Source organism: Pholis gunnellus (genome assembly GCF_910591455.1).
Source record: "Pholis gunnellus genome assembly, chromosome: 18".
NCBI classification, from domain to species: Eukaryota; Metazoa; Chordata; class Actinopteri; order Perciformes; family Pholidae; genus Pholis; species Pholis gunnellus.
In genome coordinates this window covers 14,234,756-14,287,295 of record NC_136545.1, presented here as the reverse complement: position 1 = coordinate 14,287,295, position 52,540 = coordinate 14,234,756, and the positions used below count along the sequence as shown (strand labels likewise).

The window sequence follows — 52,540 nt, the reverse complement described above, 5'->3', positions numbered from 1 at the left end:
CCACATGCATGAAATATCGAGATATTAAATAAATCGATTGTTTTTATTTTATATTTTGGAGGCAGTCCTTCGTGGTTAAATGTGCTCCAAGTCAGACTCGGGTAGAGGCATTTAGCCTAAATAAAACTTGACTTGAAACCATTAGTGTATTTATCCTTAACCGATTATAAATAATACAAATGTAAGTGTTGAATTGATAAAAATGTTTTAGAATTATTTGATCAGAGCACACTGTATCGATAAAACAACCAAACTACTTTTTAGACATTCATGCCAATGAATGGCGATTATACTGATTCAAATAAATACTAACAAATCCTTAAATTCAATTATGCAGATCCGAAGTTTGCAGCATTCTTAAAATAAATAAAACATTAGACCATAAATGAGTTGTGAGCTAATGTATCATCTTGGTAATTAATAGCTCGTCAATCGAATAGTGGCCGGCTTCTTATTATTTTGTCACGTGTAATCACCTTTAACAAGCAGCTGCCACTTTTACGCAAGGTCAATTTCAGAGAGACGGGCCTGCAGCACGTAACATCTCCAAACCCCATTTCAGATATTTCAACAACGTTCCCTCAAAGCCACAGCGACGGATTAAAACAACAACTCTCTGAGACACATTTAAACACAAAAAGCATGAATAAGGACAACTGAAATGCCAAGTAAGACGTCACCAGGTCACATTATTACTAATTAAAAGAGGTCCAACCACTTCATATTTCATCCGTGCAAGGAATCGCATCCCTATTGTTCTGCTGTGGACAATTCATGAACCATTAATGAACCATTTCTTCTGGCATCAGCAGCGAAGCCTGCACAAGTGGTTGTGGTGGGAGCCAAGTCAGGAACAGGTGTATCCAGGTCATCATTAATTCAACGCGCTCTGTAGAACTAGAAAGCTGCAGCCTATAGTCTCACGGTATAAACCCATAAGGTGTCCAAGCAAATTGCTTGCCTTATGGGGCCCCACTTGGAATATTGAAAATAAAGACGCTTGCAAATCCCAATGGGAATCTCTTGAGTTAATTCACAACTTTGGAGCAGGTGAGGTTCGATGCATCAATCCAACACCCTCGCCACAACGGTTTATTTCCATTCATTATAGAGAATAATAAACATGCAACCATTTAGCCAAAGTTAAACGTTTTATATACATTTACGCATTATAATACAAAATCACTCTTAAACTGTATTCTTCAACATGTACAACTTTACGAATCTTATAACAAAGGTTATGTCAGACTCAAAAGCATGTAAAAGCAGTTTTCAAATTAAAACAGTGCGTAGACCGAGTTACGTCTGCTTTACCCTCCAAAACAGTGCACTAAATATGAAATATAATATATCTAAATTTGAACGACAATTCATATATCAATGGTCAAAAGCCTGACGCGTAAAGCAACGAAAATGGACAATTAAAAAGAAACTGTAGCATCCATCCTCCGTGTATGATACCTATTCAACATGGAAACATTATCAACACACCACACTGAAGGCCTGCTTGAAGACACTAAAGTCAGACAGGCTGTGTGTGATCACATGATACACACACGTGTGTAATATCATCAGTGCAAAAACGACTAAATTGATTAAATGTTGGCTTCCGATTACCTTTCCGCAGCTCCTCACTGTGCGACAGCAGAGCGAGGAGCATCTCCGTGTTATTTGGTGCCTCTTTTGGAGAGTTCAGCTCACCATGTCCATCCATTGCTCATGATTTTACGTTTATATTTAAGCAACTCTTGTTTGTGATCCATGCAGACTCATACACCAGGCAGATGTTGTCAAATGTGTGTATCAGGAGCCCCAATGGCGAACACGAGCGTGCGAGTGTCCGGTGGAGTTCGCTTTTATGCTTCACTGTGTTGAAGCCTGTGCAGGATTACGCTGCTCCGTTTCCTGGGCGACAGGGAGGTAGATTAACATCACCTACTGAGAGTACCTTTCCCGGAAGAGGAATAAACAGGAGGTTCAGTGTTGGGTGGTAACGTTACTCTGATACGCGTTTCAACTAGTCTAGCCTATTGCTCCAAATAACACGAAAACGCTTCATATCCTCTTTAAAAACCTCGTTTTTCTCCAACTCTAAAATGAATCAATTCCCCTAAGTCTTCTCACATATATGGCATGCTGTGATGGATTTTTGTTATATTGTTTTTGCTTAAAGGAAAAGGAAAACAGAGTGTTCATTGCAGTTTTGAAAACCCAGTTATTGGAAAATATTCTGCAACTAATTGAGATTTCACTTTTATATTGCTTTGGGTAGGTAGTGCGTAATATTCTCTTCAGTGTTTTGAGTAAGAAGCCCATGCATTTAGAACACTATTACATAAAATGTTAAAGATCGCAGCGTTTACATTGGAGTGATGCCATGCTTGAGAACTACAGAACGAACTAGATCTACAACCTCTGAAGAAAAATCTAAAAAGAAATCTTGTTGTTGATGTATTATGTAAATCGACCAAAGTGGTTTCTAAGTAGGATTCGGATCCATTTGTAATTCAGATTCCAGTACTGCCATGCGTAAAGGAGAGATTGGGCCCCGAGGGAACACAGTTTACACCCTTGTCTTGGGCTGCCTTTTAATAATTTTATTTTTTTTGTTGTTAAAAAATAAATACAGCACTGGCCCAGCTTTGTTTTTTTACTCTCAAATACTGTAATCGCTCTATTTTACAGACAGCTGCACGTGTTTTTAACACTTGGAAGAAGATAAAGAATATCACCGTTTGGTTTGTTGCTATAATTATTATTATTATTATTCAGGTACTTTTGTGAACAAAAGTGATTGTTTTACGAATCTAATATACTTGCTTATGGAGCAAAGTGTACAATATTGATTCTGATCAAAAGTGAAATAAGTGTTTTTGAATATCTTACACACACGCAGGCGCGCACACACACGTACACACGCACACACACACATATACACACACATACAATCTCCATCTCATGTGTGTTGAGTGCTCAAAGACAAGTGTTTATTTAGAGGAGAGATTGGCTGTTCAATAACATGTTGATCGGGCCAACACCCCAATGAATTTTATTGACACTGATCTTTGGCACAAAAGAGCGCCTGGGGAAATCACGGGTAGTGCCACAGCCAGCCGGGCCGCTGATGAATCCAAAATCAATGTCCCATTTGCCTGTATTTTAGAAGTATATGAAAGACGTTTTGGAGAAAGCTGTGGGATTCATGGATGCCCCTCTTACTTTTCAGCTTTGTAATAATTTTTTATGTCATATTGATCGCTCACTTTTGAGGGGGCGAGCCCGACAGTAATGTGACAACAAAGCGATAAAATGACCATCAGAATAATGGTCAGTCAGTTGGAGAAAGTTGCAAGGACGATCAAGTAAATTCACGTTTTTCGTTGGAATATCTTTTTTTTTTTGCTTGAATTTGAATTCGTAAATTCGGTTTAAATTTATGTTTATGTATACGTGTATGTGACCTGATTCAAAATCATATTTTGGTAGTTTTGTTCTTCATAATTCAACACGCGCCTTTCATTTAAAATTAAATTAAAATGTATTTTTTTGTGTTGCCATAGTCACAATGAATACAGCCTTACAACAACACGAAACAAGCTTGTTTTTCTACATCTTCAGATGCCACTAATAATTTAGCTATTATGGAGAGGCTTTGAATCCGACCACTAGTACACCATTACCTCCACTGCAACCTCAGGTGTCCCACCTGTCGGGGCAGGAATGTCACCTGTTGAGCATATTGTGCGGGTGGGAACAGCTCCTCCGCGCCTGCTGGCAGTCCCACAGAGAAGCTGCTGTCGTTACAGTGGGTCCGGGCCTCTCCATCTCCGCATCTTGCGCCCTGCTTGCGCTCTCGTTACAACCGCAGGCGGCGGTGTGAAATGACAGCACGCGCGTAACATCTGTTGGTGCGATTCTCCAACAATGAAGGCTCATAACAAATTCATAACGTCTCCCACACGCGCCGCAAAAGAAGCGCCTCTAAACGGTCTGTATACATCAACATGGGTCGATGCATAACAGTCGGGTTTTTCTGCAACTGTCGCAACTTTATATGACGTATCAATGTCTACAATGTGTCGCTTTTGGGCGCATCGAACATTCAAATGATGAAACATTGCATATTTGGAATGTCAGTGTCCTTGCTTTTCACATTAAAATAAAAGCAGTTCACAAGGCCCATTTCACGCGTGTCAGAGTCCACTCAGCAAAACAAGAGCCTCCTGCAGTCCTGCTGTGCCGATTTGCTGTGTGATCCACTATTTCACGCCTAATTATAACTCATTAACTGACCCCAGGACATCAATTAAAACCCGGCCAAGCGATAATGCTCATATGCACAGTGAAAATAGTCAAAATGGGCTCTTACCTTGGCCTGAACTGTACCGGGAGAAATTTCCGGTGTTTTGACAGCTTGACCCCGGGTGTTCAAGCAACATGTCGAAGATGTCCCGGTGTTCCAACGGAAGAAAGCAGCGCCGAAACGCGTGCGAAAAAACCTTAACAATACTGCGTATGGACGGTGGACTCAAACCCGCACTTTCCTGGAGATTTTATCCTCTCGAGAGTGAGTGGAGCTCTCTTCGGTGGCAGCTTGATTTCTGACAATTGTTAAAAAGGACGCCCGTCGACCTGTCTCCTTTCGTCAGCCGCCGAGGACGTGCACTTTGAATATTCATCAAGTTGCTCTTTGATTCCGCGTGGATAAGCTCGAGATGAGGTGGAGACGACGGTTGGGTGGCAGTGGAAAAGTGTCTGACCATTAGCAGCGTCAGCTGACCTGACTGTGAGCCCGGCAGCCTGCGACTTTACTGAAGTACTAAAGTATAGGCGGCGGTCAGCGCTGCCTCTGTCCAGGGTGCTGAAAGGGGGAGTTCCTATAAACAGACTGGAGGCGTGTGTGCTGCTCCTGTCGCCCGAGCCTATCTTTAAGCGCGCTCACACACACACACACACAAACACACACACTTGCTTGCCCTCCCATCTTTCTCCTTAGCTATGTTGCGGTGCACGTGTCTGTCTTTCAAGGCGCACAATGGGGCACTGCTCGGGACATTGTTGTCATGCTGTTCAATCGCTGCGTCTCTCTTTTGTTGGTTAAAAATAGACCGCATCGCATTATTGATACGAGTGGACGGATAGTACATGCCGTTAGTTTGTAGTGTTACACTTGGGTTGTACCGAAATAAGAGAAAGTATGTGCACGTCTGTACTGGTTGGATTAGTTTAAAATGATTGACACGTATTCATTTTAAACGCTGCTTTAAATGAAACTACTTTTGATCGAGAAATATGACCACAGTACAGAAACGAGTTTGGATCTTAAAAAGCACAGAGGTTAATGTAGTTCAATAGTAATACTTTTCTTTCTTTCTTTCATGATTCCTTAAAAAAAATGTATTGTCCCTGATTTATCCTTTTCTGTAATATTTCAATTGAGGCGCTTGCGCAGAGCTGCACGTCTATTTGGCTCGGTGCCATGCTTCAGGCCTTTGACACTGTGCCAATTACCACCACAACGCAGAAAACTACTCTGACGTAGTCCTACAGCTTTGATTCAATTTTGCTCACCCAGCATGCCAGCCCACAAGTGGTGTAAGCCAATTAGACCTATACTGTTCATTAGTCCACTCAGGGCAATTAGCCTCCAAAACAACCACCTTTTTTCCTTTTCTCATTCTACCTCATCAACTTCACACCCTCCATTCTTCCAGCAATTCCACCACATTCACACAATGTTGAGATCTAAAAAAAACATTATCAAGCGGATGTTTGTTTTGATGGGTAAGGAGCAAATTTGTGGGTGTTTTCAAGGGCAGTAATCTCTGGTCAACAGGTCAGTGTGGATCTTTATGCAGATTAAGGGAGAAGTGTTTGTAAATCTGGAAGGAGCTGTACACAGTAACCTAAAGCCAATGCAGCATCAAAGGAGCTTAGGCTACAAGCACAACAACAGGGCTGCTTTGCTTTTCCTTTCATCCAATGTGAGAAGAGAGTCTTTGCTTTTTTCATTTGTAACGCAGTGCATGGTGGACATGTGTGACCTATGCACGTTTAAAACCTTTTGAATTAAGATCTCAAATAAGGCAAGATAAATTCATAATCTACCATATTAATAATTTTCCTCAATTTATTATTTTGGTAAACTATAACATCAAAATGATTTATTACATCACCAAGTTATGTTAAAGAAGGAATCTGAGGAATAAACTGAGCAAAAAACAGCAATAAAAATGAGTTCTGGTAATGCCACTCTTTTTAAAAGCCAACACAAACATTTTGTTTTCTGGCATCCTCGGCTCACTCGCATAAATATCATGAAGAGCCAAACCCGAAAAACATGCCGAGGCTTTTATCCTGTTTTGCGTGTCCTCTGTGAAACCTAAAGCATCATCTTTGAAGATTGGTAAGAGTGTTAACACACCTGGGTCCTACTTCAGATGGCAGCTGCAATCAGCCATTAAGGGTCCTTCATAAAGATTCTGCCTTTTGCTCCGACAGAACTTGATTTTGATGTTGAATATGAGCAGGTTCAACAGGCTCACAAGTGGATTAGACAAGCCTCGGCCCTTGAGGATTACTTGAAAAGAACAAACAGTATGCTGCACATGAAAAGAGAATGGAATTGTTTTACGAAAAACAAATCTTTACTGAGATCTGTTGTGTTTCATATAATAATAGAACATGAACTTAGCTTGTATTTTATTTTTGCACAAAAAATATTTGAATTGGAGCAAAGACCCCCCCCCCCCCCCCACACACACACACACACACACACTCCATCTTTGTTTTTTTTGCAGGTAAAAACATAAACAAGACCTTAGAGTGAACCTCATATGCAATATACTGTCCGATTTAAACTATATTTTAAGAAGAAAAAACATGCTAACAATAAACACCCAATGGGCATAGTTTTGTCTTCAACAATCTGTAAAATATGTCTCATCAAATTCTTTCTTCTGATAGCCATGGGTTGGATTTTGTTTCGACTGTGATTTGCAAAATAGGTAATGTTAACATTGACCTAAAAAAACTGCTTTCAAATGCAGTATTCTTGCTCAATTTTAGCAAAACATAAACCATGAAAAGTTTTCTAGAATAGAAATCTGTTACCATTGGAGGCCTTAACTTAACGACAAAAATATGGGTAGAAGAATGAAACGTTTTCAGAATATGCTCCGAATCTACTGCCTCAAGGGAGATATTTTTAGAATTCTTTTGAAATTATGTAATCTTTCAATGTGCTGTCTTTTATTTTCTTATAAATACACATATAGAGCACATGATCTTGCTTTGTTCGTACCTGTCATTTTGCATGCTTGCATATGTCCACAAGTGGCCCTGTGTGCTGTGCTGTCCCGGATTGTGCACATTTACGTGCATACATGCCGTGTATGCTTGTAACTGCTTTTGCACAGCTGAGCTGGGTGACTGTGTGCTACCGCGGGGGGTCCATGTGCGCCCTTGCCACCCCTCTGACACCGGGCTGCCATTGTGCTGCCGTCATGATCAATCATGTCCTCCAAAGACTGGCCTTGTTCAAGAGGGAGGGGGCCAATCACACGCCTCATTACCCAGGCTTGGTTACTCCTAAGCGGAGTGGTCCCAGGACACCTCAGCCTGTTGCTGTCTGGAGAGAAAGAGGAAGAGAGCAAGTGTGTGTGAAAGAGTGAGAGAGAGAAATAAGCGAGAGAAAGAAATAGTTAGCAAGAGGGTGTCAAAGACGGCAGGAGAATGACTTCTTAATCTGAAAACCAAGCCTTGCCAGTGAATGTGCAAAATGATAGAGGACTAAGAAAAAGTTGTTGGCCTTAGATGTTGTATGTCCATTTTCAGATAGGTCTGATTCAGTGGCTGAGAGATAGATGAGCATAGGAATTAGTACTGCAAAACTTAGTTGCTGACCCAAAGAATATTTCTCGATATTGCAACCACCAGTTGTAGATACTGTAGATAAAGGCCCTCCCTCTGCGTCCCCTGAGCAACCAGCCTTTAGTTTTCCACCATAGGCGCTTTCATTGTTTTGAAATGGCTCCATCTGGCAAGGTTTCACTGACCAGGCCAGCCGTGGCTCGCTCCCCCAGCAGCTGGCTAAACTGCCCAACCGCTTTTCCGCTTGGCCCTCGGAGTAACCGACACTCTATGGTGGCTTTGCCCCTCCAACACACTCCAACACACACAATAACACGCAAGGTTAACTGTCCCCCGGCCTGCCAGTCTTGGGGTCAGATGGCTTGAGTCGAGGAAGGGGAGGGAGTTATGGTGGGTAGGAATGGGTGACACCATTTAGCCCTTTGTTATTCACCCAAGAGAACTGGAGAAATGGTTCGAAAATGTTTCATGTGTACTGTAAGACATTTGAAATGATCCTTGGAAATTTAAAGAAAAGGACAAAAAGGTGGAAACCGTCTCAGCTGTGATTCAAAATCAGTTCTATACTTCGTCACACTTCTTATCATTATGGGCTTAACTCAACAGCTGGTCTTTAAGAGTCAAATGCAGGTTTCATTATTTGTGCACGAGGGTCCACTCTAGGCTAAAAAGGCTGCCACCTCTGGCCAGCATAACCCCCTTTGAATATTGATATGCTAATGATGAACAACCCAGGGAACAAAGCCTGACTGCTACCACTGGAAACCAATACAATGGCCCTTCAGTCAGGCCTTGACACTTTTACCACCCAACATGTGTCCCTGGTTTCATGCACAGACAATAAAGGCCAACAACTGCCCATCCATTTATATGGGGGATGCTGTTAGTCAGTCCCGACGAACTGTCTGGGGACCCGACTGGTTACGTTGTGTTTTAACCATCTTTGTTCTGGGTGGGAAATATCAGCTTTTTAGAGCACTGATAAGCCACCCCAGAGGCAGACATAAAGCCTGGGAGGTCAGAGTTCAAACCTTTCAGGCAGAGGCTGGACTTAGCTTGTCATTACAGATGTTTGCCTACTGTGGGGTCTATCTGGATTGCAGGTGGTATATTTTGGTATGAATACAGAAAACAAAGATTTCGGAAGAGCTTACCAGGGATGTGAGCTTTACGCCTATGGACTGGTTTAAAGTAAGTTATGTAGGCCTAATCAGCTTTGTATGGCTTGATGGGATATTTGTTATTGTGTTGCAGAGGGGCATGTTTTGATCAAAAAGAGGCGACCACGTGGTCAAGGATGGCCAAGGGTTTGTGGTATGGCTAACAGAATCAAATCTTACACAAATTAATATTTCCACATACTTACTTAGTTGTCTTAAGTTGTCATAGCTTCCATTGAGGACAATGAGGCTCTGTATTTTCTCTGGGAATTTAGGTTTTTATTCTACAATAAAATAAAGACAAAATAAACCTTTTGTATTCAGTATTTCTTCATGATTTAAATACATTGTAACAGGTAAATTAAGTAAATAAAATAATAAAAAAACTTCACAAATTGTATTTAAAAAAATGTAGATACAGCTCTGATGTTGCATTTGGTATCTTAAGCAACATTTTGTATCTGTGTGATCATGGTGACACATTTATAGCAGGTTACTTTTTTATATAAAACGGGAACATTCAACAGAAACATGTCATAATAACATCTAAATTCGGGGCTTCATTATAGCTTGGTGCTGTTTAAAATCACTGTTTAAACGGAGCATCATTTCGTCAAACATATATTTATCATCTTGTACCGTCCGGAGGGCCCTAGGATCATTTAATCAAAGTGGCAGACAGAGACAAAAGACAACATTTTAAATAAATTACTGCCAAAATAATATTACGGTCTTGTAATTTACTGGTACCATGTCATGATGTAATTATAAATCCATAGGTAAATCCTCATGTATGTCGATACCCATATGAGGCCTAACCAAAAACTGCTAATATTACAAAAAAATTACTTAATCCTTTGAATGAGACATCATGACTCAATTTAATGTAGTGTTTTTAAGGTCATGTGTTGCAGTGAATGCTTATTATTGAACTGTAATTGAACTCTCTGTCCCGCCCCTCTCTCTCTCTCTCTCTGTCTAATGAACCCTCCGAGAGTGAGCTAGACCCCCAATCTGGACCAAAACAATAAGACGAGCAGATTAATTATAGCTCCTTCTCTGCGGCATCAAACAGTCTCAATTCCCAAACACAACTAATTATTGTTTTGTGTTACTCTTATCCTTTTTACTTTATTCTAAAACTCCCTCATCCACTAATACCTCAATCCCATCTTTCGTTTTCCTAAATCTGACTTTGTATCCACCTTTCAAAGTCTCCACAGTCCCTCATTGACGTATACCCTTTTCTTTCGCCATCAGTAGGTGGAAAGTCAAGAGCCGGACACTGATTAGCGACTGTACAAGGAAACAGTCACTTCAAATGATGGATGTAATCATACTACTGCGAAATTAATGTATTTATTATTAATAGTTTATTTGCTGATTAATCATACTCCAGACAGAGTAGATTAGAGCCCAGCAGACACCCAGCCTGCCATTAGTATCACACGGTCCGCTGTTTAAAAGCTAGCATTCATCATGGTGTCGCTAATAGATGTCATTATCGCTGAGCTGTTTGGAATTAGAAAACAGTTTATTGGGAACACTGTACAGATCACCCCATCATCCTGGGTTGACATTGCAATGTTTTTTTTCTTCTATTTGCTGACATTCTCAAGTAACTACCATGTTGTTATTGTTGTGCATGTGTTTTTTCCATGACCTTCAAGAAGTTGAGCAGTTGCAACACAAAGCACTTTTCTCTCAATACTCCATTAGTGATGTTCCGTGCTGCATTGGGAGTCAGCTATCAATTGTCTTAGACTAACAGGCTTACGTCTAAGGATGGATGTTTGTGTATCAAGGGCCGGTGGAGGACATGTGTTTTTTGTTTTGCCTTTCTTTTCCACTGAAGGGAGGGGGTGTGGGTGGGGGGTCTAAACATTACGGATAAGAGGCGGCCCGGCACACGCCTGCCTGACTGTCGGTAATCCCACAGTCTCAGACTCATGACCCACTTTCTTGGAGAAGCGTGATGGAGCAGCGGCTTCTTACCCTGGAGGAGCCTCCAGACACAGGGTGGAGGGGTTGAGGGACCCCCCCCCCCCCCTATACCCTGTCAAGACAAAGGAAAAGACAGACTCTTCTGAAAGCCAAATAAGAGGTTCAGGAACACTAATACCTTAACCTGATGCTCTTATCATTCTAATAAATAATTCAGAGGGCGTGCCACTTTGCTCTCAGTGCAAAATATCTGTTAGTTGGAGGCTCCTTTTATTCCTGATTGCACCTGTTGTTATGCTTGAGATTATTTACAGAAACTACAGTATTTCAGCAAACCTTTGACTAACAAAAATGTCATTTTATGCAGATTATGTTACATTTTACTCGAATATTCAAAATTGAGTCAGTGGAACAAATTGGCCAAATAGGCCTATTTTGTAAGCTTGACCTTCATGCCAGATGTACTTCTTGGGACATTTTTTAACTCTTGTCAAATACAAGGACTTTGCTTTTGTTTCCTGAATCAGGAAACTGGGAAACCATTGCTATTAAGCAAAGACCTGAGCCATTTCCTAATTAAACCACTGAATTAAGCAGAGATCATCCACTAATACAAAGAAAACGAAAAGACCAGCTTCTTCTATATTGTGTCTTATCCCTTGAAAACATACTGACCGACATCATGGCACGAGCCACAGGCAAATAGGTCAACAAGCGATGCCTTGATGTATTAGATCATATCACCACCAAATATTCATTTATTAATCACCACCTGCCCCTCCTCTTCCTTCTTTTTGTTGTTGAAAACATCTCCCCACGCACACCACAATGCACGCCGCTCTTACTTCTCTCTTTATCTTAATCCCTGGCAGACTTTAAGTGTCTGGCATCGGGGCAAAATCCCAAACTGGAGAGGAGCGTGTTTGGAGACCTAATCCCCTTACCCATAGACTCGAGCTGCCCTAAATTCACCTCTCCCAAAGTAGGCCAAGAACAAGGAGCCACAACAGAGAAGCAAGCGGCTTCACGAGGGCTCAGCGTTGTGACGCTGCCAGACAGACAGACAAGAGTGACACACACACACGTCGGCACAGACAGACGCACGGACAGATGACGTATAAGCTGGTCGACCAGTACAGCACACACAAGCTGACACACAAGACACACCCAGATGCTAACCTGAAAATTAGACACACACTTGCTTTTTCTCTTGCACTCCTCACACAATGCTGAGTATTACACAGACTGTCTCCTGCAGTACTTGTCTTCAGCCACAGCCTCCTTTTCCCATCCTTCAGCAGACCACCTTTCAGTGTTTGACTCGGCCTCTGGAAGGGATGACAGATCGGCTCTGCTCCTGTGTGTTTATTCTCTGCTTCTCCTGGTTAGATGATAACTTTCTTTGAGTATGCGGCGGCTTAATGGGAGATAATGCCCTGTTGTCAGCGTGACAGGAGGGGCTGCTAAGTATAAGCTGTGAACACAAATCAATACGTTTCTAAATCACATCCCCATATGCTGTTTTCATCAACCTGTCAGGCCGTGCAGAAAGCACCCTCGGACATAAAACGCAAAACTTTATTAAAAAGGTGAAGGTGGAGAGCGTTGAAGCACATTTAGCGACGGGGACCGTCTCCAGGGAAACAGCGGTTGCCATGATGACAGGTGTAACTAAAGACAGCTTCAGTAATTTGTGATCGAAACATGTGTATTGTGGTTCCCTCAATTACAGAAATGCCCCACTGAATGTAATCCTTCCCTTGAAATCGAGTGGTCAGTTAGTCGGTCATGAACAAGAACTTTCTAAACATGTTAAACATTCTAAGATTCTTTGTTAATCAATCTATCAGACATAAATACTTAAATGTAGATGCATATGGCAACTATATTCCAATTTCGGACCAACGGTTTAACATGCAGAGCCCATAAAACAACACCCACATGGCCGTAAGTGTACACTTCTCCATACTGTGCCGTGAAGTGATCTTATTCCATTGCATTGTAAGTCATGGGGGGGGACAAACTTCATTTCACATAGTGTGAAATATATATATCATATGAGGTTTTAGCACTGAGTCAGACAAATAGTTGGTATAATCCAAAGTTAGAGCCTTATTTTTCTATCCCTCAACTATAACACAGTCAAAGAAGAAATTTCACATTACAGAGAATGCGGATTATGTCCCTCATCAATCACATTATAATCATATTGGGCCAATAAGAACAGGAAGAACTTTTTTTTTTAATGTACACGTAAACATTGTTTTAAGATTTAATGATTAACAATTTATTTATTTTGTTTTCTTCCCGTCTGTGTGCTGTTGATGTACTTTATATTCTTCAATTTAACAAATGTCCATCTTGAGTAAACCCATGACAGAGAGAAATAAACGACACTGCCACCCTTTGGTCACTGGGAGAATACCTACATACATGTTGAGTTTACAGTGGGTGGTACAGGATTTGCTGAAAATCACACGTCTGCTCAACATTATGGAAAACTGAGACAAACCTGAAAGCTATGCTTCTATACTAAGGGGATTGTTGGAGGCCGAAGCATTGTCTTGGGGGTTGCTGTAAGATAACCGGCATTCAAAGAGGTTTAGGACAGAGCTGAGAGACTTGAGCTCCAGTTGCATTCTCAGATTTAAAGGCTCATCCACTGCTTTCCTCCTTCCCACCCTCCCTCTCTTCATCGTCTCTCTAGATCTGGAGTAGATTAGGTCTGATTTTTCCATTATGCAAATTATTTTCTCCTGCAGCCCCCTGTCATCACTTAGTATTATTGAGAGATTGCTTTATCATGAGTACCAAACTGCACATAAAACAGCCAGGTTTTAGTAAAAGGCCTGTTGTCCTGCTTTCATAAATTAGAAAGCCCATATGTTTGATGATTGTACTGCCAAGAGAAACAACACTGAAAGAAAAAAGATGCTATTGTAACGTATTTATCAGGTGCTCACTGGGTAATATTGCACTAATAGGTCATGAATATTTGTTGCATATCGTACAAAAAATATGAAGCATAAGCTCCAATTATTTTTACATTTACTTTACTTTTTTTTAAAGTGATGTTGAATCATTGATGTCATTGCCTGCAAAAGAAATCATGGATTTCCAAGACTTTCCACGCCTCTCTGGTTGTTTCTAAACTTGGATAAATGTGAATTAAGTGGATAATCCTGAAATAAACAGTAACTCAAACACTCAAGTACATCTAGAGTATATGTACCATTATATTTAATCCCCCTTATTCACCAGCAATTGACTACATGGGTACATGGTATTGAATATATGGAACGCAAAAACAAATAATAATAATAACAAAAAATAATAAAAATATAAATTTAAAAGATATGCATGTCTTGAGAAGACTGCAAATCCTACTGATTAAATCAATGAGGGCACAGATTGAAAGTAATCTTCAGAACGCCTCACATGGGAGGTCTTAAACAGGCTTAATCTATACACTATATGATAAACCCGAGCTTTAGATATTCAGCAGCCTGCACAGAAGGTCACACTTTACACCTTCTGTAAAATAAGCTGTGTTTGGAAGTTACTGGAGCAGAGACAAAAGCGATAAGTATGTATTCTTTTTTTTTTTACCAGCATGCATTCATAAATGCCTAACTCCTTGTTTACAGTCAACTTTGCATCTTTTTATTTATCTGTTTAACCTGGTTTTTCATTTTCTGGTTTGATGTCTTATAAACTAAAAACCCTTTTCTGACTGGTCTGCCACTCTTTCTCTATTTTACTTTTGTTTACCTTAATTCCATTTGAAAAGGAACTTTTTCAAAGTACGTTATTATTTCGCATTTGCCTCATGTTTGGACCTTCAATTCATTCTGGCATAAACATTTTGTTGACCTGTAACTTCCTGACAAAACCTTCTATTTCATGAGCACAAATCACATTGAATTGTCAAGCCACCAGTTATTCATCTCTCATGAGTGACCATAACTTGTGTAACATAGTGCAACAAGTGGCATCACACATTTTCACATGATGCAGGTGATGCACACTTGAGCTTTTGCAACTCAGGAATGCCTCCCTATCCCTTTGAAATGGCATACAGCGCAGAGGTCCGAATGAATGGAGAACCGGTGCTTTTTACTTCACTTTCTTTTTCAGTCTTTCATGAAATCCCTATTATCAGGGACGCATACTATGGCCATAATCATGCCAAGAATCTACCTAGCATCATTTTTTTTTAGGATTAGGATACAAATTTTCTCAGAAAGAATTTACCGACAGCTTGCTGCTCTAACTGGCTTAAGTCAAAGAAAACAAACTTTAAAATATCCCATTAGTGTTTAAGCAGAATCCTCCTTATTTTTGCCACCTACATGTTCCCAGCAGAAACACAATTGTCTTACTAGATACATTCTTTACCTCCTTTGTGGCCGATGGTATAAGCATTGTAAAAACTATCTTTAATATCTTTTTCATTGGCAAAGGGTGTTCAGGCCATGATCAACAACAGCATTAAAAGAAGCGATAGTTTGTCCTCCTGGTTGTGTTGGTGCAGTGTTACCGGTATAATTAGTGCTTGTGCAGTTGGAGCTGTGATGAGGATGTTTCCACCTCCGGATTATCAGCAGCACCACAGTGAGGATCGACTGGTCGCTCAAGGACACCAACAGAAAGCAGGGGAGCATCAGATGAGAAGCTGGCACAAACTAATCCACCTACAGCTCCTGATGGGAACAATCACACAACCAATCAGAAATAAGAACAATATGTATCACTAATCTTTGATGTTTTTGAAAGGTGGGAATCTGGATCCAAGGATCCAATCCTCAAACTGGGCAGGTTTGAAAACAACAGCAATATACTTAATTTCTCAAGATCAAATTGTGTCAAAATGGTTTATAAAAGCACCAAAGAGAATACAAATGTGACCATTGTGACCCATGGTCGATTATGTAATTAAAAAGGACGTGTTTGGCTTTTAGGAACATTGATGAAACAGTACTATGACGTATTTTGGAGTAATGTAGATGGAGTCAGGAAAATGCATGTCCCTTTCATACGGACTGACTAAAGTTACTATAACCCGGTGAAAAACAATACAACATTCCCAAGAGTACGTAATAGATGCAGGCAGATGGTTTTGTTTTTGTAAAATGGGCTGCCTCACAAATGAGAAACAAATTTGAGTTTAAATCTGAAATCAGCTTACTTCAATCTCATTTTGCTTTTGTTGCTCCTTGTTGTCTGTAATGAGCTGCTGCCATGCACAAGATCCAACAGAGATATACGGCCAAAGGATTAAGGCAAAAACACAACCAAACGTAGAGCAAGAGACCAAAAACATTTTTTTTAGAGAAAACAACAGCATATAAGAGTATGAAGTAGCTGATTTGAGGAGCTTATTATGTCAAATGTACAAGTCGGGTTTCATTAAAATAAGTGGTTTCCATTGCAATAATGTAAAAGCACCGACAACAAACACAGTATAAACATACATTACTCTGAAGACTAGTGGCTGGTCGTTTGTGCTCGAGGAAAATTTTTTATTACAATCCTTAGTTTGTCAAAGCAGAAGCTCTGAATAATAAAGACATTTGATAAAACATTCATTTGACAAAACAGTCATTTAGTTAATATATATCCAAAATGACGAGTATAATAATACCATTTCATCTATGTTTTCTAAATGTAATCATAGATATAGCTTATGACAGTGATATTATGGGAATGATGGAAAAAACATAACAATTATAAGAGAGTTATATACATTGTATAAAAATGTTTGCCTTTCGTGGAATTACAGTTGTTTTCTTTCATAATTTTTCTTGCATCACATGTACAGTAGACCAGCATATTAGATATATTCAATACGTATTCTGTCTTATCCTCTATTTAGTGGGGTGAAGGATGCTGGGAGGTGCATGGATGTGTGCCTCTACACATATAATACATGGATACATAGAGCCATAAATATTTATCAATCGCATTATACACATTAACATGTTGCTACCAGCATATTGATGACACAAAAGAGGTACACTGAGGAGTGCTGACAAGCCACAGGACCTGATACACTGCAACCCAAACAACAGGATTGTAAACATCACAGCACTGACGTACGTGATGCCTCAAAACGACCAACAATCCATTGATAAGTAGTCAAAGCGATGAATGTAATATCATCTTACAGCATTTGTATATTACATACAAATGTATTTATATAAATACAAATAATGAATTCATTACAGATAGAATTAGTATATTATTGAAAAGAAATATATGAATATGCTTATTATTGTGCAGCCATGTGTGCCACCACTGGTGCATAAGGGTAACTATTGAATGTTCAGACAAGCAGACCGATGATAGAGAGCAGAGATCAAATAAGATGAGTAAAAAGAGGAATACTCATCGCTGGAATTAAACAGCAAAAAACACAATGACAATATTCTATCAAAACTGATAACTAAGTGCCAAACATCAGGGAAAAAAATTACAATAAAAGAAATATTCAATACTTTAAAAGATGACAATTTAGCTAATATCTTGTTTAAAAAGTCCTCATAAAGAGTTGAAATAGAATTGAGCCTCAACAGAAACTTAACAGTATAAGGATTGCAAAGATTGTATTTTTGCATGGCCATCAAATTATTTCCTGTTTTACTGTTAGGTGTTCGTGTTATTGTGTCCACTCTGTGTACTTCCTGTCAAAAACTCCCGTGTCTCTGGGAAAACTGAAATTGCTCTTTAAGGCTTGTTGTTCACCAGTGCAATGCTGCTCTCTTATGGTGAGCCTCGGATACTGCAGAGACCTCTTCATTATACGACAATAAGCCTTCATTGAAACTGGAACAGTCTATTATGTAATATGTATATTTAGCATTTAATGTGTGAGTAACAAACTCCATATGGTAATGTTGTAAATACATATAATAATAAATGGATAATCCTCTATTAATATTAACGTAACTATGAAGTAATAAAATGTATTTAATAAATACAAATATTAATGAAAGCAGTATGTGCATTTTGTGCATGTCTAAGAGATATAAACAAATGTGTGAAACAGGACCATGCCAATGATTTTACTATGACTAGATACATTATACATGGGCAGCCATTGTTCAGAGAAGGTAGAGAGCACTAGTAAACAGACTGTATGCCTGCCTGGCACAAGTGGAATATGTATATATAGTATAGTATGATGTAACAACAGAAAAGCAACACACTTTTTATTTCAGCACAGGTGTAACTAATGGGACAGAAGATGGATCTGATTATAAACCTAGAGAACGAGAGCAAAATAAATCTAAATTGCTTTGGACATTCCTTTTTGTCGATTCTTGAGGGTTAAAAAACGATTGATTAAAGATGTAAATTTCATAACTATCATTGTTGCTTTTTCAGTCATGGGTATTGCTTGTCAGAGAAATAGTTAAGATTTGAAAACATGTCTTTAGGGGCTTTAAAAAGAATGACACAATCATGAGTCATGTCCCAGGTACTGTAACGACTGTGGCCCAGAACAAACTTTAACCCAAAGGCACCACACATAGACAGTCAGAGTGACAAAGCAATGCAACAGAATTAATGTTATGATCCGACTGGAGTTTAGACCGGTATTTTCTTCTGGAAATCTAAGGGTTTTAGCAACCTGCGGAGTGTGACGACCCCTCCCTTCCACTAGGGGTCTGTGTCCTGTTTGTCTCTTTTTGTCTTTCAGGTTGTTGCTCATCACCTGATGGGACACACCTGAGCCTGGCGGGAGTGCCAGGTATAAAGACTCAGCACCTGAACAGAGATGCCCTTTTCTTCTGCTCCTCTTCGTTGGCGGACACAGCTGCTTATTTGTTTTGTTAGTTTGTTAGTTTAGGTTGTGTTCTTCAAATAAATACATGTCTCGTCTTGTCTTCCTTTATGTTACAGCCTTTGAGCCGGGCTGTAACAGCAGGAGCTGTTATTTCTGATTCAAGACTCAATTTTAAGACTCAATATTTTAGAAAATGGATATATAGTGTGATTGAAGAGTTAACTCAAAATATGAAAGTAAAAACCAAAGTACCCTGTAATGTTTGAGACGAGGAACAAGGAGGCTGGGACTATATGAACGTTTTAATTAGATATACTGCATGAATGACTGTAAACAAAGCCCAGTTAATTAACAACTCCTGAAATTCTTGTTCCTGCTGGCTTAACTTCCCACCTGAGGCCCAGGTATGCCCTGGGACGCATTGACGTCACTGCTGAGTGTGGGCACAGGTGAACCTTCTGACCACACCCATCTGCTCTGTGATGTCGTCAGAGGAAAAGCATTTTTGAAGGAGAGGCAACAGCAACAAAACATCGAGACAATAAAGTTATTCTGAATGTGTCTGTGCACGAAATGTGTTTCCACGTGTGATACATAGTTTGGCCTCGCTCACCAGCCGAGCACATTCAAAGGCTCTAACGCACAAAGCAACTCTCCGGCCTGTGACGTAACTTTGGGGGGGCGGGGCCCGTGTGATTTTACGGTTTATTTGCACAATAGCTCACTTCCTGAGCAGCTTTTCATTGCTGTGGTGAATGTGGGAAGAGGGGAGGGAGAAAGAAAACAGTGTTGGAGACCAGGAGCAAAGGGGGGGGGGAGGAGGGAGGGAGGGAGGGAGTGACAGAGACGCGGAACGACAGAAAGAAGAAAAGGGTAGCTGTCTCTGGAAGGAGATCATTGTGAGGCGGCCCTCATAGCGGGAGGAAGCAAGCTAGGAGGCGGGCAGGCTAGCAGCGGTTCTATGGCTCAGTCGGCTGCGAACGGTGTGGACCAGGACCTGGCCAGCAAGAGGCTGCACTCAAGGTAGGACACCGGGGTGGGGGGCGGGGGGGTCAGCTGATAGGTCTGTCCTTGAATGGCTGTCAGGAGAAAGAGGGAGGGAGCGGCTGGAGGGACAGAACACTGGGAGGATAATAGGGAGCTGCCAGCTCAGGGCTTTGCTTACCGAGGAGGAGTCAGGCGGGCGGAACTTGACCAGCCAGCTTTCACTGATTTAAAGCTCAAGACCCCGGCCACGGTTGCAGCCAGAGCCCGGTTCCAAGCCTCATTCCTGGCTCGGGTCATTGAGCTGCTGTGGCTGGAATGTACAGACTGAAAGGAGCCTCGTCAGATGTGGACGTTGGAGCAGTGTGTGTGTGTGTGCGCGCGTGTGTGTGTGTGAGTGCATGGCTTTGGTTTAAACTTGCCATGTGGGTGCAGAACCGTACCACATGTACACAGTCAGGAGATCTCATGGAAGAACCCTGCACACAGATGCACCATAAAGGTGTTGTGTGGGGAGATGGATTTGTGTTGCAGTGTCACTTTACCCCTTATTTGCATATTTGGTGTTCATGTCGTGACCATGTTCACTTTTGCAAAGTTACTCTCTTTAAACTCTCCTAAAACAGCTTTTAACTGTCTTTCGATAGGAGTCCTAAATAAGAAGCATCAATAGTTCATTTTCATTATCAATACATTCTCGTTGAATGTATTGCTCGTCAGAAAATAGTGAAAGAGGCCCATTACGACACGTTCAAAAGCATCAAATCCTCACTTTTGAGAAGTTGAAAGCAAATATATATTTGGCATTTTTTTTTATTAACAGTTATTAACTGACAGAATGTTTCAGCCCTACTTATGAATGTTTGTTTGACAGTTGCACCAATTAGCCCGTGGGTGCAGTTTATCTGTTTGCCTTTCTGTCAAGTCATATCTTGACACCACACATCAGATATTGTTAAAACTTGTCAGAATGACGCATCTCTTGTTTTAATATTTTGACATTTTGGAAATTACTAATCAACACACGACACTGGTTACGTTGTATTAGCGTGCCTCCACGTCTTTGTTCGTCAGTCAACTAGGATAATTCAGACGTAACACCCACGGATTATGCAAAAATTGTGGGGAAATTATCTATGAAATAATAACTGTAACATGTTCCAAAGGAACGGTTGGCGGGGAGTGCTGCGAGTCAAATCAAGGTAATATAGCGTGTAACCGTGTATTAAACTTTGATACAACTTTATTACTAAAGTACATACAACAGAACAGATTTTCTCTCATTACATCCCCTTTTTATTTGAAGCCCAGTGTCTGTGACACAGAGTGGACTGCTGGGAATGTTAATAAGGGTTGAAAGTTTTGGAAGTGACTTTCATAAAACCTTCAAGATTGTCCATGAGACAGACACACACACACACACACACACACACACACACACACACACACACAGTAAGTCACAGTGCTGGTCATGATCATATGGCCAGGTCTACCCTCACTGACTGCTTTCTCTCTATTTTACAAACCGGTAGAGTCAATAGAGGACCTTTCTGCAATGAGGGTTGGTTGTGGATATATTTTTGTGTGTGTGTGCGTTTTTGTCTGGAGTTGCTAAGGAAACACAGACCAGACACAAAAGAATATTATCTGCGGGGTCTTTGTCAACAAACGAGCACAACGCTTCCGTTTTTTCCGGCCTTTGGTTCCAGATATTAATTCAGTTTATTGGATATTAGCATGAAACAGTGCCAGGCTATTGATGGAAGCAACTCTGAAGTATTCTGACGCATCAGATAACTGATTCTGTAAATTAGACGGCAGTCTGGACTGAAGCATTAGTCACACTTGCAGCTGTATCTCCTTATTTACAGCGTTATCCAGAAGAAGGTGTGATTACGTCACCTCATCAATCTTATGTTCTCTCAACGTTCTTCTGTCGTTAGGACCATATTACGTGATTTTTGCCCCTTTTAATATTATCAAAACAGCGTTAAGAGAAACTGAATCAAAGAAAATGATAAAAAATGCAGCTTTACAAGCGAGTCGGACAAAAGAGGAAAGTAGGAGACGGCTCTGCTCGTAACGAAGGACACATTCCTCGAGAGTTTCTCTTTGGTTTCCCTGACAACTGGCCGTGGCACTCTGTAATTGTGGCCGGATTACTCCGAGCACAGAGTGTCTGAGCTCAGCCAAGAATAACGGGGAGCGCAGTGTTGAACCCTGAATAAATAGGGAATAAGGATCCATAAAAAAAAGAAAAGAAATATTTTTTTCAGAGGAAATACATTTTTATCAAAATGATATGCTCAGGATTTAATTGGGACATATCTCACATTCAGGTTGTGGCTGCATATTGAATCTATTCAAAAGTTCCCTGTTTATTATAATTGAATTGGTTTATGGGACTTTTCATTCATATATAATATAATGGAAGAGGTAGTGTACAGCAGCAGGTGTGTATTGCAGCATTTCAATTACGGTGTCAACTATTTAAGTTGTAAAATCTATTTTTAAAATATCTAGGAATGCAACTAAAGGTTATTTTCATGCTTAATTAATCTGCTGTTTATAACACTGGCCCTTCAACTACTTCCTGTTACTGAAGTGCCAAACCAAATATATTCCGTTTACAATGATGTAAAACACAATAGGGCTGCAACTCAATCATTTCCATGCATTATGGCATAATGTTGTTCATTCATCTATTGATGGTTTTGTCTGTTAAACGTTACAGCCCAAGGTGATGCACTGTATGTTGATGGCTTGTTCGACAAACTCCAAAACTCCAAATACATCCTGTTTACTATACAGAAGGGCCATGTCATAGTTCAGCCTCCACACTACCTCACTTGCTCCCTGAAACCTGTCCAGTGCACTCTGTGCTGTCATGGGAACAACGCTGGGAGACTGTCTCTTTTTAGACCACAGGCAGGCTATTATGGGATGATTGTCTCCCAAACAGGCCAATTAGAGTGGTAGTCAGAGGAGGGAATGGTGGACCGCGCCGCACACGTCCATTCTTACTCCAAAGATGACAAGAATTAGAGTAACTGTGAAAATCCTCTCTTGAAAAGTAATCCTTTTCTTTCTTTTTGTCTTGCCGTCCCCATCTGTCCTTCCTTCTGCCGGTTAGCCCTCAAGCTAGCTCTCACGCGGCACCTTTTAGTTCACCGACTTTGATCAAGCAGAGTGACGATATATTGGCCTTTAACTTAACACTGCACCACTTAAGTTATTTAACAATGTCGCCAGGCGCTCTTAAAGCTACACCCCTTTTTTTTTTCCTCCACAATCTGTTTTACAGTTCAGGATTTTACAATTGGCTCGTGGTTTACAGAGGCCCCTTCAACATCTGCTGCTGGACTCGGTATCCTTATGTCTTCCTCCTCATCTTTTATCTTTCCTTTGAGACCGCGCCTCTGTAATTACCTGCTTCAACTTGACTCCTTATCACTATCACGCTCCCACGAAGACACTGACTGCACTGCTGACCTTGCAACGCCTTCAGCAGCCACCTTTTGAGTGGATGGATGCTATAGGTTTCTATGCTACCGCTCCTTGATACATTGTCGTGCAATGGAAACGGTTCAGCTCCCTCTTGTATTGTATACTGTGTCCATCCTGTACTCCTTCCATCAGACGGGGTCCTTGCCAATACATTTGTTTTCCCGTATCGCCCCCTGCTAGAAAGTGATACAAGTATACGAGGGGAAAGAAAAATTCCAAAGACCATCTGTGGGTCACTGCCAAAGTCAAACGATGTTTTTTGTTATCAGATCAAAGAGGACACGCCTCTCTCCTGTTATGACCTCAGCCTGCAGTGCCAGCATCTGTTTTTTTTCCGGAGAGGTCAGCACACCTTTTTTCACAAAAGACATCGGAAAATGTCGTAGTAACAAAAGCACAGGTGGGAATAATACAACGATTGAACGACTGAACTCTGTGTTGCTGCTTTGGTCCTGGTATTGTGCCTGCTGGCTCACTGTTACGGCTTACTGGTGATGCTTGAATCGAATACAACCACAATCAATGTTATTAGTAACACCTGTGCTTTTCCTTCTCTGACTCAGAGTGGTCACAGTCAAACACTGTGTAACCGACACAACTGGTACGTCTAAAGGCAGGCAAAGTAGTGGGTTTGCCGAAAAGAAAATATAAATGTTTAGCATGAAACAAACAGGTGAAGTTAATGAAGTGATTAGAGGTGTAGAGGGATTCTTTCAGTGGAAGGACCTCGGGTTATTGTGCCTGCTGTCACGGCTTACTGTAATAGAATACCGTTAATGTTATTAGTTACACCTCTGGCAAGATCGTATGACGTCTCACCGGCCTGACACCGAGACGCGTCAGCAGCACATTAGCAGAGCCGACACAAGGTGCGTTCAGGGACAGTAACCGCGTTTTGGCAGCGTAAGAATACGCTTTTAAGTGCGTCTAGCGTGACTGAAAGTTACCCATTTCCTCCATGAGGAATCTGCATTAAATATATTGAGCTTTTTTAAGTTTTCATTACTTGGAAGTGAGAATTACTTTAATCGTGTATGTCTTGTAGTAGTTGCTACATTATTTGTTCCAATAGATAAATTAACAAAACAATAAAAACATACACATAACGTCTGTTTATTTCGAGTGACAATAACTAAAATAAATGTGTGCACTCATTCTTGGTATTTATTGCCCCTTGAACTCCTCTTCACTCACCGTCTAATTGGTCTTGCTTGGTGACCTAATAATGTTTCTGCCAGTGTCAGCAGATAGTGGGATTAGACCGGGCCAATCGGTTCACTGAGTTGTCACTACCAAGGAGGTGCAGATCACTGGATTAGCAATTGTCTCCCTCGCTGTCATCCGTCCTCTCTGTCTCTCATTGGAGCAACGGTCAAGCTTAGAAGCATTGCACTGGCTTTGTCGTCCCCTGACTGTAGGCCTGCTCTCACCCAAATTGTCCTCTGCACTACACCCCCAAGCCACCCTTTTCAAAGCGTGGCTTGTTATGGCAAGTCAGAACAATGGATCTTACTGTCACAGGTTGAAGAGGATTGTGAGTGAACTGAATGACTTTACAGCAACGGGAAAACTTCTTGATTTAAATTCAGTTGGATGAGTGAAACATGCCCTAAACTGCTAATAAACACAACCGTGACTGGAACTGCTGGATTCTCTGTGGGATTTTAGGGTTCATCGTTGAGTTTTTGGAACGTTCTCGATGACTTGAAAAGCAGATGTGATTTTATTTTATTTTTGGCTAGACTGTGTCTAGAAAATCCAGTTGGGTTGCGTCCAGGTTTGCTGCAACATTGCTGACATTTTTTATTCTAAGTTATTGAGTGGACAACACGGAGAAATTTCATCTGAATCAGCTACGTCAGCTGATATCCCTTAACATCTCAACACTGCACTATCGATGATAACTGCACTGCTTGAGTGGACTGCATCTCTCACAGTTTTTTGACCATAGCTTGTTCACCCTTTGCCCTCATGGCAGCTGAGCCTTGCCCTCTGTCTGGAGCAGAGAGAGCCGTGTGTAGACTGGTCCACTGTGGACCCAGACCTCAGGCGACGCTGAGGCTGTTGCACTTGGAGCTGCAGGTGTTTGTGGACAAAACACGAACCAAGCAGAAGCACAGGTACTGCTTGAACGCTGCAAAAGGACCACAGTCATGTGGGGATTTTGTTGCTTGGCAAGCAAGGTTTTGCAAAACAAATGACCTTTATGCACACTGACACAGGACAAGTTGAGATAAATGCATTTGTCCAAGAAGATCATGTTGGTAATGTAAATAACTGTTAAGTACCTGTTGCAATTATCCTTTTGGCTTACCATTGCATAGACAGTCATGTGTTTGGGAGACATTTGTATTTACATTTTCCTTTTACTGCAGAAGGGCTTGTATTGAGTGAATTGTGCTTTATTGAATTTAAGATGACCAACATGACACGGAATCAAAATAGTAGTCTGAGTGCAACAGCAATGATGTAAACATTCCAGTGTCCCTTAACATATTCATGTTGAGCAACAGGTAGATCAAATAAATAGATATAAAAAATAAGATGGGGCCCTGACCAGTGTAAAGGGATAATAAATGACAGAGCAGGAGTGTAAAGAGGTGGAGGACGTGGAGTGTTTCTTCAATGCACCTCTGAAACAAGTGGATGCTTTGAGTTTCCTGCTAAAGCTGCAGATGAAACTACATATGGCACTCGGTATTTCTTCGCTATACATTTTCAACGGTGCCATTTGTAAAACCGATTAGATTTGAGGATAATCCTTGCTTAACTCTTAAATTCTAGTACCGTATCTGGAATTTAGAGCTACGGCCAAATCGGCTGGCCTCTAGTTTATCCTGGATTATACAAAGAATCTGGGGTGTATACTTTCTGGATGAAACTCACTGACGAGGCCTTGGTGTGTGTGTGTGTGTGTGTGTGGGTGTGTGTGAGGAATGCGTGGTAGTACACACAGTAGATGTCTTATGGTCCCACACACACATTTTTGGCTTAATACATCAATATTTTGGAACGTGATTTTGTTTTCCTCTTGAAATTCCTCTCACATAATGCCTGCTTTCTGATTTTATTTTGAACAAATAGTATATTTTTTATCTTAATGTCTTTTCAAAGAAAGAGTTACTGAACACAACCATTAAAAAAAAAAGCAGTAATGTGTGAGAGGTACAACACCTTTTTCAAGGTGCTCATCCCTCAGCCTTGAACTCAGTTGCTAAGGCAACAGTCCGTAGATTTGGCTACAGACCTTGTTGTCATGGTGATACTGGCAATTTGTTCCTCACCCTGAGAAGATGTTGCACTGCCACCATGATAAAGTGTCAATATCAAGACACAACTCTTATTTGGTACGAATCGGGAGAGGTCAAGAAGCCTTTTACAACGCAGAAACAAAGAAATAACACATTCTTCCATCTCTGATGGTGCTCAAATATTGATCATGTTTTCTGTCTTCTGTGTGTGCGTGTGTGTGTGTGTGTGTGTGGACACCATTAAGGATGGAGGCCTCTTGCTTGGAGTTGGCCTTGGAAGGGGAGCGGCTGTGCAAGGCGGGGGACTTTAAAGGGGGGACAGCGTTTTTTGAGGCAGCCGTGCAGGTCGGCACGGACGACCTGAAGACCCTCAGTGCCATCTACAGCCAGCTGGGCAACGCCTACTTCTACCTCAAAGAGTACGGCAAAGCCCTGGAGTACCACAAACACGACCTTACCTTGGCCAGGTGAGCAATGTTCACTTTAATAGCTGCTACCGACCGCATAGTATTAGTTACTGTATTTCTTTTTGCATATAATATAATAAAAATGACTAATTTAGATGGTTTTATGTACCTTGTATTCATGTTTATCTATTTGATGTTAAATGCTCCATTGTTGAAACATTGGCTTTAATAGGGCCTTGATAATTGCCCTGTGGAAGGAGATATTATGTGTTTATGATGTTTTATTTATCCAGGCAATGCAAAATCGATACAAAAACAAAAGCGATACACATTTCGCATCATCAAGCCGGTTGAAAATCTGCAAAGTTTCCCTTTTTTAAATTTGAATTTGAGAGGTATTTTCATCCAGTCAGATATTTGATATATGTTTGAAACTTTGCCTGTAATTTGACTTTACATGATCAACAGAAAAACATCCGCGTCTTGTTTTTACAAATCTCTCTCTCCCGTCTTGGAGAAAAGCCGGTACATGTTTATCCCAGCATTCAAAACCACATGAAACCCAGACAGAAAGTGAAGTTTATGATTTGTTGGTGCTTGTTTGTTTTGGTGGCTTAAAGCACTGAAACAGGCACTGAAATACAGTGGACAGCTCTGTAGCCTGATTGCAATTCAATTAGGAAACTGATAAAAGCTTAATGATTTTGGCTAATAAAGAAAACTTTGAAGCTGGGTTATAGTTATTCACATCAGGAGTCGACTCATTTATGCATTCAGAGTTCTCTATAGGAGGAATGACATGATAATGATTCTGCCATTTGATGTCCGGACCAGATGCATAAAGAGCTTTAAGGGGTTCATATATTAACATTGAGTTAAGACAATGAAAAAGTGAGGGGACTTTCTAATAGCAACAGCTGACCATACCAGCTGGATATTTAGCTTTCCTGAGTAATGTGGTCCCCTGCAGAGAGTGCAGCTGCTTCTTCTTAGCAGGCAACTAATCAAAGACCTCAGGAGGATTCACTTAGTGGCATTACAGTCTCACCGGGGCCACTGGGACCTGGACCTATGAGTGAGCAACCAATTGAAAATGTACTGTACAGCATCTCCTAATTAAATCTTTTTACACAACCTTAATGGATGTTGCTTAGCTAAGTGAAGTTTACATTAAACAAAAAAAACTCTAGCTCCCACCAGGGAATATCAAAAAAAAAAGTGTGTTTTTGCTTTCTCAGAACAATAGGAGACAGAATTGGAGAAGGCAAAGCCAGTGGCAACCTTGGTAACACATTAAAGGTGTTGGCGCGCTTTGATGAGGCTGTGGTCTGCTGTCAAAGACACCTGGATATTTCTCAAGAGCAGGGAGACAAGGTAACATGCATGCTTGTTTATTTAATTCATAAAGTCTCCTTAAAAATGTACAAACATCACATTCAGTATGTAGTAATGTAGTATTTTTTTCGTTTTTTTCTGAGCATCATGAAAGTGTAAATGCATCATCGATACTAATACTTTTCAAATACTTAAGCACAAATAATTATCTGGAAGCAAAAAAGAAATGAACAGAAAAATGACCCATAGTGACGCGCGTATCATCGCGATATCTAGAGCTAGATCTTCAAGCAGCCTTTTTCAGTTTGTCTAACCTTTCTCTTTCGTGTTGTGTCGTTTGTGTTGCGTTGTGTGATTTGCAGGTCGGAGAGGCCCGAGCGCTGTATAACATCGGCAACGTGTTTCATGCGAAGGGCAAACAGCAGTTATGGGGCTGCAGCCAGGAACCAGGGGACCTGCCTCCGGATGTCAGAGACACTCTGCAACGGGCTACCGGCTTCTATGAGTATGTGTTGTCGAGTCGTGAACTCATACACGGATGGTATAATACAGGAAATCTAAATCACAGTGCTAGCCCAGACAAGTGAGCTTAACAGCATTACGTGGTGTCAAAAATGGATTTAAAACGCCACAATATTGATGGATTTAGAATATTTAGCTTTTCCAAAAAAATACGTCCGGAAATATTGTCGCTAATTTGATCCCTGCTTTGACTCACCTCTGGCAGTTATCATCCCGAACATTAGTCTTGAATACATGTTCCTGCGTGGCACACCTTGACGTGTTTATTACATTTCACAATTCTTGTCAAGCAGCAGTCCTGACTTGATTTCCTGAGATCTTGCTCACTTATATTCAGCATAACATTTACTTGGATTTGCCACTATTCATTGTCCCATTTATTTTCACAACCCCCTCAGTCCCCGACGCTTAAAAGCAACCGCACAGAGAGCTGCCGCTGTCAAACGTGATTCATGATGAGATGAGTCGGTATTCGACAGAAAAGTTACTCCACATTGTTGCAGAAGATTTCCGTTTTTTTTTTCATCAGACCACAGAATTGACTCCATGCTCTGTGTTACAAATGCCTCATGGCAAACCCCAGGCTCATGTATGCCTCTCTGTTAAAAAGCGGTTCCTTCAGGCCAATCTGCCTCATAGCCCTAGTTTTGTGAAACACTACACACTGCTGTTCTTTTGACAAGATCTTTTCTCACAGCTGATTTGTTCTTGGGTTGCTCAGTCTTGGGTGGACAAAAGCCTTTTTGATAAGTGTTTTTTTCACCCTTAATGCTAAAAATGTTATCTCCAAACTATTATCTGAATGTGTTATTTGAATTTCCTTGTAGAGTTTCTAATCTGACAAGTTTATCGAGATATTCTACATTTCTTTCTAAATCTTCTTCTTGATCACAGCTGGACTCTCAGGGATATTTCAATTAAATGTAATGCAAGTAGTGTCATCTAGGAGTGCAGCTGCAAAGGAGGGAATACATTACTGAATACATTATGGCAGTAAATAAGAGCAACACATAAAGCACACTTTAATTGTGTGGATCATGTGGAGATATGCAAAAAATAAGAACAGTAAGCGTTTATTGTGTGTCATAACTAATCATAATAAACATATACCATTGTTTACCAATTTGTGTAAGTATATTATAGACTTATATTTTGATATTGTGTAATGTTAACACAATGTAATTTCCATACTACTACTAAATGGGTGTACTTTTGTCTCTAGGATGAACTTGTGTTTGGTCAAAGAACTCGGAGACCGAGCGGCTCAGGGGAGGGCCTATGGGAACCTGGGCAACACCCACTACCTGCTGGGAAACTTTGTCGAAGCTATCAAGTTCCACCGTCAGGTAACTCACGATGGTTACCAGCATCATGGTAACGACACCAGATAAGAGACGTCGGCCTCTGTGTTGTGCCAGTACAGAGCAGTGACCTTGCTTTAGATCAGGTTTCACAAATCCTGTGAACATGAACGCATCTTCCTGTTTTATGCACAGCACGTTTTTGGTTCGCCTTGTCCAAACCATCACCATGCACGATAAAATGTGGTTTGCTGGTGTTTTGGTGGCTTGTGCACATGCTGTGTGGCTATGACATCCTAGCCAGGGATCGTCCTCCCTGCAGCCACAGTTCCACACAGTAAATGTGCAGACTTTGGTGGTGATCACGTTCACCTGCTTGTGTGCGTGCTTCTGACGTGCAGCCCCAGAAGCAAACAAGTGGTTGCTTCCCGGGTGGAGAAGCAGGCTACTGTGCATTTGCCTCCTTTGCAGAGAAAAGATCTTACCTAGTTTGCTTTGCACAGACTCCCGTCTCGCTAGAAATTTTACATGCAAAATAGCAGTCTCCAATGCACAGCAAGTTTGAGAGTGAAGGAGGGACTTACTTGTGTTATTGTAGTGAGTGCAAGGACAGGGACAGAGGGACACAGGCTAAAGACAATATAGTGTTTCATTGAAACCTGTGTTATTTTCCTGTAGGATGCTCGCGTGAGATGATCGCTCATGCTGGTCCTCGCTTCTGTTGCGAGTAAATAACACCGGTGGTGAGCTTTTCAGTGGATCACGATCCACCTCACCCTGAAGCAACACAGTGTGCAGAGATTGATGGCCTCTCATTGGGAAAAAAAAAAAGAAATGGAGGAAATTGGTTTCTTGGAGAATCAGTCACAGGCATGGCTTCAGGCTCCCCATGTTTTCTGCCACTCTTCATTGTAAACCACTCTTCTTTTTTTTCCTCATGGGAGAAGCCGGCCTCTCATCTCTTCCCCATTACAAATCTATCATTGTGCCGTAGAGGAGAGCACACTTCCTTTAAAGGGATTCGTAGGTGATTTGATGCACCACCGCTGCTGCTGCAGCAGCACATCTTTTCATGGGATTGTGTGCCCAACAGAGCTTTCAGCATGACCTTGTGTAATAGCCTCTGCGTGTACATTGTGTAAAAGGAACACGGGGCAAAGTAAGACTTGAGTAGTTCAGGTTTACACATTAGCTGCTATAATTAAGAGGCATTTTTTTAAGATGTTGTGCTAGTTTAGTTTGACTTGACCTCCCTGCTCTTGTCACTCACAGCGATTATCCATAGCCAAAGAATTCGGGGACAAAGCGGCAGAACGGCGAGCCTACAGTAACCTCGGCAATGCCCTGATATTCCTGGGCCAGTTCAACACAGCCACCGAATACTACAGGTGAGGAAAGAGGGGAGCCTGACATCTAGTGGAGGGAAGGTGAAGTGAAGCAGTTTCAGCAAAAGTAAAAAGGGGACTGAAGCACAAATTAAGAAAATGACAAAAAGAAGAAAACTCTTGAAAAAACAAAAAGTTCTGTAAGACTATATTTTCATTCGATGTTGCCTTCTAAATCTTCAGTGTTTCCTTCACTCAATTTGTTCCTCTGTTTATTTGTCCATAGGAAAACCTTGCAGCTGTCCAGGCAGCTGAGGGACCAGGTGATGGAGGCTCAGGCCTGTTACAGTCTTGGAAACACCTACACTCTTTTGCAGCAGTACGAGCGGGCCATAGACTACCACCTGAAACACCTGTACATAGCCCAGGAGCTTACTGATAGGTAGGACTGAGCCATACCTCTATCTATGCATGCACACAGACATGCATGAGCGAAGGACTAGTTTTTTTTTAAACATTTGTCTGCATGTTCATGTCTCATTAGAGTTGGTGAGGGCCGGGCCTGCTGGAGTCTGGGAAATGCATACGTGTCTCTACAGAACCACAAACAAGCTCTCCACTATGCCCGAAAGCATCTGGACATATCTAAAGAAGTGAGACTTATTTTTTATTTTTTTTAATGTAGTATTTGGTATATTGAGACTCCTTGCATTCAACCTAATTTGACTCATCTGGCTCTGTTTGTCTCTTTGTCCCTGCCTCTGAATTTCTTCCTCAGATTGGAGACAGAAATGGGGAACTGACAGCCAGACTGAATGTGGAGCAGCTGATGGAGGCGTTGGGGGTCACTGAGAGCGACCTTTCACCTTCCAGTTCAGAGTTTGAGATGCAAGGTAACACTACAAGTTATTTTTACCTTTTATACGACATATACTGTGGTAAACAGTGAGCTTTAGAGGTGCTGGTTGGCAGATTTTGTTACCGTCAAACAGAGTCGAGCTAGCTTTTCCCCCGTTTCCAGTTTTTATGCTAAGCTAACTATTTGCAGATTCATATTTAACAGACAGACAAGATCTCAATCTCTTAAGAACATCTCTACACATACAAATTCACTGAGTGGGAGAGTCTGATTTAAGAGAACCCAGAATATGTTTTTCATCTACTCTCCATTGAATGTTAATAATGGAATTATACTTGAAAACTCTGCTCATGAAAATGTCATAATTCTACATGCTCAGACAATGTGACAGGCAGAGAGGCAATGTCCATTTGGTTTTACACAGACCAGGCTGAATGTCCCTAATTTAAGTAATGACATTAATGTTTGCATCTCTTTTTATGATTCATTCTGCTCTAGATAATGTAGAATATTTAAATTCATGTGCAACTGTACAGTATGTTTAGAAAGTTACTCGGTTTCCTTAGTCAAGGTGCACGAGAGCTTTGCTTGTATTTGTGTTTGTGTGTTTGAATGTGAGTGTAAAGGTCTATTTGCACTCTGCAAACCGTGGTTAGGGGGAAGCTGTCTTGAAGCTTTACTTGCCCTCCCATCTCACAGAAATAGGAACAAAAAATGAACCCTCCGCCGGGCAGAAGCTTACACCCATGTCCTACATTTTACTCCCCGGTGCGGAGCTGGCAAACAGACTCCCATTCAGATCGTTTGGTTGTCCCTCCTATCCACAGCGAACATCATGGGACCATTGCTGACCCTGGGGGGGGCCATGATACACTGGGTTAAGAGGGTTGTCTGGTACCCGCAAGGTCGACAGTTCAACCCTTGGCTGGGACGTGTCGTGTGTCGAAGTGTCCGTGAGCAAGACACTGAACCCCTAACTGCTCCCTGGGCGCTTTTCAGCAGCCCACTGCTCCCTATAAGGGATGGGTTAAATGCAGAGGTCAAATTTTGTGTATGTGTAAATGTATATGACAATAAAAAGACATCACATTGACCCGAGAATTGCTCGATTTAATTGTGTTTGAAGAATTCTTCAGTTGTGAGATGAGTTGTTTTAATGTTATTTAATGAGCTTTTCATTTTCTTATGTTTTTTTTTACTGTAGGAGCAAGACCCAAATTCACCAAGCGAAACAGCATGGACAGTGTAGAGCTGTGGAAGTACTCGTCAGATAAGGTGAATATCTCCCTCACATTTCACTCCAGAGGGACATGCGCCTGTTAATGTGAGCCACGCACCTCTCACCAAAGAACTATCAGTCCCGCTCTAACAATAAGTTCCTTTACTGCAGAATGGAGAGAACCAAGACTTGGAACGTATACCCACGAGATCCAAGAGTCAAGTGTCGCAGCCAGGCAAAAGAAAAGGCTACCCTGACAGTCAGTCCTCGGATGAAAGGCTGTGGTTGGACTCCCCCGTGGACACTGACGACATCACTGTGCAAGTCCCACCTCCAGTGCCAGTGAGTAGCTGCAGTTTATTTTATTATTAGCTTCTTACCGTGACCCAGGTTTGCTCCTTAAGCGGTGCCGGATATAAACTTGCCTACGGACAGAGCCAGGCTAGCTGTTTCCCCCCTGTTTCCAGTCTTTATGCTAAGCTAAGCTAACCGACTGGTACCGGTCACTAAATATTTACCATTAAATATAAAATATAAAAGTGCTATCAATCTTTTTAGATCTATTTTTGGCTTCAGCCTGATAATCGTTTCCACTTCAGCCCCCTGAAGTGTTTCATATTAGCTTATTCTGAAAGAGATTTTCTCATATTGTTTAATAATATGGAACTGATGTATCATTGAAACTGTGATTATAAAATGTAAGTTTTGCACTCTCCGACACCACACGCCACTGCACTCACTGTTTCCAGAATTATTCAAATGAAATCACTTTTGAGACTTAAAAAAGTTAAAAAGCCTGTTGATGGAGCAACACAGATGTATTTTCCTTTAAACAGAAGAAAAGACTGCTGAGGCTTTACATTTTATTTCTAAGCAGCCCACCAAAGTGTGTGATAACAGGCCCTAGTTCAAATTTGCCCTAAATTGAAGCCTTTTAATTCAATCACTGAGAGCCCACCTGAGAGAAGATGGGTTTAATTCTTCTCCTAGAAAGCATCAAGAGGACTGAAATGCTGACTGCTGAATTCAACCTAACAACCTTTTTCCCTTCTCGTCTGTTCATCCGCCTGTCCAAAAATGTCTTCGGGGCTTCTGCTTTAAAGAGAAAATTAGAGAAATTACAGGGATTAAATTGGGATCACTTCCCTTAATTTCCCCTGAGGTTCTCCGGTGTTATGTTAGAAGTCAGATACAGTGTAAAAGGTGTCTTCTCATTAAATGACAACAGCGCTCCATTTGCTGTGAACTAGATTCTTAATGAATATGCCGTTTCACAGCTGTTGTATCTCTACAAAGCTGTGCCCCCACAGCACCTAATCGTGCCTTTCTTCTGTGACAATGCTAATTGTTGTAATCAGCAAGCTGACATTCTAGAAAAGACTGAAAATTACTGGGATGCGTGATGGTGGCTCATCACAAAAGGACTCGAAAGCTAAATGTCGGTAATCCTGGTGACTTTGAAGCACACCCTTTTTCAATCTTCTAAAGCCAGCTGTGTGTCTGTGAACAGTTTGTGATTTTTCTTTATTTTTAGGATGTATCCCGAGGAGCAGTTAAAAAAGAAATAGAGCACCAACTTTTTGGGACCATCAAAGTTATCAGAATGAAGTTCACATTCTAGCATTATGTCTTAAGAACCAGTTTAAATCGTGTCAGGGTGCAACAAGCAACAAACATCTAATTAGATAACTACAATGGACAATGTTGGTTGTCAATCGATCAGTGCCGCATTTCAAAGCAAGGATTTCAATCTGCTTCAGGCTTTGTATAGATTGACTGTGACTGATGCTGTTGATGTCATGGGGCTGTAAGGACACACGGCACATAGGTGACAAAACATTCTCAACACAAGATCAACCGACTCTCTCGGTTCGTAGCTTTCAAACGTGTCACACGGCCTTCATCGGCGGATAGAGTTTGTTTAAATTTGAATGGACTTCTCATAAATGCTGGCCTAAAACTTGACAGTTCAACAGCACTTGATAAAACAAGTGGAGCTTTCTACCATACCACATGGTCTTCATCAGCAGATCCAGGACTCATTTGTTTAAAATGTTAAGCTAAGTTAGTTCCTTTCATCCTTCCTCTGTTATTAATTAAGATATTAACACAAAAGGTTAGAAAGTGCATTTTATTGATATATTCTAGTAAAAACTGCCCCCCCCCCCCCCCCCCCCCCACACACACGTGTCCTACCTTTATCTCCTCTCTCCCTCGTCACATGTTTCCTTCTCTCTTGTTCTGCCCCTCTGGCCTACTTGATTAATTGGACATTACAGAGAGGGAAGTGAAGAGATCCACACAGAGGGCAAGGACAGAAACGGCCATAAGTCTCCACTGATTGGTCTGCAAAGAGCAAGTAAATAACAATAGATTGTTTTTTTTTTTATGTGCGTGTCAGAAGATATCCTTTTGTTTTGAATGGTGTATTATAGAACTTATAGTTTTTCGAAAGAATCGAGTGCGCACATCGATGCTTCTTGTCATTTGATTCGTTGATCGCTGCTGGCTGCCAATGTTGGCATGCAATTTACTCATGACTGTACCCCTGCACCCGTCTTTCCGCCCCCACCCCTTTTCTCCCCTCCTCCCATTTGTTCCCCTCCAGCTCACCCCTATGCTGATAATGTGACCTTGATCACAGAGCTGCTGCCCTCCCCACAGGGTCAACCTCCCCCTGCTTCCCATAATGAGTTGTTTTCCCACAGTGGATGAACAGGATAGAAATGGCCTGCAGGAGAGAGAGAGGGAGGGAGGGAGGGAGAGAGAGAGAGAGAGAAAAAGAGAGGGAGACAAATTGGATGGTTGAGATTAAAGGAAGGCTGGAACAGAGGGATACAACAGGAGAGGAACTGTTGAGGGAGGTAGTCTAGTACAGCAAGGGAGCAAAGAGAGAGAGAGAGAGAGAGAGAGAGAGAGAGAGAGAGAGAGAGAGAGAGAGAGAGAGAGTGAAGTGGTGGGTGAAAGTAGGGGAGACAGAGGTGTGAGTCAGGCGTGAGGACCGAGCGAGAGGGAAAGCGAGAGAGAGAGAGGGAGAGACAAAGCAACAGTGCTGCCGGTAAGATATTTCATTTATGTTTTACAGCTTGAACAACAGAACGGTGTAAAGGAGACCCGAGGTTATTCACTTTCTTTTCCTTTAGATCTTTGGTGTATGTATTTGTGTATGCATATCTATTTTACCCTACTTAAAGGTAAGTTAAAGCTCAGTTTTGTTTGAAGCGTAGTTTGATTTCCAACAGAAAAAGAGTTAAAGGGGGAGAACATATTGCTAGAATAGAGGTGAGGGAAATCAGCTGTCTGCTGACGCTGACCTACTTCACATCTCGCTGTAAGGCAAAGTGGTTTTAACTTTATCCACTAGTTGTGTTAGAGATGTCACAGATTCTTCTACCTCGTGGTATATTGTTGAACTTGTAAATCGCGATTTTTAATAGGGGCAGTTTGTTAAGACGGAAGAAAGAAGTGTAGTCAAAAAGCTTTTATAATAGAGACTCTGTTCTCCTTCTGTGATGCTGACTCTTACCGCGTCCCCCGGTAACCGGCTGATGATCACAAACTGCTCCTGCAATGGAGTGATTGTTGTTCAGCAGTTAAAATGAGTCCTGATCCATCGTTAGTTTAGTTAATCAACGTTTAGTCAGTTTAAGAATTCTTATTGCAGAATGACATGATACTGTATCTATGAACTGACCTGCATAATGTAGTTTAATATTTTGAGAATTATGAATATTCTATATAGTAACTCTTCAGTCGATGACTCTTGATGCTTGAATAATATGCCTTTTTATCTCACAATTTCAGTAGCTTCATTCTAACGATTCATTCTAAAGTTTTGCTCACAATCGAGATGCATGTTGTTGAGATAGTTAAGAAAAAATCCTTTTTAATTAAGTTTGAATTATTTCTCTGGTTAGGTTTTCTGGGAGCTTTGCTTTGCTCTTGGTGTTTCAGATTTGACGGGTTTTACTCTTCGGGCTTATCCACATTTTTCGTGAACCTCTCCTTGGAACCGGCCCCAGGCATTTCTAAGTAGAGCCCTTTAAATTCTGAGGAATTCAGCCTATTATAGTACTTTTAGTTTATTTACTTTAGAAATACAGATATTATTATATTGCTTTAGCCTTTTCTGAAAATCTAAATTAAATTGTTGGCAGTTTAATATTTTTCAGTCGGTCAGCAGCTTATTCTTTTTTTTATTTTGGCCCAGAATATTTGAGTCGTGCCGGTTAAACAGAATACATTCCACATCTGCTTTGCTGCCTCTGCGTATGTTGTTGCAAAGCTCAAGCCAGACTCTGACACTGGATGAGCATCATTCGGTTTGATGTAAGAGAGCACCTCTCTGTGTTAAAGCAGCGCTGACACAGGCGAGTTGTGAGGATGTAACACATTAACAGCATTCAGTCAGTCAGTGATTGAATTATTGATCAGCTGATCATTGATTGGAGCTAAATGCTTGTTTCCAGCCCTGCCAAGTTGCATTTAGTTGGTTTCTAAGTGTGAAAGTTTAAACTAATAAAAAATGTTTGATTTACTTTTCTCTTGTTAGATCAATAAACTAAATAAACCAAACATATAGCAAAAAAACAGTACAACTATTACAGCTGTATCTGTTGATATTTGTACAGGGTGCCACTATGTGGGCCATTTTACTTGAAAACAAATGGCTTGTTTATTTTTACATGAGATTTTCTGATATTGTACCACCTTCAGTATCGAGGCCAAGGCCAGCCCACGTGAGTTAATCAGATCAGTTTTTCTCATCCACACGCTGGCCGTCTTGAAAATCCTCATCGTCATCATGCAGATCTCGCAGATCATATTTCTTGTATATAGGAGTGGTTCAACATAATTATGTAGTCCAGTAAGATCTAGCTCTGAAGCGTGGCAGAATTTCTCCTGTAATATCCATATTCAGTCTTGTGCTAACCAATGACGAGTGTTTTACCAACTTTGTCATAATTCCTCTTCCAGAAGCTGGGCCGTGACCCGTCCGATGAAGACTGCTTCTTTGACCTCCTCAGCAAGTTCCAGAGCAGCCGCATGGACGACCAGCGCTGCCATCTTGATGAGCCACAGAACGGAGACAACGGGGAAGGCGCCGCGAACTCCGTGCCGTCCCTGAACGAAATAATAGGTTGGTTGAGAACAGTATTCCCATACCTGTTTGGTCCTTTTTTTGTATTGGCTATTTTAAGGACACATGAACTCCTTTTTTGGATAACTGGACTCCTTTTCTTTTCTCCTAGATCCTGCAATCACCACTTCCCCCCAGACTGAGGAGCTGTTTGATTTGATTGCCAGCTCCCAGAGCCGCCGTCTAGATGACCAGCGGGTTAATGTTGGGAACCTACCGGGACTGAGGATCACTCATAACAATCTGGGACACCTGGTGGGCGAGGGAGATCATCAAGAACCCAGCGATGACTTCTTCAACATGCTTATCAAGTGCCAGGTGAGGCCACAACTCGCATGACAAAACTCAAGGGTTTACTCCTCTTTGATTCCTAATTCTTCGTCTTATAATTGAGATTGTCGTACAAGGAGTATGCCGCAGTCTCAGTCACTCTAAATGTATCTGTCTCTCTGTCTGTAGTCCTCTAGGATTGATGATCAGCGGTGCTCCCCACCAGAAGCTGGCCCCCACGCCCCCACAGTGCCTGACGAAGACTTCTTCAGTCTAATCCAGAGGGTGCAGGCCAAGCGCATGGACGAGCAGCGCGTCCACTTGCCCTCGGACGACCAGGACGACCAGGACGACCCTCCGTCCCCTGATCCTGAGCCGCCTGGCGGTTTTTCCAGCTAGGACTTGGTGAATGATGCTGCATAATCTCACGTCAAAGAAAATACAAGCGGAGGAAAAGAAAGAGGGACGAGCCAACATTTAAGGACGGCGCGGAAGGGTGAACTAACAAGATTTTTAATAACAAGACAAATTCCATGTGCAATAGGTGGTGGCCCTGTCAAATGTTGCTCAATGTGTTATGTTCTAAATGTGCGTTAATATAAGGGGAAAACAATTAGAACTCAAGCTCGATGCTGTAAGAAGGAAATACATTTGGGATAACATGAACTTATGTACTCGATCTAATGCCTTAATCAGCATTTCTTTTTTTTTTCAGACTCAAGATTGTATTCCCTGCTGTCAGATGTGTTCTGTAGAGGCACGTGATGGGCATACAGTGTAATATGGACCATTAATGAGCAGAGCGACAGCATGAGTCGTGGGAATCACAAAGATATGATGATAGTAACTATGTCGATGAACATCAGAGAAATGACCGATTTGCACAGAAATCTTAACCAGTTTTATAAAGATATGAAATATAATGTATATACCAAGTGTCTTTATCAAACAAGTTGAACTCTGATCAATAGTGCTTTATCATTCACTGTTTGTGGTTCCCACTGCTCATAGACAACTAGTGTTATTTGTGCAGTAACAGTATTAGGGATCATCATCCAGTAAAACTGCTTTGGTCAGTTTAAACTTTCCACTGATTGATAATCGCGCTTCATTTTCTTTCGGACAAAGTAATACGATTCCTTTTTAAATAGACAGACTGAGTGAAATACGAGACTTCCCACATAAATGTTATTTATGTGCGTTTGTGCGAGGATTCAAGCTCCAGTTATGTGTTTCTGCTTAGCTTTGAAAGTAATGCAATCTGCTGCCCATAATGTTCTCAACATCTGAGAACGGACTACTGCTTACTGCCATTATTAGCATCACTTAGCATAGATGTAGAAGCAGATGGATGTGTCATATTGTGACGAATCTAATACCGTGAACAATATTGAAGCACTACTAGTACTACTAGTGTGCTGCCTCCCTGTGGTCAGAGCCTTGTATTACCTCTGTGAAATACAGAGTGCAATCTATTTGGGCTGAAAGGCATTCCCTACATCTTGAATATTTGTAGGCCAACATTATAATAATATTATTGCCACACAGTACAAGTATGATGATTCTGAAAACATTCCTCTGGTTTCAGCAACAGTGTTTTTGCCAACTTGCCAATCATCTCATAAAGGTCACAGAGTATCGTTTCAGTTCAGTGTTCATTTCTATATTATTCTTTGCCATACAAGTTCCCAAATCAGCAGGAGAGGTACAAACTGCAGAAAGTACATTTTAATCGGCTAAGAGTTTGAAACCTTTTGCTGTGAAGAGCATCTGTATATTGGTACTGTGCAGAAAGAAGTGGACCTTGCCTATGGGCTTGGTTTTCATTCTTAAGTAGTGCATACCTCAATTTTTTTACCTCAAAGCTCCTGAACTGAGATGTTGAGTTCTGAACCAGAATGGATCGTGTACCAGGTTCTCAGAGGTTGTGTTTGATTCATCTAACTTTGATAAAGAACACATTGGGAGCTAAAGTAAATATTTTCTTTTTCTGTTTTTTTGTTTTTTTTTGGTGAATTAACAAAAGTACTTTGTACGCTTCTATTTGTCTTTGCCATAATTTGTACATGTAAATATATTTTGTATTTATGTTCCATATGAGGACATGAATATGTCCCCTCATGCTTTTAATAAAAATGTTTCGGATGTTTATTTGGGTTCTGTTTTTTTTGTTTTTGGCAAAATTATGAATGGTGTCATTACAGTATCGGTACACATCAACTCATGAGGAAGATTACATGAGCAACACTGACCTCTATAGCGTAGAAATATCATCACATTCGGTACGTTGGAAAAATAAATGGATTGACCCAAACTCTAATCCTTAGAACATAGCACGAGAGGCTGACCACGTTTAGTGTGGTTGCATCACCATGATTCTGTAATTTATTAAAAAGGCAAAGATGTGTATTCAGCCTTTTTATTGTTATATTGACACTTTACTTTTTTCTTAAGTCATGTCTAATGTATCTCTATCCTCTCAAATCACAGTCACTAATGACTCTTAGAATAATTACTGTATTATGACAACAAAAACCGCGCCATGACATATTTCCCCTTTTCAATATTTTGCTGGGTTTGAATAATAAGTGTTGCATGAAATGTTAAATATAAAACAATGTGCACAAAATGACCTGAACTAATGATTTACGGTGGTGCATTCTGCCGCCACCCTTCTTTTTTTAGTTTTTCTCTCATGCCTCCTCTCGTTTATGCTTTCTCTTCCTCCCTTCCTCTCTCACATCCATGCTCTCGCTCTCCTTATGGCTGTGCTTCCTCCTTCTTACCCAGAATGCAACGCCAGCTGAGCAGGCTCAGCGGAGCTATAAAAAGGCATAGCAAGGGGAGGGAGGGCTGCCGTGCAGTAGGAACTGTGCAGACACACACACACACACACACACACACACTGGGATCCAGGGACAGCAGCCCCTTTGCACTGGGATCTAGAGCCACAGCGCGAAAAGAGAGGTCAGTACAGAGGACAAAGGCTCTACAGAGGAAGCATGAAATGACAGAGAGTGGGTCTGACTGTCAGAGGGAGTGTCAAGTAGAGAGATGTCAGAGAGAAAGACTGTGGGCAGGTCGGTTTGATGGGATGGAAAGTGAGAATAACAGACTGTAATGGTAAACTGTCATCTGGTTTCTCGGGAATCTTTGGTGAGCCATGCTGTTTAAACATTGGTTGACATTGTCACAAGATCAGGCATTTCTGCACAGTGCAAAGGCACGACGCTCTACAGAGATGACACTCGATGCATGACATAATTATTATTTTTTTTCCTCCAGACATTTCATTTGCATATGGTTTGCCTTCTCTCCGATAGCATGCACACATTATCCTCCACCTACACCCATTAAAGGCTGTGTTCATGCAGCTATAGCCTTTTAATTCCACTGTCGATGTTCTAGCCCCTGTAACGGTCGTTAACAACTGATTAGGGGCAGGGTACTATTGATTCTTGTCAGTAGATGGCACACATTAAAGTGAACCAAAGCTTTCCATTTGGAACACAAACACATCCACAACAGCCGCAGCTAACGCAGACACTATCTCGCTCCATCCTCTCACAAACATAATGGAATATCTCCCACTGCACTGACGTCAAAGGGTCCCCTGTTCTCCCTTAAAGGAACAGTACGCTCTATTAATTTGCCTTGGTAACGGTATACACAGAGAGAATACACTAATAGATCATGTGCTCAGTACTTTGTTTTCACTTCTGTTGCTTCACAGGGGCAGTCAATGAAAGCCTCATCCCCATGTGCTTTTTGAGAGTGGTTGACATGCTATCCCTTAACAGCTGATTCTTTTTTTAGCAGGGCCAAATGTTAAAAAACAGTAATAAGACATGAGGGTGGGACGGGTGACCCATATTGGGGTGGGGGGTTGTGGTGAGTCCAGGATCGCTACACACAAAAATCACATGTTCAAATGTCTCTCCAGGTATCAGGTTTCATTCTGCATTTCAACAGCGCACTCGTCACATGATACCACATTATCTATGCAGTAAGAGATTTATAAATGTCAAGGGAAACAATATGGACCTAATCCTACAGCATATTCATAGCCTTTGGCCACAAATTGATAAGGTCCAGTTCCAACATCTTGCCACGTCGATCTCCAGTACTGATACTGATCCAGTACGGCATTCTGTTTTAATGTGTATTAGCGCTATTGCGCTCAAGCAAATCCATGTACAGTTTCGTTGCATAGTAGATTTCCGTTCCACAATTTCATGCAGCATTGAGTGCAATTCCCACACGCGCACACCGAGAGCCGTGTAATCTTGTTTGCACCCTATTAAAACCAGAATATCTATCACATGCCAAAGAAGCAGGGGACCCTCAAGATGGCACCATAATAGGCCAGGGAGGGATTCCTAAACTGGCTCTGTGCTGACTCAGATATCAGCCTCCAAGTGACCTTTGCACGGACAGCAGGGTTAACGGCCGATGACATAAAACTGGACACCTGACAAGCAGCAGCACCGGTGCTGAGGAGTGTAGCATGTGAGCATCAGAGAACAAGCTGGCGGCATTTGGCGTGTTACTCTGCTAAAATATAGCTTAACGTTGAACCAGGAAATGTGCATCAGCACTGGAAAAATCTACCATTTGGACCAAATACAGTGTAATATAACTATATTATTCCACTGCTGCAGTCTAGCCGCAATGAAATAACACACCTTTCTGATACTGTACTTTGCATAAACAATCATGTGGCAGTGAGCAAGCAGCCACATTGTCACCAGGTCAAATTCAAGTCCGTAATGTAATCTAATCTAATGTCACACAGCCTGTTTGTATTCCATATAAAGTAGGGCAAAGAAAAATATGCAGGGTGTAGAAATACCCACCAAGACTTAGAGAATAAGTCTAAAATCCCACGATAATACTCAAAATGTTTAATACTGCACCTATAAAGAGATCTGTAATTATAACTGTGTGCAGTATGTTCTTTCTTCCCTGGAGACCATGCCCAGATACTCATATCCAAGTTGGGCCATGTAATCTAAGAAGTCAGTCCTTTGCCCCAACTGTCACAAATGTGGCTTCACAAAACCCAGAGCAGCAACTGCTCAGGTTACTTGATGAACGTACTGCGCATGTGTGGAAGATTTAGGGAACCCGTTGGCAAAACTGGAATGTGAGAACAAGATAACAAATGTATTTGGAATACATGCAAAATTGAGAGCAAGGCATCATCAAATGTGACCTATAGTCAGCGCAGACAGAGGCAACGCTTGGTGCTTATTTTGGCACAAATGATGAGCCAAAAAGTTATTTAAAGTCGGTTCTTTCAAACACACTCATTATCAACCCGGGGCACATGACACAGGCAAGCACATATTTACAGATGCCAGCACCGATGACTCCCTTGGTCTCCTCTTTCCTTATCTTTAAGTCAGCTAGAAGAGAATCGTAAACAGGAAACCTGTTAGACTAGACTAGAGCATTTTACCGGTGATGAGACACATTGGAAAAGCCACCTCGCTCACGGCTCCAACTCTGCAAATGTTTGAATGTGTTTGTAAGGTGGAAGTGAAACACAGAGAGTTAAAACATTTGGAACTGAAAGTTTGTCTGTTGTGTCAGTGTTTTAGTATTACACTGTACAAAATATTCACAATGACATATAAAGAATGTTTTAAACACAGCACTGGGATTTACAATGGGAAGCACTTGATATGGAGAGTCCAAAGTTGATATTTGATAAGGTATCAAATGATAAAAAAAACACAATCAACAAAGTGTCCCTTGCCTTTTCTGACCTTGTGACAAAGACACTGAGCTTTTCACAAAATACAGAATGTTAGTTAATCCATACAGCAATGGACTCTCTGAATAAAGTGTAACTGCCTTTAAAAAAGATCTGCTGCTGTAAACTTATTTGCTCTTCTTTGTGCTTTTCTGTCTTCTAGTTGAAGGAAAATACCCATCTAAAGCAACACAATGGCAGGTAATTAATATATCATGCAGGAGATCGATTGATGATGATTAATGATGCACTGAGTTAAAATGTAGCAGAAGCAGACTTGTTGTGTTCTCTTAAACTCTACTGCCCTCTTATGGTGGCTTTTGATATTACAGTGGAGGTCTTGCATTTAAAATTAAAAATGTTCTGAGAACTGCACTTAGACATGATATTCCTTTTTTTAAAAAAAACATTGTTATGCATTTAATTAATGCATTTAATTAATAACACAACATTATACAATTATAATAATTATTAGAATTAGATAAAGATATAGCTGTACACATTATCATACTATATAGTTAAGAACATATCAAAAGTTTGTGGTTTCTTTGAATTTTTTACACTTTTGTTTGACATAAATCTCATACTTTCCCTGTTCTCTGTGAACAGTTGTACCCGATTAAATTAAAAAAAAACAGGGGACAACAGTTGCCATAGACACACTGTTTGAGTAATTGCACAAACCTACACAAGCTAGCACAGTCAAAACAGGCTACTGGAGCGGGCAACACTGTGTTGAAACTCAAAATGGGAAATATGTGTACTACCGGTTCAACTAAAGGCCATTCCTCCACATTTGACTCTCGAGACGGTTTGTTACAAAAATCTTTTACTCGTGAATTTTGTTCGTCTATTTTCTTGTTGTTGTTAGAAAGAAATGTTGCCGTATCACATGTACGGACTCATAACTTTTGTTTGTGCTCATTTCAGACAAAATTAAAGATGCTAAGATCATCTTTGTTGTGGGTGAGTACATTAAGGTGCAATCTGTGTCTCATTTAGCAACAAAACACATTTAAATACTGCTAAAAAAAAAAACATTCTCCCTTGTGCTAAACCAATGCTTTTTTGTCTGTCTTCTTCAGGTGGGCCCGGCTCTGGAAAGGGCACCCAGTGTGAGAAGGTAGTCGCAAAGTATGGCTACACCCACTTGTCATCTGGGGATCTGCTCCGCGCTGAGGTGTCTTCTGGCTCCGAGAGGGGCAAGCAGCTCCAGGCCATCATGCAGAAGGGAGAGCTGGTGCCCCTGGTAAGAGATATGATCTAATGCCACACTCCTGCATTACCTTCACACAGTTTATAATGTTCAGTTCTGTTGAAACGGTGTTCGAGAAGTGATTAGTCAACCTGTTTTATGATCATTTTGGAGGAGGTAGTTTGTGGTGCTGTTTAACTGCATTATAGAAGGTGCTTTTGTTATTTAGCCTACCCCCATTGATATTAATGGGGAGACAGAATCTGTCAGTATAATAAACCAGCAACTGAGTGTATTTTCTATCAGAAGAGCCATATTATTGCGAAGGTCGATCGTAATGCCTTGGGTCTGTTTTCAGGACACGGTCTTGGACATGATTAAGGACGCCATGATCGCCAAGGCCGATGTGTCCAAGGGCTACCTTATTGATGGCTACCCCCGTGAGGTGAAGCAGGGCGAGGAGTTTGAGAAGAAGGTAGGGCCTAGCAGAGGGCATAAGGCTTTGTTCTATAATTCATCCCTGCAGAACAAAGGGAAAAAAAAAACGAGCAAACTATGTTTGATCCCAGATTGGCAAGCCCTGCCTGCTGCTGTACGTCGACGCAAAAGGAGAGACCATGGTGAAGAGGCTCATGAAGCGCGGCGAGACCAGCGGCCGTTCTGATGACAATGAGGAGACCATCAAGAAGCGCCTGGACCTGTATTACAAAGCAACGGAGCCGGTCATCGCCTTCTACGAGAGCCGCGGCATCGTCAGGAAGGTGCATATACACGCCTGCTACTGTGTGATAGCAAACATTTGAAATTCAATGTGAGATGTTTGCGAAACCTAACATGTATTTTATCGATCCTAGGTTGACTCTGAGCTCCCAGTGGATGAGGTCTTCAGCCAAGTCTCCAAGGCTATTGATGCACTGAAGTAAAACAACATAACTAGATGAGCTGTGTCTGGTTGTTGTTGTTTTATTTTATTTGTATTTCATCAGTATACATTTCATAGGGACATAACATGAACAACAACTAATTTGATACCCTAACCACTCTTCTTGGTCGTTAAAGATCATAGATGCCTTTACCCGGCTCCTACTCTAAGCAGTAGGAATCTACAAATTCTAGGAATGAATCTGCTCAAAGCAGCATTGGAAAATCCATTTGTGTCTTTCTTCAAGTATTGATTCTGTTCTGTGCTAGAGACGTATGTGGATGTATCCAAGTGACATCTCAAAGGGTACTACTGTATACAGGAGGTGTGGACCATCTCCTAACCTTTAAGGCACCATGCTCGCGCTCTGGGGCAAACCTGCACTTTACACAATCTCATTTCCCACTTTAACCATATAGAATCCAGAGTTTATGGGAAAATAATTGAGTCCTTTATGATTGTGCCATTCAACAATAGCAGAGATCACCCGCTGTGGGCAAACTGTATACATGTACATTCACAGAACTGTCAAATTACTTTTCTCAACCACCATTGACATCATACATTATTTTCTATTCATCCATTTATAACTATATTCAAAGCACAGAAATCTATATATTTTTCTCCATCAAGATGCACACATGTAACATGGTGGTGTATAAAGTGGTATATGTAAAAAAAAGAAGAAAACAAGGAAAAAAGAAAATTAAAGTATATGGAAAAACAATGATATTTGAATTAGTTTATTAGCTGCAACAGTGTTTGTAAAAGATGCAATTTCCAATGACGTGCAACCTATATTTCTACATGACTATTTGACTGTAGGCAGGCTGAAAGTATGAGTAATCCTGGACAAACACGTACACAAACACAGACACATCATGGCTGAAAAGGAAAAAAAGCGTTGCTATTTAGACAACATGGTCAAGGTGCTGGAGAATGTAGACACAACAGGATGCAGGACACGCTGCTACAGCCACAGTTCACTCCTGTTATTATAACTTTTCCTTTGAGCCCATGATGACCAACATGTCTTCCTTTACCTATCACCTTCCTCTCACACACACACACACACACACACACACACACACACACACACACACACACACACACACACACACACACACTTCCAGCTGGCCAAGCAAACACAGCAACAGGTATCCGGCGTATCCCCAAAGGAGAGCTCTGATCATGGCTGCGCTGTGGGGATGAGGAAGAGGAAGACGGCTTCTGAAGGGGGACAGGATGTGTCCATCGGAAAGTCAATCAAGAAAAGGCGTCTGTGAGCACTTTCATAAAGCGATCGAGGATGCTGCTTGAATGCTAGGAATGCAGCTTTTACCTAATAAAAGGTACAAAACAAAGGGGAAGAAAGGAGATGGCGGTCACGTAGCACAGAGAAAAAGAAAGAGACACATGTCTGCGAATGTGGGGGTGAGAGGAAAACCAAGAGTCGACGTGCCACTGTGTGTGTACTTACCTAGGTCCTGCAGTCCAGGAATCACAATGTTAACTTATACTGCATTTAAGACAAGTACAGAACATTAGAGCATTCAAGACACGAGGCAGACAGCACTGGGCTACGCCATCTTCAATTTGGTATAGAATTCTCATCTCAAATTGAATGCTCATCTATGCATCATTAAATCAAAATGAAGCAACGCAAAGGAATAATATAGGACCAATGAAGGATCGGGACAATATTAAAATTTTTAGATCTTTCAAAAATAGTAGATGATCAATGCATTCACTTTTTGTCAAGGAAAAAACGACCAGATGTATAGAAATGATAGGACCCATGTGGTAAAATAGCCCCACATTCAATCAACTTTTCTTTATTCATCACAAGTAGATAGGCGTCAACAAAATAATTCATTTTTCATCTACCGTCAGAGTTAATGGTTACGTCTTTGAAATACGTTTAATAAGCACATTTGCAAACGTATCCTTCTGTGAGAGGCTTCCAAGGCAGATAAGATTAACCTAAAAAATATGGAATATATAGAATCCTGTGCACTTACCGCAGAGTCTGACATAATTACTGCGGCACGAAGCAGCTAAAAACAATCAAACATGTTGTACGGTTACACAACACACTATATATATGCTTGCTTACATGATGCTTTTGTTTCTGCTGTAAAAGGAGTGAGCCAAAATGTAAATACAATTAAATACATTTACATCTCTGTGAGTAAAAAAAGGCTGGTAGGCTAAATGTAAGGTGGTTACGCAGTATCTCATGGGAATCATCTGGGCTACCAGTGAGTTATTCATCCCAAAGGGTGATACGGGGACATTCACAGCTTCAAACATGGCTGTCTTGCTGAGAAAATAATCCCCTTTTCAGACTGTCACAGACAATTACATGCAGCCTTGTGGCTCCAAAGTAAAATGAACCAGGATCGGTCGCTTAACGGAATGCTAGCTGCTTTATAGTTTTATGCAAAGATGGGATGTTTCTCAGGCCCTGTCAATTAGCTGCCTCGTGTGGAAATGTAAGTGTAAGTTACTTTGTAACGGCTGACAGGCCTCTGTTCATCCAGGTTCAGTCTCGGATATTACCGCTGCAAGTGAATGCGTCAGATCACCCCCCCTTGGAGGACGATAAGGAAACAAGTAAGCTGGCACATACACTTTATTCCCCCCCCCCCCCCTGCTATAGACTGCGGAGGGCTGGCTGGCTGGCACCACAGAGACCCAGTGGCACCGTGCGGGAACCAACGTCAACCTGCGATGAAAGACGATGGCCGATTGTTTCCTGTTATTGAAACACTACTCATGGGTGGGGGTGGAGAGTCGAGGGTAGGCTCCAATAAAAAAAGGGAAGCCAGTGAAAGAGAGTGCTACTGTAGAAGTGTTAGTGCCTCAGATGTGATGAAGTACCTTGAATACCGTGAATGAATGCCAGCCGTGACATATGCCTCGGCAACTTAATACGTGTCGAGTCAACTATTAAGAGGATTGCAATCATTTAAGTAACACGGAGTACAAATGTGTCTCTACTTAGTGTAGTATCCCACGTGCATTTCTTTGTTCGTGCTGCCTAGAGGAATGAGGTCAAGGCAAGTTCACAGAGTCAATAAGCAGAATGTCAAGTAGTCTCAGAAAACTATGTACAGTGTAACTGTTGCAATGCACCATGGGATTGGTAGCACTCTTACATGTAAATTAGTCCAATTAGTCGTTAAGCACTCATGATGTGCAATCATGGATTAACTAGATTAGGCCCGTTGAGTGTCTACAGTTCGAGTGCTCATTGAGGTCGATTTAAAATGTGTGTGGCAGATGTATTCTTCTTTCCAGCGTCCTGTACATGTGCATTGTTTGATAAAATGTAGTAGTTTAGAGCTTAATTAAAGTGGGTGTTATTACACTGGCGACCTTCTTAAATATCTGCTACAAAACAAAAATCGATTTGTTCGTTAGGTTACACATGTCCCCGGTTGACGATGCCAAGAAAGAGTTTGAATTAGAGCCATGACACTTGTTGTGACAACGCTTTACATTGCACCTTCGTGATTTGCCATACATCACTGACTCTGTAACACGCTGTTTTTGTTTTGTCCTGCAACTGCACTTTGTTCCTGTTTCTTCCTGAATCACAAATTCCATACATAGTAAAGGAGGCTTCAAACACTTCTTTCATCTTTGTTTTGCCCGTCAAATATCAGGATTAAGAACACATTTAACTGAAACAACCTGACTTTCTTTTTTCTTTTTTTTACTGAATATAGAATGGAAGTTGATGGAGAGAGAGCTTGGTGCCAGCGTTGCTGTTAATAAGTACAACACATGACACACACATGTGGAGCAAAATCAGAGAGAGAGAGAGAGGGGGAATCAGAGTTGCTGTTTGATCAATTTGCTTTGCTACAGCAGTTTTGTTATTATTCTAAATGCTTTTGTGGCATTGTTGAAGTGTAGTCCATACGTTTGTTTTTCTTCTCTCTTACTCCTTAGTTCTGCCAATAGACTTTGTGTGGAGAGTTGATTTTACGGGATGATGACTCCTCGGAGTCTGTTCGGTACAGAAAGGATGTTATGTCTACTCTTTGTTCCACTCAATTTTTCCTCACAAAGTACTAGTGGTGTGTGGCACTGTATATAAAATGCGGTTCCTTCAAAGGACACTTTAGCATGTTCTCATTTTCCATCAGGATAAATCAACCAATAGTAAAAATATGTTACGAAACAAAAATTCGAACTGATTTTTTGATCTCCTACTACTCCCAAGGAAGGGTTGTTGGGCAGATTGTTCAGTAAAATACCATTTACATCGAGTGAGTTCAAAGTAAATACATTAATCTCAACACACCCACGGTGTACCCACACAGGTGTTTTCACTTGTTCGCGGTGATTGGGCCTCCTCTCCACACAACGTCAACCTAGGGAGAGGTCTAATCAGAATAACTGAAAACACCTGTGTGAGTGTGAAAGGTCTTATATGAAAGACATGTTAACGGTTCCATAAGGACTGCAGACTGAAATGCAAAATATAATGGGTTTAACACTTTACAGTATGTAACTAAAACAGGTATTTGTATCTGAGAGAACATCTCTCTTACAGTGTGTATTGATTTTTTATTGTATTTATTTTAGCTGTTTTAGCTGTCACTTTACATGTACATTTTGGGCATTTCCTCTCACTACAGGTAAAAGGAATACAACAAAAACATCTGTGACAACAATGTTTGGATATTACTAACAGTGACTTATGTTCTGTTGGAAACAGTTTGATAGCAAATTGAAATGTTATGACTCATGAAGTCTTTCTTAAACATGTCCTTTGTGGTCAAATTGTATCCACCCTAGAAATCCTAATGTTGGTCCACTTTGGACCAACAAACAATTTGCCACGTAAGAATGTATTCAGTGAAAATCAGAAAGACTATTAATTTCACCTGTCATCATTCTGTAGCTCAATTTTGGCTTTAAAGGGACAGTTGGGATCCCTTAAAGTGAGGTTGTATGAGGTACTCCATTGTCAGCGTGTTAGATGATTTGGAAAAGCACTACAGCTAGAAGTCACTCTCATTTGACATTGCCCCCCGACCGACTGTTTCGCCGTGGAAGCATAATGCCCGCCCTCCGATCACCCCTGCAGGTAAACAATGTTACCCCTGTCAGCACTGCTGCCATTGATTGCACTGTTAGCACCGATAACTGCGAGCCACCAGCTCAGCCGTTGCAATGTTGAGAGCTGTGTGGAGATATACTCTGAATTTCAAATTTAGCCCATTTTAAAGTAATAACCTCAAAGATTTGTATTTCAATAAGTGTCTGTAAAGTCCCCATCTATTGCAGAATGAGGTAACACAATGGGGATTGAGCCTATGGCCCACTGATGAAAGACATTTTGCATTTACAGTATTACAAACTGGGTGCCTGTTGCGACTAATGGGAAAAATCACATGCGGGGAACACTTCTGGGATCTCTGGGAAGTGTGAGTCAAAAAGACACCTACAATAAGACAACTGTTTATAGGTGCCACTCTTTGAGATTGATAATAAGGCAGCACTTTGTGTGTTGCCCAATAGGACACAAAGAGGTGTTAAATATAATTATGTTAAGTGTAAATTAAAGTTGAATGTTTTTTTGCAATATCAACTTGAGAGCTGGAGATTGACAACAGGTACTCAAACATAACACAGAAATACTGCAGACAGTGTTTCTGTGAAAACAAAAGGCAAAGTTTTCACTACAAACATATTGTAGTGAAAGGCAACTATAGCCTATCTGAATAAAGACTGTAGCTGAAGATAAAAGGAACCTAGGTTAA

The 52,540-nt window shown here is 41.1% G+C and overlaps 3 protein-coding genes across 4 annotated transcripts in view; 2 read left to right on the top strand and 1 right to left on the bottom strand.

The window, feature by feature from the left end:
* lhx3 (LIM homeobox 3) overlaps positions 1–1,714 on the bottom strand; it is a gene marked incomplete at both ends in the record, with an annotated part of 7,229 nt that extends 5,515 nt beyond the window's left edge. The window contains one exon of the mRNA XM_079178452.1: positions 1,618–1,714. Within this exon, the coding sequence (XP_079034578.1) occupies positions 1,618–1,714 (97 nt within the window). The remainder of the gene's footprint in view (positions 1–1,617) is intronic.
* Positions 1,715–19,631: 17,917 nt separating this feature from the next.
* gpsm1b (G protein signaling modulator 1b) lies at positions 19,632–41,011 on the top strand. Of its 2 annotated transcripts, XR_013767503.1 has the most exons (15): positions 19,632–19,788; positions 26,753–26,974; positions 28,153–28,288; positions 28,612–28,754; positions 29,994–30,117; positions 31,345–31,460; positions 31,684–31,839; positions 31,942–32,050; positions 32,176–32,290; positions 33,461–33,531; positions 33,647–33,817; positions 38,453–38,615; positions 38,728–38,933; positions 39,075–39,381; positions 39,601–41,011. XR_013767503.1 is itself a non-coding variant. In XM_079179339.1 (14 exons), exons 1-14 carry the CDS (start codon positions 19,727–19,729, stop codon positions 39,282–39,284), a joined length of 2,004 nt encoding a protein of 667 aa, XP_079035465.1. In that variant the 5' UTR covers positions 19,632–19,726; the 3' UTR covers positions 39,285–41,011. The 2 variants fall into 2 exon arrangements, 1 of the variants encoding a protein (XP_079035465.1); XM_079179339.1 differs by having other exon boundaries at positions 39,075–41,011.
* Positions 41,012–41,731: 720 nt separating this feature from the next.
* Positions 41,732–46,776, top strand: ak1 (adenylate kinase 1). Its single transcript, XM_079179032.1, has 7 exons — positions 41,732–41,852; positions 44,807–44,844; positions 45,574–45,609; positions 45,729–45,892; positions 46,197–46,313; positions 46,408–46,599; positions 46,693–46,776. Exons 2-7 carry the CDS (start codon positions 44,838–44,840, stop codon positions 46,759–46,761), a joined length of 585 nt encoding a protein of 194 aa, XP_079035158.1. The 5' UTR covers positions 41,732–41,852; positions 44,807–44,837; the 3' UTR covers positions 46,762–46,776.
* The last annotated feature ends 5,764 nt before the right edge of the window (positions 46,777–52,540 follow it).

Bases quoted from the DNA above. Each gene is read 5' to 3' on its own strand.
- gpsm1b (XM_079179339.1), top strand. From the start codon at position 19,727: ATGGCTCAGTCGGCTGCGAACGGTGTGGACCAGGACCTGGCCAGCAAG. The intron at 28,289-28,611 runs GTAACATGCATG...TGTGATTTGCAG, and splicing joins CTCAAGAGCAGGGAGACAAG to GTCGGAGAGGCCCGAGCGCT. The intron at 31,840-31,941 runs GTAGGACTGAGC...ATGTCTCATTAG, and splicing joins GCCCAGGAGCTTACTGATAG to AGTTGGTGAGGGCCGGGCCT.
- ak1 (XM_079179032.1), top strand. The intron at 45,610-45,728 runs GTGAGTACATTA...TGTCTTCTTCAG, and splicing joins TAAGATCATCTTTGTTGTGG to GTGGGCCCGGCTCTGGAAAG. The intron at 46,600-46,692 runs GTGCATATACAC...TATCGATCCTAG, and splicing joins GCCGCGGCATCGTCAGGAAG to GTTGACTCTGAGCTCCCAGT.